This window comes from Ziziphus jujuba, chromosome 9, assembly GCF_031755915.1.
Source record: "Ziziphus jujuba cultivar Dongzao chromosome 9, ASM3175591v1".
In the NCBI taxonomy this organism is placed as follows: domain Eukaryota; kingdom Viridiplantae; phylum Streptophyta; class Magnoliopsida; order Rosales; family Rhamnaceae; genus Ziziphus; species Ziziphus jujuba.
The window spans coordinates 20,055,993-20,128,081 of record NC_083387.1 but is presented as its reverse complement, the minus strand read 5'-3'; the positions used below and the strand labels follow the sequence as shown (position 1 = coordinate 20,128,081).

General features: G+C 31.9%; 2 protein-coding genes across 7 annotated transcripts; one reads left to right on the top strand and one right to left on the bottom strand.

The window, feature by feature from the left end:
* Nucleotides 1-60,604: 60,604 nt before the first annotated feature.
* Nucleotides 60,605-64,902, top strand: LOC107427227 (protein NLP2). Its single transcript, XM_016037602.4, has 4 exons — nucleotides 60,605-61,492; nucleotides 62,501-62,548; nucleotides 62,636-63,647; nucleotides 64,025-64,902. Exons 1-4 carry the CDS (start codon nucleotides 60,605-60,607, stop codon nucleotides 64,900-64,902), a joined length of 2,826 nt encoding a protein of 941 aa, XP_015893088.3.
* On the bottom strand, nucleotides 64,784-70,533 carry LOC107427223 (pentatricopeptide repeat-containing protein At2g17140). Of its 6 annotated transcripts, none has more exons than XM_025077793.3 (4): nucleotides 67,871-70,533; nucleotides 66,836-67,050; nucleotides 66,000-66,534; nucleotides 64,784-64,923 (listed from the first exon to the last, which is right to left on the bottom strand). In XM_025077793.3, exons 1-2 carry the CDS (start codon nucleotides 70,390-70,392, stop codon nucleotides 66,939-66,941), a joined length of 2,634 nt encoding a protein of 877 aa, XP_024933561.3. In that variant the 5' UTR covers nucleotides 70,393-70,533; the 3' UTR covers nucleotides 64,784-64,923; nucleotides 66,000-66,534; nucleotides 66,836-66,938. The 6 variants fall into 6 exon arrangements, with proteins under 6 accessions (XP_024933561.3, XP_024933562.3, XP_024933564.3 ...); XM_025077794.3 differs by having other exon boundaries at nucleotides 64,785-64,923; nucleotides 66,370-66,534; XM_025077796.3 differs by having other exon boundaries at nucleotides 64,785-64,923; nucleotides 66,370-66,445.
* Between the last annotated feature and the right edge of the window lie 1,556 nt (nucleotides 70,534-72,089).

The following is a 72,089-nucleotide window of genomic DNA, read 5'->3' as shown; positions in this document are numbered from 1 at the left end:
CATGAGAGGTGGTAATCTCTTTTATTTTAAGAAAGTTTAGCTTCTAAATAGAAGAGAAAAATGTTGAAAAAAATAAGGCACTTCAGCCAAAATCTAACGAGTTTGCATAAAGGTTGCAGATCCAGCACACTATATAATGAAAGAAACAAATATGCGTGCATCAACAAAAAAAAAAAATGTAAAGAATATATGGGGGGCATGCTGATGCGGGGCAATAATTCCTAAACCACTTAAGAGGTTATTCATATTTTCCATTACATGTAAATGGTGAGAATGTCAAAATATTACGATAATTAGGAGAGTTTTTGACTTTTTGTTCTGTATAATTAGGAGACATTTGTAATATGATTTTGTTGATCTATTTGTTTCCATTTGTCTTTCAAATCTGCTGTTAATATAACAAATTAATTGGCGGTATTTCAAGGTTTTTTTTTTTTTTTTTTTTTTTACTTTCAAAAATTTCAAACATGATATGGGAATGTGAGTTTGTAGCTTTTAGCATCTTATAGCATTGAATTATATCTCAGCATCTTATAGCATTTGAATTATTTCAGCATCTTCTACATATAATGTGGGAAACTTATTAAACAAAAAATTTGATTATTGAAAACTGCCTAAGATAAAATGTGGAAGACAAAGAGGTCGTTCAGTGATAATGTACAAATAGACCAAAGAGTAACTACTACATGGTTTGAAACCAGTTAACTATTAATGTTGATTTTTTTTAATTCTTTTTCGGTAACCAACAAAATCATATTTTCGGTTTTAACAATTTCACTCCTCTCTTAAACCGACAAAATCATATTTTCAGTTTTAACAATTTCAACTATGCAAGACTACATAAAAGATTTCATGTATCATTTTCTAAATTTTCGAAAATCATCTTGAAGATTGGCCTTCGCTCAAGTTATTTCTTAACCTAAATGTAACACCCCGTCCCAAAGTACAACGGAAATTTTCCAACTTTGACCGAGGTTGACCGTTGATCGTTGACTTTGACTTTGACTGTTGACCAAGGGGTCAAAAGTTGACTTTTTGACTCGGATGGAATTCTAGGTTGACTGAGGTTCTGTTACGAAGTATACATTGGCACGAGTTCGTAGACTAGTAGCACGTTGAAAAGGGAGCTACGGTTTGAAAGTTATGAGCAAAACAAGTTGAGGTCCAAACTGTCCAAGGGTGCCAGAGTTGACTTTTTATTTATGGGGAAATGAGCTTTGACTCATAAGTGATTGTAAAGTGCTCATCGATACGAATCCGTAGACTAGCGGCACGTCCGATTTGGACATGTGGTTTGAAAGTTATGGACCTGTAGAGTTTTTCAAATACTGTATTATTTTAATATTATTTTTTTAACGTGTAACGATGTGCCACGTGTGACTTAATAATTGTGACCATGTGTCACCATGTTGAGATGCCACATGTCAATCGTGTTTAATATCATATTATTATTATTTTATGTAATAATATTATTTTTAATATTATTTAATTATATTTAATTTATGTCTTTTTATTTCTTTTTCTTTTCTTTTTTCTTTTTTCTTTTCCCCCACGTGGGAAAACACCCGAAGCCTTCCCCTTCCTCTTCTTCTTCCTCTTCTTCTTTCTTTCCTTGTTTCTTCCTTCCCACCGGCCGTCTCTTTCTCTCTCTCCCGTGTTCATCTTTCTCTGGCCACCACAAGCCACACGCGCCGGCCACCATCCAAGACCACACGCCGGCGAGCTCACCAGCCAAATTTGGCGGCTGGCCAGCCGGCGACGAGCCCAGATCGGGCCGGTGAAGTCGGCGGCGGCGAGTTTAAATTTTCCGACGATTCTGCCGTATTCCGGCCAACCCAGTCCAAATTAAACCTCCTTTCCCGCTAGTTTGGGTCTTCTGATCCCAAATATGGCCTCCAATTTCCAAAATTCGAAGCGGTTTGCGAGATACGAGGAATTGAATCTCGACCGAAGCTTTCCGGCCAAATTCCGACCACCGCCGGTTGAATTGAGCCCAATGGCGGTCGGTAATGTGATCCTCATCTCACAAGCTTTCCATAGACATATAATTTGTCAATTTTGGTTAACGTTTGTGTTAGACCCCCCCGGTACCGGGTATTATTTACCGGAATAAAATATTAATTTATTTGACTGTGTGTGAATTGTGTTCTAGGAGCACGGGTGAGTCGTGGAATTGATCCCATGGAGGATCTTAGGTTAATTGCGTGCTCATGTGGTGTTAAATTGATATCTGGAATTTATGCTCATGTGGTGGAATTTGAATATAATCGGGAAAACATATTATTTTATATATATATATTTACCCATTGATGCTAAACGGAATTTTGGGTTACTAAGAATTTTCTGATTATTAATTTATTGTGATTTAATCGTATTTATTACACATGAGCAAGTATTTTCATTAATTAATTGTGTTTGGATTTTTATATTATTTTTGGGCATAATTGGTTTAAATATTTTAAGGAAATTATTTGTTTAAATTGGTGGTTTAAATTTTATAATTATGCCCGTGGAATATTATTTGTTAAACCTCGTGTTTTGAAAAAAATTATTTGTATATCGTTATCAATGGTTTCGTACCGGGTATGTTAAAGGAAAATATGTGGGATGGTAAATTTGAAAACTGGTATATTTTCCACGGTAATTTTTGGAAAATCGGTATGGTAATAATTAAATTAATAATTATTTTAGACGCACTCATACAGTATTGGTGTTCCGGAGTATATGTGGTTAGCGCGCAAGTATTATGTCTTCTGTGAGTTGCCATTGGACCGATGGCAGGCAAGTCTTATATATTGCGCATCAGCCGCCCCCCTCCTTGGCCGGGATGACGGTTTCACCAGCGGTACTGTCGGGATGCCGAAGTGCCGTTTGTAAGTTTCTCTCTTTAACCTCCCGCCACTCGGTGCTCGGGACGCTGGGTATCGGAGGGCATCACTGGTATATGGTGTGGTGCGTCAAGTATAAATTTTCGGATAGAAATTTCAAACCCCAAAGTGTTCAAAAAATTGCTTATTATATTTTATTACATTTTAATTATATTTGGGGTATTTATTTATTGATTGTTTATTAAATTGTTTAATCCCTTGGTTTTCGGAAAATACGAATATCGGGTTTTGTGAAAATGTTTTAAAAGGGGAACATTTCCAACAGAGTGAATAGTGAGGGTTTTGAGAGAAAATATTACTTCAATTGTTTATTATTTATTATCTATCTAATTGTTGGTATTAATTAAATTCCCTTATTTGTGATATTATTAATATTAAAGGTGTTCAGTAGATAGGGTCACTCACTGAGATGATTAGCATCTCACGTTTTTAAATTCTGTTCCCCTAGGTCCAGGTTGGGAGACGTTGATTGTTCGGGGCGAGCCCAACATCTCAGTTCGTTGCCGAAAGTCCAAGAAGTATTTCTTCCCTTTTTCCTCTCTATCTTGTATTACTTCTTTATCTGTCATTATATTAATTCCATATTTATTTGTAAGATGATCTGTATACTGTATTGTACGCATTCTATTAAATACTGCATTGATTCCTTGTTGTTCATTTGGAGTGCTGTAAGTTTATGGAATCAACTTGTAGTAATGTGGGAGGAATAAGGGGATGATTATAGAAGTGTGTTTTCAGTGCAGGAAATTTTTGGTTAGTCCTACCCTTAGGGGAGGTGCTGCCAGATTTTCCGTTGGAAGGTTCGGTGGTATTTCCCTGGGATCAGGGCTTGTCTAGGGTTCCGGGGAGGAATCTTGGACGGGTCCTGACATAAAGAACACTCCCACATTTAACAATTTCAACTATGCAAGACTACATAAAAGATAGTGATAATTTGGTATCTCTCCATGATCGGATCCTTGCGATTGAATGAAAAAAATACAAAACATAAAATAACCAACATAAAACCAGAATAAAAAAAAAATAAAATTACAAAACATAAACTCACTCACTCATAGATAAGAAGAGCTGTTGGGTACAGAGAAAGGTGGCAATGGTGGTGCGAGCTGGTGGGGTTGCAAGGATGGCAATGCTGGTGCAAGCTGGTGGGTACAGAGACGGATGGCAATGGTGGTGTGATCTGGTAGGTTTGCAAGGATGGCAATGCTGGTTGCTGCTAGTGTGATTGAGAATTTGGTAAACTCTTTTTGAGCTGGTGTGAGCGGGAATATGAGCTGCTGTGAATGGGAAGGGCTCAGGGGAAATTTGGCCAAACATCCCATGTGAGAATTGCTATTGAAGCAGGGCCATTGATCCAGATGTGTAAATCCAAGGGCTCCAATTTTCATCACATGTTTGATTCGCACATAACCGATTCGGGCGTCCCTCGTGGTAGACTCTTTGTATATATATATACAAATGTATATATACATATGTTATATTATATGATATTTGTATCCACCATATTGTACGGGAGCAATGATCAGATGTGGCCCATGAAGAGCTAGCCTCGTAACTATGTTGTCTAAGAGTCTAAGGGATCGAATGACCAATATGAGCAACCACCCCCAGGCAGTATTGGTAGTACAGTGCCGACGACAGTTAGAATCATGTATCATAGCATGTTGGATGGTATCGTATGTACTCCGATAGAGTGTTCATATTTCGTAATATGTGATGAATTTTAAAATATTATTTTATCTTATGTTACCTTATTTGTTCATAATTTGATTTCTTAATATTTTCCTTATTACCTTATTGTTATTACTATTATTAACATTATTGTTAGGGAAAATTCTAGTTAGATCCCCTTAGGTTAAGGGAAAATACGAAATAAACCTTGAGGTTTGTAAAATTTCAATCGTCACCCTTATAGAATGATTCATCCGTTCAATTTTTTTCTCTTTTCTCCGTAGTATATTGGAATAATATTAATACCCTTGTTTCATTAGCTGATCTAACCGTTAGGATTTAAAAATTAATAAAATTTTAAATAATGGTTAGAGACCAGTTGAAACCAATGGCTAGTAGTTAAGGGGTTTCAATGACACCCCCTAGAAGACAAATTTTCAAAAACCATTAAATATTAGCTTCTTTATACCTCAAAAGACCTGCTCATCTTTCTTAAACATACAAAACCTGCAAAATACAGTATTAAATCCCGTAACCTAGCAACACCTGCAAAACACACTCCTCCAACCAAAACTCACAAAACCTGCACAACCCACAACAAAATCACAGACACAAAACCTGCAAAACTTCTTCGAAAATGGCATAACCTTCTCATCTATACTTCACAAAACTTGTACAATTCCAAGCCACAACAAAATCTCCACAACTCACAATAAAATCATAGAAAACAAATTAAGAAGTTGTTGATCATACATTCCATTATTGAAAATGCTAGCATAAAGTGGTAGCAGTGAAGTTAATGGAGGCATAATCAAATTTAAAAATAAAAGGTGCAATTGTGGCAAAAAAGCAGGGGTTAGAATTTCGGAATTAACCAAGAACCTATCAAAGCTTTACTTTGTTTGCTTAGAAGGGAAATGCAATTATTACTCCTTTTGATTACCAGATGAAAAGGAGTTTAACATGGTTGATGGTGCAAGTAGTAGCAGGTGAAGGCAAACAAGAAACAGTCAAGCAATTGAAAATCAAAGGCAAAATGATATTAAATCACTAACTATAAAAATCGAAAACTTAGAAGTAATGCAAGGTGGATTGAAGAATATGATGCTTATAAATATGATTTTTTTTGGCATGTCAGTTGTTATAATCACACTATGTATTGTGAGTATGAAATGAAAATAAATTAAAGTTTAAATGAAAGAACAACTTCAACACAAGTAATATGTAAAGTGTCTAAATATCCCATTAAACTCATCAGGTGCATAAACTGATTATATAGACTGATTACATTTCCATCATTCATCCTCCAAGGTGATAACTATTATATACAATTATCATTTGTACTGTGCATAAAAAATAAACAAAAATCAGCTACTTACAATGTCATATGTACAAAAAGATAGAGTATTACCCTTCATATTAAACCTAATTTGTCTAGTTGAAAACCATTGTCTAAAGGTCAATACCCCACTGCATTCAATATACAAAATATAAGAAGAAGCCTTTACTGGTTAATTGTATCCATCTGATGACAAGTCCCTACTATTCTTGCTGAGAAGAAGCCCCTCGAACATTTAAGGCTGATGTTGATGGATTGCCACTTTCACTATTCCCCTAAATATAGGAATATTTTAGTTAAAATATCAGTTAATAGTTATTATTCACTTCAATGAAATGAATAAAAAAAATTAAAAGATTAATTAAATTACTTGCAAGGTTTTTTTTGCTTTTTTGCATTTCCAACAGAGTATGATCTCTTGTTGTGGCCAATGGTTTTGCATATGCCACATTTAACGGGGAAAGATCTCTTCTGTTTTAGAGCTACCATTTGTTGGAGGCTGCACCTTTTCCCATCAACTTTTGGCTATAGTGTCTCATCCGGTGTAGGATGAATCACACCACTATAAGTTTTAAGATAAGCTGCCTTGGTCAAACTTTTGTCAACATATGTAGCAGGCTTCATCCTCATATAGTTGATAGCTGCCATGGCATGCTTACATGGTATTCTAGTCATTTTCCAAGAACCACATCCACATTAGGCTTTGTTTAAGTGTACAACAAATACCTTTGTCTCATCTAAAAGCTCATACTCATCATTGCCAGCCCAAATAATAGTTAAATGTCTTCGTGCCTTGTGATTCTTATTTATCTTAATTTGGACATTTGGTGGAAGATCTGTAGTCCATGAAAATTCCTTACTTTCTCATCTCCTGAACCTATCCATCAATTTCCTCCTCAAAAAGTTAAGCAATTGCATGATAGGTTTGCTCCTATACATATTTATTTGACTGTTAAACGATTCAATCATATTATTAGTGTAATAGTCTAGTCCACCCGCATGAGATATTGTCTGCTTTGGCACTGAAGAATCCTCTTACAACCCATCCTTCATGGGTTCAAAACGTGTCTCAAGGGAAAAGTATCCACACCCTCTTATAAGGCATGCTTCGTTCCCTTTTCCAATCGATGTGGGACCTTACAATATACCACCCTTGGGGTCCAGAGTCCTCGTTGACACACTGATCTGGGTACTGGCTCTGATACCAATTGTAACAGCTCAGTCCACCTACATGAGATATTGTCCACTTTGGCATTGAAGAATCCTCTTACAACCCAGCCCTCACGAGTTTAAAACGTATCTCAAGGGAAAGGTATCTACACCCTCTTATAAGGCATGCTTCGTTCTCCTTTCCAACCGATGTGGGACTTCACAATTAGTCACATGATCTATTTTAGCACTTTCATCAAAAGCAGGTATGCTCCAATGATAAGCATGCACTTTGATGTAAATCCACTCGAACCCACTCAACCGACAACCTGCTGGGATGCCAACGAAGATCGGGTTGATCACTAGTGCTCAAGCTAAGAAGTTTAAGGAAAATCTTGATGCCTTTATCCAGGGAGTAATTCATATTTAAAAGGGCTTGTCCATACCCGAAGATCCAAGACCTATCTTGAGCATACAAGTGAGGGAAGTTGCTATGGACCCGGATAGCGATTTTGGTGCAATTATAGAGGCCGGGAAGCATGAAATGGTTCCAATGTTTCATGGATTCAATACATACGTCTAAGAGGACATGGAATCAAGTTAAAGCAGCTTCAAAGTTGTCCAAAAAGGGGTTGTACGGACAGTTAGTAAATTTGGCCTATTTTCGCTGTATTTTGTGTTGGCTTTACTGTATTGTGTTGAGTTGGCTTTTTCTCTTTCTTCCAAGAAAGGAAAACATGTGGCACTTCATGATCAGCTTATTTGGAATCCTACAAAGCATATTGAAGCTGATTTGGAGCTCAAATTGATCAAAAAATGGTCAAAGTCAACTTAGTCAAAAAGCTAGTATATTAGTTTCCTAATTTGATTTTACTTTTTGTTTTAGGAAATTATCATTACTTTTTGGTTTTTATTTATTTATTTGCTGGACAAATAAGTTTAGGAAATTTATTATTTTATTATTTTCATTGTAAATTAATAAATTCCTAATTCAAAATAAAGAAATTAATTAATCCAAATTAGATTAGGAAAGGAGTGAGAATTTTGGCCACCATAGAAAACCACTTTGTATGGCCGGTTTTCCCTTTGTTTTTAGGTTTTATTTCATGAATTTGTAGCCTATTTAAAGCCTTATTTTTCAATAAGAATTAAGCTTGAATTTTATACAGAAAATTATTTGTGAGATTGAATTCTCTTTTTTCTTCTGAACACCTAAAATACTATTAGTGAATGAGTGTTTTAGTTTGACTTATCAATAGGCCTTCCATCACCTATTGTGGCATCTTCATTATATACCAAGGTTTCTAATCACAGGTTGGTTAGGGGTCAAGGTGACCATTAGAACTTGAACATAATTAGATTTTGGTATCAGAGCCAAATTTTGTTCAGGTTTGATCTATCTTTATTTACTTTATTTATTTTTGTTTTATTCTAAAATTTTAGCATTAGTTTAAGGTTGCGTCCATCCCCTACACATTCTGCATCTTAAAAAAAAAAAAAATCATTTCTAGTTGAATTAGGATTTTCTAGTTTTATTGTATTTTTATTTCCTAGTTTGTTGGTTGTCTTTTATCATTATTCTTATTAATTTGGTTTTTGTTGATTTTTATTTGCTGTTTTAGTCTTCAATATTTGCATTCATATATTCAAAAAAAAAAAAAATGCACTTTTGTATTTGTTGGAGGTTACGGGTTTGGTTATTATTTGGTGTTGGAAATTGAAATTCTGGTGTTGATTCTTGCTGCTGCAGTTGTTTTATAATCTGTGAGTGAAAAGAAGAAGAAGAAGAAGAAAAGCCGAATAAAACAAAAAAAATTATGGTTTGTTGGTGTTGAAATTTGTTTGCTGGAAATTATTGGAGCTGTTGAATTATTGCATAGTTATTCATTATTTGGAGTTTCTAGAGAGTTATTTTATTGCTGGATATTTGAATTTTGGATGTTTAAATTATTTGGATTAAAATTAGATAAAGGAATTGATACAAAACTTGAATTACAAGAACAACAACCAATACTATTTGTAATTTTTGTTCGATTTGATTCTTATTCGTGTTTGAAATTCTTTTTCCTAAATTTTATTCTTGAATCCTTAAACTCTTACCATCTGGTCCAGTTCTTAAAAATTACAAATTTTTCTCATTGATTTGCCTTATTTTGCCTTGAAAAGCTGAAAACTAGGATTTGTTAATTCTTTTGGTATTGCTTACTTTTTGCTACTATTTTGTCGATAAGTTTAATTAAAACATACTTGTGATCTAATTGCTATTTTGTGGGTGTTTTAATTAGAACTTTGAGATAATCATTGAATGGAAAAAGGCAAGAGTGTGTGAGCTTAAAAGAAGGTAAAAGCCGAAATTAGTGTGAAAACACGAGTGTCGAGACCTTAATCGAGTGAAACACGTGAGGGAGTGACTTTTGGTGAGAATATATTTTATTTTACATTATTTATACTAACATGGCATATTCAAGGGTGAGGAGAGGAGATCCATCTTTAAGAATTAATGAAGAAGAGTCCGTAGGATTCCATGGCGGTTCTTAAGCTTCGGGGAGTGGTGAGCAAATGGACATGAGGGCTGTCTTGAAGAAACTACAGCAGATGAATACTCAATTTGACCATTTAAATCAAAGGATGGATAGGTTAGAAACATCCTAAGGAGGGCCAAATATAAGGTTAGATGCTCATGGAGATCGAGGTCGAGGAGGCTGAGGGCGACTAAGAGAGGAATTCGGTGGAAGTAACTATAGAGATGACTTGGAGGAGGGGTTTGATGAAATTTTGAACCTCAAGAATGGCCAATCCGTGGGAGACCAGCAAGGAATGAGGATGATGATCTAAGAAATATCAAGGTAAACATTCCACCTTTCATGGGAAAAAGTGATCCGGAAGCATATTTGGAATGGGAGGAGAAAATGGAGATGATTTTTTATTGTCATAATTATTCAGAGGCCAAGAAGGTGAAGTTGGCAGCAATGGAGTTTGGTCATTATGCACTCCAATGGTGGACCAATGAGCAAAACACCCGAAGGAGAGTTGGAGATGACTTGATCACAACATGGCGACAAATGAAAGGAGCCATGAGGAAGCGATTCGTACCATCACACTATCATAGGTTGCTGCATCAAAGGCTTCAATCTTTATCTCAAGGAAATAGGTCCGTGGAGGATTATTACAAGGAGATGGAGATGCTTATGATGAGGCTAAGTATGAATGAGGATAGAGAAGCAACTATGGTAAGGTTTCTTGGTGGTTTGAATCGTGAAATATCCAATCAACTAGAATTGTAACAATATGTGGAATTGGAGGAGATGTTGCATGTGGCTATTAAATTGGAGCATCAATTCAAGAGGAAGGGTGTACGCTCACGGTTTGGAGGGGTTTCAAGCAGCGAGTGGACAAATTCAACTAGTTGGAGAAGCAATCCCATGTTTGAGCCAAGGTTAAAACCGAATCAAGGTGAAGGGAGTGCTATTTAGCCAAGTAAAGATAATTAAGCCGACTTTGTTCAAGCACACAAATCTGAAGGTAAGTTTGATCCTAAACATTCAAGGACTAGAGTTATTGTTTGCTTTAAGTGCCAAGGTCGAGGACATATTGCCAACCAATGCCAAACCAAAGAATCATGGTGTTGAAGGATAATGGTGAGTTGGAGTCCAATAGTGATGAAGCTGAAATTGAGACCGTGCATGAAGAGGAAGGAATTGAGGATGAAGTCAAAACCCTAAAGGTTTTCAATGCTGAATTGAGCTTGGTTTCTAGGAAATTGCTAGTTGCATATAAAGATAAGGATGGAAATTTAAAGAGAGAACGTCTTCCACACCTGATGTGAGATTCAATGTAAGATTTGTAGCATGATTATTGATAGTGGAAGTTGTACTAATGTAATTGGTAACATTTGTTGATAAATTAGGCTTAATGACTATTAAACATCTAGAACCATATAGATTACAATGGGTAAATGATAGTGGTGAGATGAAAGTAAATAAACAAGCCAAAGTAAAATTCAGCATTGATAAATATGTGGATGTGGTTTTGTGTGATGTTGTGCCTATGCATGGGGGACATATTTTACTTGGTAGGCCTTGGTAATTTGATAGAGATGCTATTCATTACGGTAGAGAGAATAGTATTGTTTTTAGATTTAAAGGTAAAAAGGTCAAGCTGGAGGCATTAACTCCTAAAGAGGTGTACAAAGATCAAATTCAAATACAACAAAGGAGGATGGCCGAATAACTTAAGGAAAGGACTGGTACGGCCCCCACGGCAACAACACCCATCCAAAGAGTCCAAACCATGCAAGACCAATCAGGTAAGTGTTCTAAAACTGTATATGAGTAGAAAAACCAAGAGAAGGCCAAAATTGGAGTGGAAAAAAAAGAGAAACCCAAGAGCTATAGCAAGAAACCCGTGGGTGAGGAAAAGTGTGTTGTGGCCGAGAGAGAGAGAGAAATGGAAAGAAAGGAAAGAAAGAAAGAATAAAAATATTTATTTGAGTTTTGGAGATGTAAATAAGGCTATCTTGAGTAAGAAACCATTGTTAGTCATGAATTTTAAAGATACTTATTTAAAGATGTTTTTGATGCATAGAACTTTATCTGCATTGTTAAAAGCTTTACTTAGTGGAAATTTGAAAATTTGGGAAAGATTATTTGCTAATATTAAAAAGTTTGATGAACTTGTATTTTTAGTATTTATTATGATAGTGTTTCACCCAGGAGATTGGTTTTTGTTTCAACCAAAGAAGGAGAGGATTCCCGAACAAAGAAAGTCCAAGCTTATGTTGCGAGGAGATGGATATTTTTAAGTTTTGGAAAGGATCAACGAAAACACTTGGAAGCTTGATTTACCGGGTGGGTATAGTATGAGTGCTACATTTAACGTTGCTGATTTGTCTCCTTTTTCTGCAGGTGATGACTCTAATTTGAGGGCAAATCCTTTTTAAGAGGAGGGGAATGATGCAAATCCGGCTGAACTCGCTCAACCGACAACCCACTGGGGTGCCGACTCGATACGGATGAAGACCGGGCTGATCACTAGTGCTCAAGATAAGAAGTTTAAAGACAATCTTGATACCTTTATCCAGGGAGTAATTCATATTCAAAAAGGCTTGTCCATACCCGAAGATCCAAGACCTATCTTGAGCATACAAGTGGTGGAAGCCGGTACGGACTCGAGTAGCGGTTTTGGTGCAATTATGGAGGCCGAGACGCATGAAATGGTTCCAATGTTTCATGGATTCAATAAATATGTCTAATAGGACATGGAATCAAGTCAAAGAAGCTTCAAAGTAGTCCAAAAAGGGGTTGTACGGACAGTTAGTAAATTTGGCCTGTTTTCGCTGTATTTTGTGCTAGCTTTACTGTATTGTGCTGAGTTGGCTTTTTCTCTTTCTTCCAAGCAAGGAAAATGTGTGGGACTTAATGATAAGATTATTTGGCATCCTAAAAAGCATATTAAAGCTGATTTGGAGCTCAAATTGGTCAAAGAATGGTCAAAGTCAACTTAGCCAAAAAGCTAGTATTTTAGTTTCCTAATTTGATTTTACTTTTTGTTTTAGAAAATTATCATTACTTTTTGGTTTTTATTTATTTATTTGCTGGACAAATAAGTTTAGGAAAGTTATTATTTTATTATTTTCATTGTAAATTAATTAATTCCTAATTCAAAATAAAAGAATTAATTAATCCAAATTAGATTAGGAAATGAGAGAGAATTTTAGCCACCATAGGAAACCACTTTGTATGGCCGATTTTCCCTTTGCTTTTAGGGTTTATTTCATGAATTTGTAGCCTATTTAAATGCTTATTTTTTAATAAGAATTATGCTTGAATTTTATACAGAAAATTATTTATGAGATTGAATTCTCTTTGTTCTTTTGAACACCTAAAACATCATTAGTGAATGAGTATTTTAGTTTGACTTATCAATAGGCCTTCCATCACTTATTGTGGCATCTTCATTATATACCAAGGTTTCCAATTACAGGTTGGTTAAGGATCAAGGTGACTATTAGATCTTGAACATAATTAGATCCGGGCTAATATAATACGGGTTTAGAAACAGGTCATTCTAGGTTCGTATCACACTTCCATGAGCCATTCATAAGCAACTAGACTAACATTCTTGATGCCTTCCATGTTTTGTTCAAATTCTTTGACATTTGTTGACCTTACTGTTGTGCAGAACATCTTTCTTACCTTAACTCCAGGAAATTTACCTTTAAAATTGGCAAAAATATACTTAACACAAAATCTGTATTTATCATTTGGAAAAATCTCATTCAAAGCTGTCAAAATCCCTTTTTGCCTATCAGACATAAAAGTAATTGTTCTAGTTTCATGCACCCCAATGTACTCATTTAGTAAATTCAAAAACCATCTCCAACTATCTAAGTTCTCACCCTCACAAATACATCCTGCCATAGAAAATATATTGTTGTTGGCATCCAAAGATACAGCAGTTAGCAACATACAACCAAATTGTCCTTTCAAATGGCACCCATGTAGACCAATGAATGGTCTACAACCCTTTAAGAACCCATCCTTCTATGCAGGAAAACATAAAAAGAACTTCTAGAAAGTGGGGTTCTCAAACAAATCATTCATCCTAGCCAGTATTTGAATCATTGTACCATGGTTCTTAATCCTTAAAATATTTCCATACTTATGCAGTTTTGAGTAACTCTCACCATGACTAACACCCAACCCGATCAGTGCCTTGTTTTTAACCCTATACAATATTGAATTTTTAACCTCCACTCTATATCTTGATTTGACCTTTGCAAACATCTAAGCTATATCTATGTTAGGATTGTCCTTAAACTCTTGCTTAAACTTCAAAGAAAGACACTCAGCAATCACCAATGGATTTATGGTCAATTTAGTACATGTATATTCTTCCGTATGTGTCTTAACTTGAAAACTTTGACCATCAGACATTAGGGATGCATTTATCCTCCATGGACATCCTTCTGCAGCACAATGTACAGTAACTCTATCCTTTTCATTTTTAAGTTTTATTTAACTAAATCCCTTTTCTATGGCATAATCAAACAAAACCTTTCTATACTCAATAACATTATCAAAAATCAATCCATTATACAAGTCAAGTTTTCCATTTGGTTTAGGCACGTAGACATTGCCTACCATTTGCCTGGACATTCTAAAAATTGGGTACTCTCCTTCAGAATCACTTCCAACACTCCTATCATCATCATTTGACTTATATACATCAGAATTATCATCATCTTCAAGGTTCACATTTGAATCATCGTCTACATTAGGGTCCCCATTTACAGATTCATCTTCACTCCATCCAAACTATTTTGAGGCATTAGATTCCTTAGGAATTTCCATATTACATTGAGGAGGGCTTGGAGGAGGTCTCGATTAAGTTTCAGATTAGGATTTAGAAGTGGTAACTAGCTCTGTTTGAGGATCATATTGATGTTGAGTTTCAGTTTCAGCTTGGATAGGGTTGGCAACTAGTTCTGTTTGGGGGTCAAATTGATGTTAAGTTTCAGTTTCAACTTGCGTAGAGGTGGCAACTGGTTCTGGGTCATTTTCTAGATCGTCAGATTGATGTTGAGTTTCAATTTCAACTTAAATAGGTGTGTCAGCTGGTTCTAGGTAATTTTCTGGATCATCATAAAGATCATACATGTCTAATGGTAAAAATATTACCTCCATTTTGATTCTCTCAACACCTTTTCCTTTAAACATTGCAAACAACTCCAATAAATCCACATCATTCTCTATAAACATATTATCCCCTGTAGTCCAAGATAACGTAACTTTAATAGACATCTTCTCCCCTATAATGGTTTTACAGCCATAATTTAAGAATTTAGCATCATTTAAAAGGTTAATGAGACTATACTGCTCTTCATCTATCCAGAATGGATCTTGTTCAATCCTAAACATATCTATTACAATCTCAAATAATATTTTGCTGCAAATAAGAAGAAATAAACAAATAAAAAAAAACTCAATCTCTAAAAACTATACCGTTCAAAAACAACATATCGAAGGTTTAAATACCACATATCAAGAATAGAAAGCTAACCTAAATCAACCGAAATGTACAGTAACGAAAATAACTAACCTTCTTATTCGAAAGAGCCAACTTTTTTCTCAAGTGTTTCCCTTCTTAGCTACCCAAATCTACACAAACCATAAACCCTAGACGAAATAAAGAAACAGAGTAAGAAACCCAAACAAACACACTAATCAACTACAAAAACTTAAAATAAACTTACCAATGGTGGTTTAGATTTCTTTTCCTTCCTCTTTTTAGTATGGGCTTTTAGGTTTTTAAATGTGTAGTTTAAGAATATATGGCCAGGAACGATGAGTAGAGAACAACAATGGCACCAATTTTGTGGGTAAAGAATGCACAATGTGTACAAAACAACAATGGTGCCAATTTTCTAGCTAATAACCATTGACATCTGACTACAAGTTTGACAGGACTGAGAAATGGAAAATTCTACAACATGATTTGCACACTGCCCAAGTTTTTTTCAACGTCATCTTAAGCATGAAACCCCCATTTTTAATCTAAAATTACCTTGTTACCATTCTCAATTAAATCTAATTGGGAAAACTTAATGGCAAAGGAAGTAAATGAAATTATACTAAAATCAAAGGCTATATCTGTAATTATACTAAACCTGAGGGGTTCTAAATGAAATTAACCCTTATTGTTATTAATATTGTTATTATTATTATTGTTTATTTATTTATTTATTTATTTATTATTATTATCATTATTAGCGATTATTATTATTATTATTATTATTATTAATAGTATTTCTATTATCATTGTCATCATTAATATTGTTATTATTTTATTATTGTTGTTGTGTTTGTTACTATTATTTATTATGATTATGATTATTTTTATTTTTATTATTATCTTCATTATTTATTATTATTCTTATTATTATTTTCATTATCATTATTATTGTTGTTACTATTTTTTATTAGCAATGGTATTTACTAATAAAATTATTATCAATTATTATCGTAGTTGCTATTATCAATTGTTGAGATTATTATAATTATAATTATTTATTATTGTTATTATTATTTTCATTAATATTACTTGTTATTGTTATTATTTTTATCATTTTCACTATTGTTATTTTATTGTTATTATTATCAATTATTATTATGATTATTATACGGGAAGCGTTTGGCCAAGTGTAAAAGCCTTCGGGTAAGTATGTGTAAGCCTTTGGACAAGCGTAGAAGCCTTCATACAAGTATGTAAGCCTCCGATTAAGTCTTCGGGCAAGTGTGGAAGCCTTCGGGTAAGTTGGGCTATTATCGTCATTAATATTACTAGTAAATTTGATGCTTTATTACCCTCCTTCGTGGGTGGTGTGGGCGGACATGATTAATTAAAAGTATTTTGTATTTTTGAATTATTTCTAATATACATTGATCTATATTTATATTTTGCTATCGAAATGCTGTAAATTGTGGAATTGTTTGCAGTAAGGTAGAAGTGATAAGGTGGTACCATATAGGAGTGTGTTTTTTGTGTAGATAATTTTCGAAGTATGTTCTACCTTTAGGAGAGATACTGTCGGATTTTCTATAAGACGAACCGGTAGGTTTTTACCGTTTTATTTGTTAGGACTTTTGTTGGAGTTTGCTACCTATACCCTTGGATGGCTCCGATGCTTCTCACGTTGTTACTCAACACAGAAAATACGTACTTCAATAAATCCATGACCATCCACATCTCCCATTACTACTGTCCCACAATTTTATAGGATTTCATGAATATACCAACACATAAATGTAAATAAAAAGATAATAATGATAATAATATTGACCATCTTAGGTCCATGACATACCTAGCAATAAGGGATACAGCCGTAACAATATTTGCACTAATAATAATATAATAATAACAACAGATAAAGACAACTAGATCCCAGACCTTATATCATATAACCCACATCTCAACACCTAGGAAACTTACAAATACGAGCTTATACTATTAAAAACCAATAAATTGTAAGATGCCTCTAAATAAAATAAATTACATTAACACATACGTATAGAAATAATACTTTAAATTAAAAAACTAAGTCATGGTAATAATTCCAATAACATTACCATTCCCTAGAACTAATATGAACACATACTTTCTTTATTCATATATATATATATATATACACTTATATATGAATATGTATATGGTCCTTTAAGGGACTTAAGTAACTTGTTGGTAGGCTAACACTCCTACCTAAAGGTTAGAATACTTGTTCGGAAGTTGCAATACTCTCCTGAAGGCTAAAGTATCTACCTTAAGGCTGGCTCAAATTTCTATTACTAGTGTCGTACAAACTTTCGAACTATTGTACAATGTTATACATGTATCCTTAAATCCATTAAGTCATTAATTCATACAAATATAACAATCGTGTTGTTGACAACAACAACAATAATAATTATAATTATAATTAGGTAAAGTAAAAATAAAAATGATATATACATTACATTTACCACATACTAGTAGCAGAGATACATTTGGTGTCCCTATAATATATCAATACAAGGTCCAATGACATTAGCTATCTGTAGGTATAGTACTACCAATACGATAAGAGGTGATTACCTATTATGGCCATTCATACTAAACCATTCATGGGTTAAATCAGATCGTTGTCCTGATATGGTATGATAACTTGACATATAACATATTATATATCTATATATGTATAGACATCGAAAGAACACCTGATGCACCATACAATATACTATTGCTGCCAAGTGAAGATTGAGATCCCAAATACCACTTGACAGGAGAGAAAGAAGAGCAGAACTATACATGGACCCTTTGACATCCCAATAATGCCGGTGCTAAATAACCTGCCATTCTACTACTAAAAAGGGGTGGCTATTGTTGTCATTGTACAAATACCTATCTACTCTCTCTCATCATAGCGTTTATAAGATGGCTAAATATAACCTATCACCTTGGGCTATGGGAGGTTGGCTATTGTTATTACTTCAAAATATTTGCCAACCATCACTCACCATAGCGTACAAATAACTAATATATAACCTACATGGTAAAGTCGATCGCATATATGCCGAGAAGATTGATACTATATGGTGCATTTATGGACCAACTAGTCACAAATAAACTTGCAATTACAAAAAACCTTGACATCATAATTACATTTTAAAGTCGTAAATAAATAAATAAATAGATGAATAAGTAAATAAATAATAAACAGATAAAAATAAGAAAAATAATAAGATTTAAACATAAGGAATAATCTTACAAATTCCATAAAATCAAATGTAACTCTAACCATTTGATATCACCCAAGAATTTACAACTCTACATAGATAAATAAGTAAACAAATAAATAAATAATTAAATAAACAATAACAAATAGCCTTTCAAAATCATATACACGTATTTATTTATTTATAGATACACACACATATATATATATATATATACCAGCATGAAACGTGATTTAATAATATATTCACTTTATCAAAACTAAAAATGGTAATGGTTTTTCCAACTCCAATATACTTTAGAAAACGGCATAACAGTCATATTCATATGCCTTACACATATACGTGTATACACATCTTTATAATCAAAATTTAGGCATTGATGCATTAAAAAATGAACTGTATTAATAATACCTATTTAATCTTATAACAAACCGAAATAGGTAATTTAATACTCAATTATGTCCAAATCATTTTTGGAAGAAAATGAAATCTCATAAAATGATTGTTGTTATACGTAATAATTATATTTACAAGAATACATGAAATTATTTTAATTAAACATTAGCCTCTAAACCTTTTTGAAATTTATAAAATACTCGATTATTACTAATTTGTGAAATAACATATTAAATCCAAATTTAATAATTATATATATATATATATATATATATATATATAATTTAGAAAGAAAAATATATCACTTATAGTACTTATGTTTGCTCATCCTTGCTCCATTATAGGGTCTGCCACAAGTTCAAACAAGTGCTTAACAAATACCATGAACATTATTTAGATATCAAATATGTTATCTGAAGTTATCAAAATGCATTAAATATCTTAAAATTCACTTCCACTACTTTGGCTTACTAAAGTTGGATTTCAAGAAAGTCCAACTGTACCATGATCCCAAATAGCCTATTGCCCAAATTAGGAAACTAGTTAACTAGTTTGCCAACTAAACTATCTTGATCCAATTACTAGCCAGTTTAGATTCCAAATCAACTCTAATATGATATGTAGAATGCAAAATATGATTAATATTGATTCTCATACCTTGCCCTTGATTGGAATAAGAAAAAACTAGCTTGAACAACAAGAAACTTCAATCCCAGTGCCAAAATGAGCATTTTCGGCCAATTGTGCGCAAATGGCTTATTTGATCACTCTTGTTTCTGCCTTGACATGATTCTATGACCTCTTGGTGATTACAATCTCATTCATAAGCTACAAACTCAGCTCTTACTACCCGGAACTCATAGATGTTCCAAAACAGATTGCTAATCTGAATTTTTTTATTACTAGTACTATACCAACCTTTCCACTACTTTATAATGTTACATGAATACTTTCAAATCTAGAAAGTTATCAATTCAAACAAATACTACAATCATGCAATTGATTATAATAATAATAATAATATGAAAATAGAATTAGCAAAGATAAATATATCACGTAAACTGCAAACTCGTTTGTGGAAATACATCTGATATATTATATGATATACCAATACTCGATCTCATGATATTGATCGTCTATAGGTATACTACTACTAATACGACCAAGGTGGTTGCCTATAATAGTCATCGAACTTGCCAATTTTTTATGCAGCAGAAATACGATATTAAACAATTTTTAAGCCCAACGAGGTCATTGTCCCAGTAAGATATGGTGCAGCTAACACATAACATAATATATATGTATATATATGTTGAAAGGACATCTGATGTACCATACAATATACCAGTGCTATAAAGTGATATTTGACATCCTAAACACCACTTGATAGAAAAGAGAGAATAAGAGAACCTGCATGCAATCCCTTTAGCGTTCCAAAGGTGCCGGTGCTAAATAACATGTCATTCTACGGCTAAAGAGAGGATGGCCAATATTATCACTATAAAAGTACTTACTTACCATTGTCGACTTTAGCGCCCATAGGATGACTACATATAACCTGCGCGCTAATATCGATCACATGTATACTGAGAACATCGGTACTATATGGTGTATCTACAAACTAACAAGTAACGTATAAACATATAAATACAAAAGCATCGGCTTAACATAATTACATTTTAAAACCATAAATAAATATTTTAAATAAATAATAAACAAATAAATATAAGAAAAATAATAAGATATAAACATAATAAATAATCTAACAAATTCTATAAATTAAACGTAACTTTATACATTGAAGTGCAATCCAAAAATCAATAACTAATAATAAAAAAATTTTGAAAACTCAAATATAAAATTTTAAAAAAATAGACCACGTTAAAAACACCTTAATATTAAATACTTTTGTAACTTCCAATTCATTAAAATCAACATTTAAATTAATAAATAAATAAATAAACAAATAATCTTATAAAATCATATACATTCACTTAATTATGCGCGTGCACGCACACACACACATATATGTATATGTATACATATAAATAGATATGTTTTAATAATATATTTGTTTTACCAAAACTACAATTAATGATAAACAATTTTACAATACAAACATTGCTTATAGTCAAAATTAATGCCATGAAGCCTTTAAAAAGAAACCGTATAAACTAATGTCTTTGTAATTCTACAACCAACCCAAATAAATAATTTAATATTTAATTATGCCTAAATTACTTTAGGAAGAAAACAAAAGCATCTTTCAATCCAATCTCATAAAATATTTACTATTATACATATAATCATACTTATGAGAATACATATATAAAAATATATTTACACATTCTATTAATATGAATACCAATTCCATCAATGCACTTTACTAAACCAAGAAGGAAAAACCATATCATATTAAAATGCTCCTCTGAAAAAATAAATCCCTGAAATCCATAAATTCACATCTAAGCAAATACTTGGATAAACTTAAATAGGCATAACTAATTAAACATAAACATTTAAACCTTTTGGGATTTTATAAAATACCTAATTAAGAATAATTTGCTAAACAATGCAATAAATCCAATTTAATAACAAATACATATATTTTACCCCAAAATGTAATTTAGAAAATATACTACTCACAATATTAACATTTACTCATCCTTGCTTTACTGCAGGGTTACCCACAATTTTCATCCAGGTGCCTAACCTAGTCCATGAATATTATTTAGATAACAATAATGATCTCCCAAGATATTGGAATAGCCTATGCATTCTAAAATAACTTTACTACTTTAGATTTCCAAAATTGGACTCTTGGGAAGTTCAGCTATACAGTGATCTCGAATGGTTTATTGTCCGAAATTCGGATTTTTCTTAGTTACACCCAATTTCATGAAATCAAATATTTCATTAACATCTATAAATTGATGGGAACCTAAATGCAATAAGAATTCCTAGAAAAACTCCAATACAGACCATTTATTCATTAATTACTAAAATTAACTAAAAAATACTTAAGTTTTAAATACCCAACAAAAACTGGCAAACTAGATATAAAATGAAAGCTTGTAAGACAAGGATTAAGGATACTTACCTCTAATGATCCAAACTCGCCACCGATGGCCAGAAAATGGCCTGAAAATTTTGGCCAAACTTCAAACCGTTATATGTCTCAAACAACTTAGAGTTTGGAGGAATGGAGGCTATATTTGAAATTAGGAAGTTTAAACTAAGAGGGAAAGACCAGCCTTGTGGTTAGAAACAACCAAAAATTTAGCAAACTGGACAATGTTGACTGTTGATATCCAAATAGATCCCGGTATGTCTGGCAGCCAATTAGCTACAAATTTTGTAACTGAAGTCATCTTGACATGGGCCTCCAAGGTGGCCAACTCATGTTGGCATTAGGTGGGAAGAACATGGTCAATTTTGACCAGATCCAAGAGAAAGAGAGAGAGAGAGAGAGATAGAAAAAAGAAAAGGAAAATAACATGTGGACTTATCAGATTGTGACTCTGGCACCCATTAATTGGTGACATGTGGTACTTATCAGAGATCTTTTAAAACATTCCTTTACACATTTTTGGTAAATACTATTTGGTAAGGTTAGTCTTAAAAAAATAATTACAACTTTAGAAATCCATAACACCACAACCATAGGTCTAAATTAAGCATGTCATTAGTCTTTCAACTTGTATGGAAGAGCACTATACGATAGTACAGAAGTTAAAGCATAATTTATACAAACAAGAAGTCAACATTAGCCTCCTTAATCAGTTTAGACCTCACCTTGATCTTACCATAGCTTTCTGATTTCAACTCCAATTTGGCATGATGATAGTTACGAACTTGTGATGATGCATCCTTTGCAATGATGCCCTTCTCAAAACAAAACTCTAGCAATGCCAAAAAGTCAACTTTGAGGCACACTCAGTCAACCCGATCAATTTTGGTCAACTTCAATCAAACTTGGTCAAAAATTCAAATTCGGAGCGTTTTCTTAAGTATTTTAATTAGGAAAAAAAGGGGTATTTTAAAGGTATTATAAACAAAGGTCAAGAGATCATTAGTGAGGACTTTTGAATGGCTCGGCACTGAAGGAGAGTGTGCAAGGGAACACGAAACAAATAGAAGAATAAGCCTAAATATAAAATTTGCTTATCAATCTTTATGATTTTCTAGTTTTTCTTCTTATTTCTCTATATTTAACAACATGTTTATAATTTACTTCATCAGGTTCTAAATTTCTTTTCTAGGTCTACAATGCATGTGGAGAGTGAATACTTGGATTCTTTTCTAGTTTCAATGAAATTATTGTTTATTTTATATTTATGTTGAATATTTTATTATGTTATTAATGTTTGTTATTGTTTGGCCATCAATCACATGATTTATTATTTGATTTAAGACTAGAGGTGAAAATTGAATTAGATCCTAATAAAATATCATAAAATTGTCATAAGATAGAGATATCTATGAAAATTTATGCCACAACTTATTTCTTGTGCTTAATGAGTTCTAATAAATTCATAATAACACAAAGATATATCATACTAATTTATTGTAGTTGTTAGTGCTTGAGAGAGATCAGTTACCAACTTAGTGAAATTTGTTATCAATAAAGGAACGAAACATTAGTTTATTAATCTATAAGATTCAAGAAGAATTAATCTTGGTGATTCAGAAACCTTTGAGCTTTAGATTATTCTTAAATTTTAATTTCATAGTTTGATTTGTTTTAGTTTAAGCAACTCTCATTTTAGATTATTCAAATAAAATTAGAGTTAGATTAATTTTGATAGTTAATAATCAGAATCTTCACTGTAACAATATCCTATTCGTCATTATAATTCATGCACTTGCAATTTTGAGCAACAGATTAAGGTAAGAGATGTAATTGTTGCATCACCGTTGAAAGATCCAAGAGAGGATGGAGAAAAGGAATGGGTAGTCATCAACTTGAAGGATGAACAATGCTTGCTAAACAAGAGAACTAAATTCAAAGAACAAATCAAAGCAAAGCTCAGTAACAAAGCAGATCAAAGCAGTTGTCTCTGTTTTCGACTTTGTATCTGCTTACAAGCCTGGGAAAATAAGAGAAGAAAAGAACATCTTTGACATCGTAGAAACAACATCCCCTTGCTCTACCTGTTCTAAACATGGGTTGAGAAAATTAAGAGAAAACCCACATTAGAATAGTCATATGAAGGGCAAAGAAGGCAAAACCCGATCAACCATCATGCCAGAAACCTTTCTACCAGAGCCACTGAAGGATTCTAATTAGACTAATGCTACATGGAGGAAACCATTTAGGACTCTATTTCAAAGAGAGGGACATGGGGGCCTAATGGTGGTGTTGATCATGGTATTAATTAAAAAAACGTTTGGTATTGGATTTTCTCTTGTACAGAGTTAATGATGTAGTTGTATGGATTTTTCAATTTTTTCAATTCCATTAAATGCCCTGCAAAAAAGGGCCATGTGAAACGCACATGTAAATTTTTGCTAAGTTTTTAACACCTCTGTTATAAATGATATCAAAATGAAACAAAAACAATAATCAAATGGCAATGTCGCAATTTTTGAAATTTAAATTGCAAGATGTCAAACATATTAAATATTAAATGGTAAAACGTAGTTTGCATTAGATATTATATTACAATTTGGGGGTCAAATATATTATTTAAGGTAACTATATAACTAATATAGTTAAAAATTCTAATGTCTTAAAAATGAAATTTGAAAATCTTACTAAGTTCTGCTTCTGACAGCAAGTATATATGTATAATTATTGAGCCACCCATGCATTAAACAATATAGCATTGATTGGTTGAGGACTAAACAAATCGACAACCAAAAACCACACCGTCGATAGCAAATTAACTACCATGCTGTTTTTTTTTTTTTAACTGAATAATCATCTTAAATTTTTCTGAAAACTTAAACTATATTAGAAAGTAAGTCTAACTTAAAACAGTAAATATATAATGAAGGGTAAAAGAACTAAGGGTATTTTTAGAGGGAGATGATAATTGAAGTTAATTTCTTCATTGCGATATAAAATCGATCAACGGTAAATAATATATAGCTATATATAATACGATATGTCGTTCTCTTTAATTTTGTCGACATTGTCAGACAAATACTTAAAGCACTTCTCCTTTACATGTATTTTTTTCCCCTTTTTTTTTAGTTTTTATTCTGGCTACCTCGTAACAAAAACAAAGTATTGTGATTAATTGTGAACATATGCAGAAGGCAAAAGCAATCAAAATAAGTACCTATATAACTATATATTATATCTTATAATTTAATAAAACATGTATCTTGGAAACTGTTGGGTATGTTTCATCATTTCCTTTTTTTTATTTTTTATTTTTTATTATCTAATCATGTGGTCTAGTTCATTAGCATTGGGATCGGTTTCTTTATCCTTCAGTGAAATCTCATACCAAGTTATAAATACGTCATAATGCATCTTTACTACGATATAGAACAATTGTAAGAATTTACGGATCTAAAATATACATAAAAAAGCATATATTACTAACCTCTAAATGCAGCCATTGATAAATTAAATTTTTAATCCTGCAAAATAGAAAACAATGTAATATTAGTGTCTATGGACACACTACTCTCAAACCATTTTCACACGGATCTTTGAAAACCCTAATCACAAAATACCACATGTATCTGTTTACTTACCCTAGACCTTTTATAGTTTCTGCAAGTCAGACTTACCCATTAATTTTAATGCACACAAAAATAATAATAATTTAATAATATAATAATAATAAAAATATGGGTACATCAAAATGGACTTTTAAAGAGAGTTGGTTCTCCAGTCCAATAAGCCAACTGGAGTATTACAGAGAGTGTATGACCAAGAGCCTTACTACAAAATAATAAACAAAATAGTCCCATTTATAGCATAAATAGGCACTGTAAGTGAGTAACTGATTATGCTAAGTCCATAAATATTTATTTATTTAACATTCTCCTACTTGGACTGCATAATCATTATATATATAATCCAAAACTCCTTTACTATAGAATCTCCCGAAATAAAATACCATTTCATTAAAATATATAACATGTTGATAGGGCAGAACAATAGACTAGACTAGACAGTAGAGATTCTCTCATTAAATCTCCCAAAACATGATACCATTTCAGTTGAGCACTTTGCATGCCATAAACTCACTCTAGGTAGTAGAGATTTACCTAATCTATGCAATCCCCAACATACAAAACCATTTCATCCGAGTACATTGTATATTGACAGGATACAACAATATACCCAAACAAGTTAGAAGGGACTCACCATGGCACCAGTAGATGAACATATACATACACAAAGACTAAAAATCTCATCAGACCTGTAAATATAAGGAGCAATAATATGCCTAATAAATCATCTCATAAATAAATAATGATCCACACATACATATCAATGTATCAATATACTCAAAGAAATAAATAATACTCAACATGGATATTACTGCAGAAAACATAATAAACTCCCACTGACCTGTAGCAGTCTTAACTGCCTAACAATCCTATACGGGACATGTGCTCCTCAAATATGCCTATTGGTAAAGCCTTGGTTAGTGGATTTGCCACCATGTTGTAAGTCAGCGTGTGAACAATAGTAATGAGGCCCTCTTTAACTTTTTCCTTTATCACAAAATATTTTACATCAATGTATCTCTCACCAGAAGTACCTTTTAAATTATTGGAGAAACACACTGCTGTAGTATTGTCATAAAATATCATAATAGGCCTCTCAATGGAGTCAACTACTCCCAAATCATGAATAAAATTTTGAAGCCAAACTGCATGACGAGTAGCCTCATAATACGCCATATACTCTGCCTCCATAGTTGAGGATGCTATCACTGATTGTTTGGTACTCCGCCAAGACATAGCACCTCCTGCCATGATAAATATATAAATCCAGTGGTAGATTTCTTATCATCCACATAGCCTTTATAGTCTACATCACTATAACCAACTACATCAAAAGAGTTGGTGCGTCGATATGTCAACATATGATAATATAATCTTTAGTATCCTAAAAATACCTAAAAACCTTCTTAACCACTTGGTAATGAATAGGACCATGATTGCTCATAAATCTACCAAGCACACCCAAGTAAAAACCATGTGTACAAACTTGAGCATACATCAAACTACCCTACTGAAGAATAGCGATCATTTTTCATCACCATCCTCTCTCCATCATTCTTGGAACATTGATCCTTAGAAAATCTTTTATCTTTCGTGGCGGGTACATTTCCAAGAGAACAATTATGCATATCAAATCTCTTAAGAATTCTATCAAATTAGGCTCTCTGAGACAACTTCAACACATAATTAGTCTTATCTCGAACAATCTTGATCCCCAAAACAAAAGAAGCCTCACTAAGATCTTTCATGTCAAAATGGTTGCACAATATCTGCTTTGCCTCAACCAACAGATCAGTGTCATTAGTAGCCAAAACTATGTCATCAACGTACAACACCAGAAATATAAAACTGCTCCCACTGATCTTCATATATATAAACTTATCAACAACATTCTCTTTAAAGCCACTTTTGGTGACAACCTCATCAAACTTGAGATACCATTGCCTCGAAGCTTGCTTAACATAATAAATAGACTTCTTAAGTTTACAAACCACATTACCATTCCTTGTTTTATGGATACAGGAGAGAATGTCTCTGTATAATCAATTCATTCCTTCTGGTTAAACTATTTGTCTACAAGTCTAACTTTATACCTCTCCACTTGACCATTAGAGTCTCTTTTAGTCTTAAAGACTCATTTGCACCCTATAGGCTTGTTACCCTTTGGTAACTCAACCAAATCCCAAACTCCATTTGAGCCATAGATTTCATTTCATCTTCCACTGCATCCAACCAAAAATTTGAGTGTGAATTGCTTATGGCCTCCTCACAAGTGATTGATCTAAATCATTACTTATGTCAAACTCATGCTCCTGCAAGTAAATCTCATGATCATCAGGAATAGTTGATCTCCTAATCCTTTATGACCTCCTCAAATGTACATCAGCATCTGCAATAGCTGGAACATCCTGCTCTTTAATAATAGGTTCATCCTGATCAACTATTGGTTCATCAACTACAAGATGAATAATATCTCTATCAGGAACAACAACACCGAGAATAAATACACTTTCTTCTCTAAATTAAGGCTCCCTTGGACCATTATTGCCATCAAACCCAAAATCATCTTCAAAATAAATGGCCCTGTCTGACTCCACAATTCTGGTGGTGTGTGATGGATAAAAGAATCTTGAACCCCTAGATCCAATATAATAACCAACAAAATATCCGTTGATAGGTTTAGGATCCAACTTCTTAATTTACGGATTATAAATCCTTACTTCAACTTTGCAACCCCATACTAGAAAATGATGCAAACTAGGCTTTCTTCCTGACCATAATTCAAAAGGACTCTTAGGAATTAATTTGGTTGGAACTTGATCCAAAATATAAGTTACTGTCCTTAAAGCCTCTCCCCATAAGTAATCTGGCAAATTAGAATTCGTCAACATAGATCACACCATATCCAACAAAGTACGATTTCTCCTCTCAACTATGTCATTATGCTAACTCTTGGACGTTTAAAAGTAATAACAAGGGCAACAATAAAATTAACAGAATAACTGAGACCATTATTAAATAAATCAAGTCTATATAAATTGCCACATAAAGTTCCGAAACCAACAACTTTACCATCCTTATACATTTCAACTTTGTTATTTTGATATAAAAAACTTATAACCTTAACTATCCAAAAGAGAAATAGATAATAAGTTTATTCTTATTGAAGGTACATAGGAAACTTCTTTCAATTCTAAAACATATCCAGTGGTAATCTTCAACTTGATTGTTCCCATGATATCCACCTTCATTCTTGAGCTATCTCCCATATAAATATGTTACTTAAGATTGGTTAGCACCTTTGGCTTATCATCCCTTGCAATGAATTGTTGCTCCAGTATCTAATCACCAAATATTCATAGACACATCAATAATATTGGTCTCAATCATTAAAATATTACCTTTCTTCTCTTTCTTGCCCTTTAAAATCCAATGATCTATCTTCTTATGTCCAACTTTATTGCAATAGTCACACCTTCCGTTGAAGTATTGTTTCCTTTCTCCTATGTGCTAAGTGCCATCCCTTGGCCTTTTAAGCTTCATACAAGAAAACTTCTTCCTATTAGCTTGAATCCATTCCTTTCTTTTGGGAAAACTTCTTGGACTTATCTACCTGATGTGATACCATAGCAGCGAATCTCAACCTGCTTAGCTTAACATCATCCTCCACCTTGACAAGAATAGCAATCAATTCCTCCAAGCCATAACCTTCTTTCTTAGTATTCAAACTAGACCTTATATTATCAAACTGAGATGGAAGACTCTTCATTATAGAATAGGTCAAGAACTCATCTTCAATGTCCATCCTCAGGTCCCTCAACTTATTATAATAAGAAGAAAGTAACATAATATGGATCCTTACTCCTTTAACACCATCATACTTAGTATTATTCAAAAGGCCCAAATAATGATACTTCTCATTCATATCAAACTTGATAAATTTCTTTCCTATCTCCTTAAGAAGTTTCTTTACAGTTTCCACCTTAGGAATACTAGCATATATAGCTTCATCCATGTAATTCTCCATCGTCATCATGCAGCACTTATTAGAATGCTTTCACTCCTTATAAAGTTTCCTCATTGCCGCAGTATTATAATCAATTGGTATCTCTGATGGATCTATCTCCAAAGCCAAATCCAATCTCATAAAGGTCAAATTCATAACCAGTGTCTTTTTTTTTTTTCCACTTATGATAATTTGTCCCATCTAACTTTATCATGGTAGTCATTGGTAGAGTATTCGGGGTGCTACTAACTATGAAAATAGCGAACACAATAACTTTTTAGGAAAAGCTAACACAATCCAATTCTCCAAATATAGATATGTAATTTAACTCAAGACATTTGGAATGGAATAAATAAGCAAATAAATAAACAAATAAATAGCCATATAAATAAATAAACAATGAATGAATTAAATAACAAATTTTCCCTCCTTTCTTATTTATTTATTTTATTTTTATTTTTATAAAACTGGTTGCTGACGTCAGCATATGCATGTGCTGATGTCCTCTCACCCCTAACCTCCAGATGGGTTGCTGGTCAACCCGGTTTGCTGATAAATGCATCATGCAAACCACTTCCCCAACCTGACTAGAAACTTTAAAATAGTCCACCGTTTTTTGTGAAATTGGTACCAATCTACTCCTTTCAGTGTGGGCAACATTATTAAAGGGTCAATTTGGCAAAAAAGAAGCTTAAAATAAACACCCAAACTCAAGAATTGTTTCATCCAAAACTCCGAATAAACACCTATGGAATCACAAGGAACTCTAGAAAATTTTCGGGCAAAAAAGGTCCCATTGTTCTCATCTTAATGTGGGCATCGTTTTGAACAATCAATATACCCAAAGCCAATTTGTTCAAAACGATGCCCAAAATTGTAATAAATTAAAAAAAAGAAATTTCCTAATCAAGGTTTATTTGGCCACAAGTTTCTCCAATTAATTTTTTTTTAATTAATGAAAAAGCGCAAGAAAAATCAATATCACATATTTGATTTTTGGAAACAATCACAGATTCATAAGGATGATAAAATAATAATAAAATAACATCATGTTATCAATATGCACAGATCAATGATAATGGCCAAACACAGATGAATTAGTGGCCTAATAGCAAAAATCCGATGCTCAAACATGTTTGTACAGTTTAATATAATAACATATCAATATTCACAATGGGACCACATTCAATACAACGAAAAATTACAAAGGAATTTATTATGCATATTAACTAAGCTCTGATACCAATTGTAAGAATTGACGGATCTAAAATATACATAATAAATTCCATCAGAGCATAACTAACTTTCAAACGCAGCCATTGATAAATTAAATCTTTAATCATAAAATATAGAAAACAACGTAGTAGTAGTACCTATGGATATACCACTCTCATACTGATCTCTGAAAACCCTAATCACAAAATACGATATGTATCTGTTTACTTGCCCAAGACCTTTTATAGTGCAAGTCAGACTTACGCACTAATTTTAATGCACACCAAAATAATAATAATAATATGGGTAAGTCAAAATGGGTTTTTAAAGAGAGTTGGTCCTCCAGTCCAATGAGCCAATTGGAGTATTACAGAGAGTATGTGACCAAAGGCCCTACTACAAAATAATAAACAAGTCAATCCCATTAATGACATAAATAGACCCCGTAAGTGAGTAACTGATTATGTTAAATCCATAAATATTTATTTATTTAACAACAATAACTCTAATAACTTTTGACATCTAAATTTTTTCTTCTAACTTGACCGTCAGAAGGTTTTAGACTGGTGTTACATTGGCACCCTAAGAGCCTTCTAACAACATCTTTTATTTTGTTGGTATCGTAGGTTCATCAATGATGAAAGGGGATGTACAACTTTTGATTATAAATTTTTCCATCAACAAAATCAAAGTAATGCTGACTGTATACATTAATACATGATTTCTATGATGCAGATTCATAGCTTATATTCCATTAAAAAATAAGCACGACAACTTTTTCAAAATGCCTGATCTATATTGATCAAGTAATTGAAAATTGGATGATTAAATAAAATTATATATATGGTAAAATATTTAATTAGTATTTGCTTTTCTATCACTGTGACATCACATGGTGTTTATTAATCTAATGAATCTGCTTTAAAGTTTAAACTCCTTCGAAAGAATCTTTCTCATTTCTGCATAATACAGAATTCTGGTTGTGATTTGTGAAGTTTATAGTCAGATTATTTCCATTTGCTATGTTGGGACAGAAAATAAGTTTATTGCACCCGTGATTGCAGCTATATTATTTGACTAATACCTCTCTTTCTACATCTAACAAGAATAAAGTGAAAAACATATTCCTCATCTTATAATGGAGCCCCATGTGATGAATATTTGACTAACAACTCTCAATATATAATTAATTACCATCTAATGGGAAATATGTTTTCACCCTATAAGGAAGCCATACATTTTCATGTATAACAACTACTGAGAATTGTCACTTAATTCAGTTTTAAACCATATTCCATTCCAAAGCTTGCACATTGAAGTTGTGCCCATTAGATTAGTGTTATTTAATTATATGCATATAAAGTAAAGCTTATATCAATTCAACCTGATAATTTTAAAATTAAAATTTCTTTGATATATCTTTTAAATTGCTTCAAAAATTAATATTTTAAAATTCATTAACATCCTAATATGAATTTAGTAAAAAAATTAAAACTATTTTTAAGTAAAGTGAATTTTATGTAGATCCAACAATATTCTTAAGGTATTTTTAAAATGTTGATAGTTTAGCCATATAATAGTGCCATAGACACCAAAATATTAATGACAAACATTTATCAAACAACATATGTTAATATTATTAATTGATATATTTATATAATATAAATATAGATAAATAAACTTTTAAATTAATAAATAAATAAAAAAAACCAATTAAATATCATTTGGTAAATAAATTTAAAAAATATTCTACAAAGTCTACCATTATTAAAAGCCATATAATCGACTTTATGTTACCTTTCATATATAGAAATTTTCATGTCAAGACTTTCATGATAAAAATCAATCCGATACATCCCCTATTAGTCTTTGAAATATTTGAAAAGTTGATATTTAATAAAGATGTATTTGAAGTTTACATTAGTTCATATAGGGTTTATTTTACCCTCTTAAATTTTTAATACATTCCCAGAATCATATATATCTAAATCTTAGCTTTTGAAATAATTCAAATTTTTTATTAGTATAATCTTAACAAGAGAGTGAATATTATGTACGAAGGATCATCCCAATGGAAAACCCCTAGGATTTTCTTTATCAGCCTTTAGATTGCATTAAAAGTAGAAATTTAAAAATATATTTGAGTCAGCATATATCTATAAGGGTTCATTTCATGTGCCTAGAGTTATATTATTTTACTTAACTCATATAAACTCTAATATATATCTTTGAATCTCAACTATTAAAACAATCAAATGGATATATAATAATAAAGGCTATAATAGAGGGAGAAATTACTTGGGAATTCTCAAACAAAAATATTAGAATTCGCCTGATTACATTAATAGGTAGCAAAAGGTGCTTATTGTATTGTTTGGACCATAGTTTAATATGGATTTTTTTATTAATTTTATATTTGATTATCCAAATATTATTTTAAGTATTGGTAAAATATGGTCAAATATTGGAGAAGAATGGATTGTCCCACATGGATTAGAAGTGAAAGGCTTTGAATAGTCATAAGTATAAATAGGATTTGTTAAAGAAATGAAAAGTAAAAATCCCACACCGGAAATACAATAGGTATATTGAGAAGCTCCTTACCTATATATTGAAACTCTATTTGCTCATTGAAAGACACACATTTCTCTACATACAACTACAAAATTTTAGACTATTTAGTTTATACTTACTAGAATCTACTTTCGTTAGTTTATTGTTCTTAGTTGTTTTTAGTTGAAATTTTATTTTTAAAGTCCTTTAATTATTAAGGTAATTGTTGAACCTTGTGATTATTATGTTCTCCAATAATTAATAAAATTGCATAAATAGTTTGATTCAATTGGCCATGTCATAGTGCATTTTTTTTTTCTTTAAACTGTTATTATGTTCTTCAATAATCAATGCAATTGCAAGAGTAGTTTGATTCAATTGGCCATGCCATTGAGCCCATGCCATTGTGCATATTTTCTTTCTTTAAACTATTGCAAGTTTGAAATGGTACACCTTGGCGCACATTTTTTTTTCTTTTAATAGACAACAGATTGTTAGATATTTTTCCAATATACATTTTTTTTCTTTGAACAGACAATGGATTATTGGATATTTTTCCAATATATTTGTAATTAGATGAATTTAACAAAAAATTTTCTTGAAATTTTCAAATAATAGAAAATTATCTTATAGAATGTGTGGAGTATTTCATCATTCTCTAAATATTTTGACAAAAATGGAAGGTAAACTAAACTTTCTAAAACAATTAAGATTCTGTAATCCAGTCTATTTGGATTATCTAAATCTAAATAGATTGACTATTCTAATTAAAATACTTTGAATCCTTAAATAATATTTTTAATCTTTTAATTGCTGTTGAAACTCTAATTATTAGTCTATATGAAGGCATAAAATCATCAAGTAAACAATAATTTTTTTATGCTTTTCGCTTAAAGTTCAAAGTTCTTATTTTGACTTGAGAGAGTCGAAGAAAGTTTTGGCCATCACCAAACTGGTGCTCTCAAAGGCCTTCTAATGATTTAGATGCTCCCAAAGGCCTTCTAATGATTGTCTTTTTATTTTTATTTTTTATTTTTATTTTTTTTATTTTTTTTCACTTTGCATGCATCATATGTTAATCGATGATGAGACAGATGCACAACTATAATTGCTGATATTTGCATCAACAGTTTAGCACGTCAAATAGGGGAAAATTCAAATGCTCCTGAGTCTCTATTATTGGTGCACCTAACTTCATTGTTAGAAACCACCCAGTTATAAAAAAATTTGCTTGATCCGTATGAAACACCCAAATCGATCATGAATAGCTAAGAATTTATTTTACACTTACTCATCTCACTTATGAAATATGGTTGTATTACTCACGCATGTGCCTCAATTAAATAATATATATTATATTATACATGAACATACATATGTGGGCATCGAAAATTGCATGAAGACATATATCATGTGAAACAACTTTCTCAGCCTTTGTTTTATATATTAAAATTATTATGGAAAGATGCAAATTTCACTCATAATTGGCTTCCAGATTCTAACTTTACATATCAGTGCCCGACTCATGTTGTAGTAGTTTTTTTATGGAAAACTCAGATGTGGGTATTTCAAATGATGAAAGAACATTATTCTCATGTGATAATAGTTTTGTTTTTTTTTTTTTAATATATATGGAAAACTCTCGTGACATGTGTTCATTCATGTATATATATATATATATGTGTGTGTATATATATGAAAAAAAAAAGGCTAAGTTTTATTTCCATTCCATATATTCCCCCCCCCCCCCACCAAAAAAAAAAAATTGCTTTGTGAATTTCAGTGGTCAAGCTCTTCTTAAAAGTCAACCTATGGTTGTTCTCTCCCAATCTCTAATAATCACCTGGTCAAAATATGTTTATATATATATATAGTTTCTTTCTGGTAGTGTTTGGCTTTTTATCTTATTATCCATATAGGCCTTGTGGTAATTAAATCAATTTGTAGGATCAAAGCTTCAGTTGTTTTCTTGGTGGATAATTAGATGGCTGTAATCACAATTGCTATAGATTGAAGTTCTTATTCCTTTCAAGCCCTCCCTCATATTTAATAATCCAAGATAGCTAACTATTTTTTTTCTTTATGTTTTTCCATCATGTTTCAGACTACATGGACATAGGTTGGAACCGACTTCACCATTTAAAGACGAAAATTGCACCCAACCAGCTAATGGGAAACTCAGATATCATCACTATTCTTTCCATTACTCTCATACTTGCTTCTTTCCTAGTGGCGTCCGGATTTAACTAGTGGAAAGCAAATAGGCAATGCATCTTCGAAAGATAAGAAATGTTGTAAATATATTACGAAAAATATATATGAGAATATATATGTATATACATGTGGATATAAAATATGTAAATAAAATTTTTACAATTAATCAAAAATAAATTAAAGAAAATTGAACCTGTATGTTCTTATATTCGATCTGCTCGTTGAAAACTAGTCCAAGGCCTATGTGGTACCACAGTATCGTTAAGACTATTCTCGTCCCACTGGTGCAGGCATTTTCCGACGGTCATCTCCCAGGATATAACGGATTCTCGAAGATTTTGGACGCAGTACCACCAAAGCTTTCCCTTCGAACTTTCGATGCACCTTTGCTTTACCACACTACTGAAACAAAAAATGTAGGAAATACTATTTTCTCTCTATTTTTCCAAAAACTCACATGAGGGAGAAGAAAAAATCATCAATTTTTTTCCAAAATCCTTTATTTCCTTCTATTTCCCTTTTCTTCTTCCAAAACCCAAAAATGGACAAACAAATCAATTGCAATAAAGGCCGATTAAATCCCACAATGTCAAAGCATTCAAAATTCAAAAATGTTTAAAACGTTATAATCCCCCATATGAATGATTTGACTACTTGAACTATGAAAGACTTAGGTGGTAAAGCTCTGCGGTTGGAACCTGCATAGGATAGGTAGATGTTACTCTTTGAGCTTTCCCTTATAAGACTATATCTTCTTTACTAACTAATGGTAGATTTGATATCTTTGAACCATTTCATCATTTAAGAAAATGACAACATAGTTCACATAGATTCCTTCCTAGTACACTTCAATTCTCATCGTTGTGTTCATTTTGGCCTTGAAAACCTGCATGGTTCTGTAAGAGTTTCTAAAGAATTGCACCCTTAACAATTCTCTTTTGAAGCTGCCACTCTTCTCTCTCACATAAGTGATTCCTATTGCCAATGTAATCAGCATAACTATGCATAGATTACCACACACACATTTATAGGAACCATTAAAAGCACATTTTATGCTTAATATCTTTCTATCATTGTTTCATCATAAGAATGGGTAAAGGATTAATCCCCACATTGATCCATACCAGTCTTTACAATTACGTTGTCCCATTGAACCTAGATCTTAGGATCTCAAGTAAACTAGATTGGATTTCCATCGTATCGACTTTACTCACGAGCTTTAATCCCATTCTCCTCAATGATTTATCAACTGATTCTCTATTTAACCCTTTGGTTAGCGGATCCGCTACGTTATCTTTTGACTTTACATAGTCTATCGAGATAACTGCAGTTGAGATTAATTATCTAATGGAATTATGTCTGCGCTGAATATGTCTAGACTTTCCATTATACATAACACTTTGTGCTTTACCAATCACAGATTGACTATCACAATGTATACTTATTTCTGGCACATGTTTAGGCCACCTTGGAATGTCCTCTAAAAATTGGCATAGCCATTATGCCTCTTCACCATATTTATCTAATGCGATGAACTCATATTCCATCATGGATCGAGCTGTTATTGTTTGTTTTAAGGACTTCCACGTTACAGTTGCACCTGCTAATATAAACATATAGTCACTAGTAGATTTTGAATCCTTGATATCTGATATCTAGTTAGCATCACTATATCCTTGTAATAGAACTTGATATCTTGTATAATGCAGTCCGTATTCACGAGTATATCGTAAGTATCTTAACAATTCACTGCCACATGTCATTGTTGCTGATGTGGCATCGCCACATGTCACTATAACACCTGCTATGTGGTAGCCCATGCTAACATGTCCTCCACGGCTGACATGGTTTGGCCATGTGTCATCCATGGTTGATGTGGCATCTACCACGTGTCCTTCCCGACTGACGTGGCAGAAGATGTGTCTACTGACGTCACATAGGGTTGTCCACATGGTTGAAGACGTGACACCTAATTTGATCAACATGTTTAGTGACACATAGCCTCCGTCACAGGCCGACATGTGTCACACTCCTATGCACAACACATGGCATAAAGGCTGGTCGACACATGGCATCGCGACTATGCAACACGTGGTATTGCCATTGTGTGCCATGTGTCATCACCTCATCTTGTCATGTAGCACTCTTTCATTGCGACATGTGGCGAGCCCATATCAAATGGTTCTTGGGCTGAAATGTAACATGTTCTAACCACAGGTTGCGCTTTGGAACTGGATCAGGTCTATGAGAATTTAAAATTTAGGCCCATCAACCCTAAAACCTACCCATACCCATTTATCCAACCCGTCTTCAACTTTCAACCGGGTTGATTTTGACCCGTTTTACTGGTAAATGGGTCATCCGACCTGGTTTGAATTTTTCATCAGTTTTTACGATTCTAGCTACCAAAAAAATACCAAAAATTCACCAAAAAGTTTAAATATTTATGAGCAATTCAATTTTGGGAAAAAGTTTGATACAAAAAAGTAAATATATATGCCCAAAATTTCTAAATCCCACGGGAAATAAAAATATATATATATATTTTTCTTATTTGTTAAAACCTTTCAAATCTAGTACAAAATGTAGATTTATAACCATATAGAAAATATTAAACATGGGAACAAAAACCATTGAAACAAATATTAAAACATAAAAACCCATCCACATACTTATACACGGGTTTGAAGCCAAAAATAAATCTACATATATATATATATATATATTATTATTTTTTTCTTTTTCCATCAACACATACACAAATCAAATAACATTCTAACATCCACATATAATTACATATATTAATCGGGCATAGTCTTAAGATTGTTGTAAATATATTATGAAAAATATATATGAGAATATATATGTATATACATGTGGATATAAAATATGTAAATAAAATATTTACAATTAATCAAAAATAAATTAAAGAAAATTAAACCTGTATGTTTTTAGATTTGATCTGCTTGTTGAAAATTAGTCTGATGCCTTTGTGGTACCACAATATCCTTAAGACTATTCTCGTCCCACTAGTGCAGGCATTTTTCAATGGTCGTCTCCTAGGATACAACGAATTCTCGAAGCTTTCGGACGCAGCACCACCGAAGCTTTCCCTTTGAACTTTTGGTGCACCGTTGCTTTACCACACTATTGGACAAAAAATGTAGGAAATACTATTTTCTCTCTATTTTTCTTGAAACTCACATGAGGGAGAAGAAAAAATGGTCAAAAATTTTCCAAAATCCTTTATTTCCTTTTATTTCCCTTTTCTTCTTCCAAAACCTAAAAACAGATGAACAAATCAATTGCAATAAAGGCCCATTAAAGCCCAAAATGTCAAAGCATTCAAAATTCAAAAACTTTTAAAACGTTACCAGAAATTATATGTATATGGAGGTCATGGACCCATGCGTACAAGGAAGAGAACATCAGCTGTCCTACTCCACACTCAATTATACAAAAAGCTAAATGCTTTCTTTTATATAGAAGTATATAAATTATATTTTCAATTAACATTCCTAATTGATATCTAAATTATGCATGCATATATACAAGCACTTAGCATGCTTTATGTGTATGTTTATTCTGGCTCATAGTAAAGAATAAAGAATAGAAATTCAAAGGTAGGTCTTGCCCAATTGATGCCTATTAACCTGTATAAGATCCACTATTTCTCAAGAAAAAAAGAAGTCTTTCACAGTGATTATATTGCTTCATCAATGGAAAAGTGGAACCGCATTAAAGGCAAAATACTTCTGGTCAATTTTATGTCAAGGAAGCACATGAATATTCTCTACAATCATAAATACTTCATCCATCTGAGTAAAAACTAAGAAAATTCTTAATTTGTATTGATATTATTATTTGAAACTAAGAAAATTCTTAATTTGTATTGATATTATTATTTGATGTTTATGTGGAAAAAGTTATTCTACTCTTTAATCTATTAGTTGCTTGGATTGTTGTTTTTAATTGGACATATTTTCAATATGAGTTTCTTAATATATATATATATATGTATGTATATTTATACGGACTAATGTTAAAGCTATAAGGACTCATATTACGACTTCTCGACTAGTGGAACAAATAAATGGTGAAAGAATTTTAAGATGAAGCTGAGGAAATTAAAAAAGGGAGATTGCAGCTATCCAACTACCTTAATATTGTCGACTTATGGCATAATATTTTAAATATTGAGGTTAAGACCAGATAGTTTCAGGTGGATGATCTTGTTTTCAAGGAAACCAACACCGAACTAACCCTTTCTAATTGCAAGGACCTATCTTTCCCACTTCTTTAAATGTAGAAGTATAAATTAGGTGTTAGTTTCATTAGTCCTTTGTGTCATTTGCATTTTGTGTGTGTGAGAAATTAATCCTCAAGTAATTTGTTATGTGTTTGCTGTAGCTATAGGTTGTGGAAGCTGAGACAAAGTATTGAAGCTTCAGTTTGAAGAGCCAGAACATTGCCGTTTTGCATCTGATATCATTATAATGAACCTAATTGAAGTGGTGTCATTTAGCAAAGTTAGTTTATCAAAAAGGGCTTTGTTGCATTTAAAGAAAATGATGAGTTTTAAAGGAAGGAGGACTACACCAGATTGACTAGGAATGGTCTTCTTCAAGCTTATAAAAAACACAACAGCATGTTTTCTTCTTTGTAGTTATAGAGAGAGAAATTCCAAAGTTCTTCATATGGGTTTTTTTAGACCTTGTATTTCTATGTGAAAGATAGAGGTTTCTTTGTGAAACACATAAGTGAGGGTGTAATCAGGACTTTGGGATTGGTTGTGGGTTTCTTGTGTAAGACCACCATTGTTAGTCTATTTTGAGCTTGTAAACACATATTTTCTTATAGTGCAGAAGCTTCACACCAGAGCATGAGGACGTAGGTTAATTTCAACCAAACCTCGATAAATTTTTTGTGTTGTTTTTAGTTTTAGATCCTTGGATTTTGTTCTTAGAATACATCACAGTAGTATTAGAGCTTGTGTGCTTATTCTTGGAGGCTTATTCTTTGAGTCTTAATTATCTAAGCTTCTATAATTGGGTTCTTGGAATTGTCAACAATGTCTACGAAACCTGAAGTAGAGGTTTTCAATGGAAAGGGTGATTTCTTGCTTTGGTGCAAGAAGATGAAAGGCATGCTGGTTCAATTGAAAGGTACGAAGGCCATTGATAACTCCTTTACTACTGATGATCTAGACAATAAATGTAACAATCCAGTCCATCCGCATGAGATATTGTCCGTTTTGAACCCAGCCCGCACTATTTTAAAAAGCCTCTCTATGGTTAGGAGTCCCACTCCTTCATCTACCAATCCCATTGGCCTGGGCCTCTCAGGCCCAATTGAGATATTATCCACTTTGAAAGCTAAGTGGTGACCCCAAACCTTCCCCTCATGGTTTTCAAGGCCTCTGAAGGGAAAGGTATCTACACCCTTTTATAAAGCATGCTTCGTTCTCTTTTCCAACTAATGTGGGATCTCACAATCCACCCCCTTGGGTCCCAGCATCCTTGCTGGCACACCAATCCAGGTCTGGCTTTAATACCATCTGTAACAGCCCAGACCACTTATATGAGATCTTATATTTTTTGGACCTAGGGAATCATCTTACAACCCAGTCCTTAAGGTTTTAAAAGGCCTCTCAATAGTTAGGGGTCCCACCCCTTCATCTGCCAGTCCCATTGGTCCGGGCCTCCTAGGTCCAACCGAGATATTGTCCGCTTTGGAAGCTGGGTGGTAAGCCCAATCCTACCCCTTACGGTTTTACGTTCCTTGTCAGGAAGGCCTCTCTGGGCTCCTTTGGGGAAGGTCTCTCACGAGTTAAGGGTCCTACCCCTTCATCTGCTAGTCCCACTGGCCTGGATAACTAGCTCTGATACCAACTGTAACAGTCCAGTCCACTCGCATGAGATATTGTCCGCTTTGGGCCCAGCCCGCATGGTTTTAAAAGGTCTCTTTGTGGTTAGGGGTCCCACCCTTTCATCTGTCGGTCTCATTGGCCTGAGTTTCTTAGGACCAACTAAGATATTGACCATTTTGGAAGCTAGGTGGTGAGCCCAAATCTTTCTCTTATGGTTTTCAAGGCCTATCAAGGGAAAGGTATCCACATCCTCTTATAAGGCATGCTTCATTCTCCTTTCTAATCGATGTGGAATCTCACAATAAACGTACAGAGATTGATGGAATTACAATGAGTACCATTATTCTACATCTTTTAGACAACATATTGAGGAAGGTTGATGAAGTTAAGACCACCACCGAGATGTGGGCTAAATTGGAGCAATTATATTTGGTAAGATCTCTTCCAAATCATATTCTTTTGCTTGAACAATTTTTTGGTTTTAAGATGGATGTCTATACGGATTTAGATGCTAGTTTGGACACCTTTAATAAGTTGATTCTTAATCTTGCCAATTGTAAAGTTGTTTTTAATGATGAATATAATGTTGTTATTCTATTAAATTCATTGCCTGAGACTTACAAAGAAGTTAAAAATGCCATTAAGTATGGTAGAGATTCTTTGTCATTAGATGTAGTTGTGAGTGCTTTCAAATCTAAGGACTTGGAATTAAAACCCAAGTCTAAAGGGGAAGGACTTGGTATGAAAGGTAGGAGTACTAGAGAAACTTTAAAGTCTAAATCTAGAATTAGAGGCAACAAGTGTTTTTACTGTAAGAAAAAAGGAAATTTTATTAAGTACTACTTCAAGAAAAAGAGAGATGAAAAATCAAAGAACTAGGAAAGTGGAGATTTGGCTATAGCCTCAACAGATTCAAACCCTGCAGAGGTGTTAGTTGTAACATCTAACAAAAATAACTCTGAGTGGGTTCTAGATTTAGAGTGTTCTTTTCATATGTGCCCAAAATTAGAGTATTTTCAGTCCTCTACTGAATATGATGGTGGTTATCTCTTGTTGGGTAATAATGTGTCATGCCAAGTGTTAGGAATAGGCAATATTCAATTACAAATGTTTGATGGAATCGAGAAGACTTTATCTTCTGTTAGACATGTGCTTGATTTGAAATGAAATTTGATATCGCTTAGTATGCTTGATGAATCTGGTTACTCTTGTAAGACTGAAAATGGCAATGAAAGGTATTAAGAAAAATAGCTTGTATGTTTTATGTGGTAAAGCTATTTTAAATTCTAGCAATGCAACTGTAGCAACATCAATTTATAAACTGATCTATGGCATAAGAGATTAGGCCATATTAGTGAGAAAGGTTTGTATTATTTGAACAAAATGAATGTTCTTGGCAAGGACATGGTCTGCAAGCTTGATTTTTGTGATTATGTTCTTCGAAAATAACATAAGTTGAGTTTTAACTTGAGTACAAGTAAAACAAAATCTATGTTAGATTATGTGCATGCTAAGTTATAGGGCCCTGCCAAAGTGCAAACACAAAGTGGAAATAAATATTTTCTATCTATAATTGATGATTACTCTAGAAAAGTTTGGATTTATTTGTTAAAGTTAAAGGAAGAGGTTTTTACAAAGTTTAAAGAGTGGAAATTGCTAGTAGAAAACCAAACCAGTAAGCTTGTTAAGGCTTTGAGAACTGATAATGGTTTGGAATTTTGCAACAAAGAATTTGATGATTTCTATAAAAATCATAGCATTTTGAGGCATAGGACTGTAAAGCACACACCACAACAAAATGGTGTAGCTAAAAGAATGAATAGGACACTAGTTAACAAAGTTAGATGCATGTTAATGTCTTCCGGTTTGCCTAAAATATTTTAGAGTGAAGCTATTATGACAACTATGCATTAAGTGAATTTATCACTCTCCACTGCACTTGATTTTAAAACACTAGAACAGGTTTGGACATGCAAAAAACCAGATTATTTGAATATGAGAATTTTTGGGTGTGCTTCCTATGCTCATGAATCTGAGGGAAAGTTAGAACCCAGGAGCATTAAATGTGTTTTGTAGGCTACCCACAAGGTATCAAGGGGTATAGGGTGATGAGTTAGAGAAAAATAAGGATTTAAAGTGATTATTAGTAGGGATGTGATATTTGATGAAAATAGCATGCCTTGCAAAGATACTAACCATGCAGGTGTTGAAGCCAATAAACAATTAGAGACAAAGCAGCTTGATTTATTTTTTGAGGTAGAGACTCAAGGAGCTGTTAAATGAGATGATGACTCTCAAATGGAGACTATTATTGAACCTGAAGAACCTGTTATTTTTAAACAATAAGCATCTGAACAATATAATGAAGACTCAGATAAAGAATAACTTGTCCAACCCTCACAAAGATCAAATCAAAGGAGATCTACTTTACCAAACTATTTGCTTACTCGAGATAGAGCAAAGAGACAAATCAAGCCTATTAGGAGATATGGCTATGCAAATTACTTAGCTTATGCCCTTGTAACGCTTCAAGAGTTGACAGATAATGAGCCCAAGACTTATGCTAAAACTTGGATTTTGGTTCCATCCTCGTCAAATCAGCGAGTTTTGGATTGTAAATGGATTTTCAAGGTTAAAAAGGGTTTAACTAGTTCTGAACCAATGAAATTCAAGGCAAGACTTGTGGCTAAGGGGTTCACACAAATCGAAGGAATTGATTACAATGAGATTTTCTTACCTGTAGTTAAGTACATAACAATCAGAACTATGTTAGCTTTAGTGACACAATTTGATTGGGAACTTGAGCAACTTGATGTAAAAACTACATTTTTTCATGGAGAGTTAGAAGAAACTATATATATGAGACAGCCGGAGGGTTTTGAAGTCAAGAAGAAGGGTGGAGAGTTTGTGTGTCTATTGAAGAAGTCATTGTATGGGCTTAAATAGTCACCGAGACAATGATATAAAAGATTTGACTCTTTTGTGGTGAAAATAAGCTTCACAAGAAGATAAAGCAGTATATCTATTGCTTTATATGGATGATATGTTGGTTACAGGTCCTAAGATTGAGATCATGCAATCAGTAAATGAGCTACTCAAGTTTGAAATTGATATGAAGGAACTTGGTCCAGCTAAGAAGATTTTGGAAATCTCAATTCTAAGGAATAGAAAGAAGTCAGAAATGAAGCTGCTATAGTCATCATACATGCAGAAGATTATCTCAAAATTTTCAATGGAAAATGCTAAAATGGCAATTGCGCCACTTGGAGGACATTTTAAGCTGTCTATTGATCAATGTCCAACCACAGATCAAGAAAGAGAAGATATGTTAAGGATTCCATATTCTAATGCTTTTGGTTTTGTAATGTACCTCATGATATGCACTAGACCAGATTTGGCATTTGCAATTAGTGTATTGAGAAGGTATATGGCCAATCCATGAATAGGTCATTAGGAAGCAATGAAGTGGTTGTTGAGATATCTTAAGCAAATAGCAAATGAAGGACTAATTTTTAAAGTAAATCAAGAGGAAGTTGTGTTAAATGGTTACCTAGATTTGGACTATGCAGGAGATAGAGACAAGAGGAGGTCTATTTCTTCATATGTTTTTACTTTATATGGGAATTGTGTGAGCTGGAAATGACAACTACAACCTATAGTAGCTTTCTCAACAACTGAGGCAGAATATATAGCTGCAACAAAGGCAGCTAAAGAAGCAACATGGCTTAAAGGTCTACTAATGGAGCTAAAGGTACTGAATCAAGATGTGGTGTTGTTTTAGGATAGCCAAAGTGCAATACATTTGTGCAAAAATCCTGTTTTTCATGAGAAGTCTAAACATATCCAAGTAAAATATCATTTTATTCGGGATATGGTTTCACAGCAAGTGTTTAAGCTAGAGAAAATTCCAACTGAGTTCAACCCATCTAATATGGGAACAAATGTCTTGCCAGTGAGCAAGCTTAATGCTTGTAAAAGCTTGTTCAGGATTGGGGTAGGCTAGTCTTGAAAAGAGATGAAATTGTTGGGAAGGTATATGAGCTTTTGCACATTGAGTGTTTGAGGATTAGGTGTAGATATGTGAGAAATTAATCCTCAAATAATCTGTTGTGTTTGCTATAGCTACAGGTCGTGGAAGATGAGACAGAGTATTGAAGCTTCAGTTTGAAGAGCCAGAACATTGCCGTTTTGCATCTGATATTATTTTAATGAACCTGGTTGAAGTGGTGTCGTTTAGCAAAGTTAGTTTATCAAAAAATGCTTTGTTGCATTTAAAGAAAACGGTGTGTTTTGAAGGAAGGAGGACTACACCAGATTGACTGGGAATGGTTTTCTTAAAGCTTATAAAAAACAAAACAGCTGGTTTTTTTCTATGTAGTTGTAGAGAGAGAAAGTTCTAGATCAACTTTAGAGAGAGAATTTCCAAAGTTCTTCATATGGGTTTTTCTAGACCTTGTATTTCTATGTGAAAGAGAGAGATTTCTTTGTGAAACACATAAGTGAGGGTGTAATCAGGACTTTGGGATTGGTTTTAGGTTTCTTATGTGAGACCATCATTGTTAGTATGTTTTGAGCTTGTAAACACATATTTTCTTATAGTGCAGAAGCTTCACATTGGAGCACAAGGACGTAGGTCAATTTCGACTGAACCTCGATAAATGTTCTTTGTTGTTTTTAGTTTTAGATTCTTGGATTTTGTTCTTAGAATACATAACAGTGTGTGCATACCAGATTTTAAGCCTTCGTGCAAAAACAACTTGCTACATCCTATCTATTCCAGCTTGGTTTATGATAACTACAAGTTTTTGTAGTATGGAAAATTGACAAGTCGGTCTATGACTGGAATAGCTACAAGCCAATCTAGAACTACAAGCTAAGTGGTTTTGTTAATTTTTTCCAGCTACAGAGAATGTCAAACTAGACTCGAACTAGTGAGAATGAAGAATAATTCGTAGTTTTATGGGATTCATCTATGACTAATCAGTTGAATGACTGTATTAAGCTTTCATCGAAACAAGTAAGTGGTGGATAAGAAGAGAACAACCAGCCAGTTTAAGACTGGAGCTCTACTTAGAAATTTTACTAAGGATATCTCTTAAATTGAATATGACTACCTATCATAGAAATTATGTCTCCTGGATCTATTATAACTGTGAATCATAATGAATAATCTCTCAAATTGAAGACGACTCTAGTTATTATCGGTCCAAAACTCAAACAAATCAAAGCAATTCTTAATTCAGAAGTTAACACTCATTACTCAGCTGAGTGAATTCTTACTTAAAAGAGTGAGGAGCTAACTGTGGAAAATAATTTATCATAATTAAAATTTGAAACCAAAATAAAAGATAATCTAAATTGCCTAAAATTATTAGGATTTTATGATCCAATTTATTTTGATAGTTTAAATCTAAATAGATATGGGATCTTAATTAGTATATTTTCTATTCCTAAATAATATATTTATTTATTAATTTTTCTGAAACCATAACTATGAGTCTATATGAAGGCATAAAATCATCAAGGTACACTCTTCCAATTCATTACCTTTGCTTGGACTCCAAGGAAAGCTAATCAGCTAGCTCAAACAGCAGCACGATGGGGCCTTTCTAACGTTAACCTTAATTTTGTTATTCCTTTATTATGATCCAAAGCTTTTGTAGACTCTTGGAGGCAGGATTGTGGCTTCCTTACCACAAACTGACCTCTCGGCAGACTCTTTTCTATGATTGCCATTTCTTTTGGTTAATATAGCCCCTCCTTCTATCCAAAAAAAAAAAAAAAAATCATCAAGGTACACAATAATTAATATGTCTACAATCTATGCTTTTCACTCAAAGTCTGATGTTCCCACTCCAAATTGAGCATCGGAGGATAGTTCACGGGCACCACACTAGCATCCCCACGAACCTTCAAATGGCTTATATTTTTTACTTTGTAGGTATCACTTATTAGTCGATGATGGAGGAAGATGCGCAACTATTACATCATTATAGAATATTCTTCAAGTTCAGAAGTCCACAAAACAAGTGTTTTTAGCTTAAGAAACAGCTTGCATGTTAAACAAGAACATTATTTTTGATGCTAGATTATTAAAACCACAAATTGTTTAAGTTGTGAATGTCCACCCTCATAATTATTATGGGGCTGGTTTTATATAGAGGAATATTTTACAAATATATCTTGTTTATTGAATTATTAGATTTAATGATGTATAAATCATCGGAAAAATTACCATAACTTTCCAATATTTATATACTTTTGTATGTATTCAATAATAGACCGTGAAAATTTTATTAAAAGATATTTCTCAAATATTTTGGTAAAAAATATTTCTCAAATATTTTGGTACAATAAGCATTTTTACATGTATAATATAAAATAAGCTTTCTTACCTCTTCTCAAATAATTGAATCAGTCATCCTTTCCGGGTCTAAGAATGAAAATTGCCCATATCTACCACTTTTTTAAAATGCTTAACTTTATGGCTCCACTATTAAATGGGGGTCCATGAATCCCAATTCTCTAATCTGAATTTTTATCTTTATTTTGCTATCTAAAAGTAACTTTAATTAAGACTTCCTGGATATTATGATTCAATAAATAACTAAAAGTCTCATCAAAATCATCATTGAATCCATAAAGGTAATTTCCTTCATTACAAATTATTATTTATTAAATCCAAAACGTGGTAAACTGCCGTACACGTGAGCTTTGCACTTAAAGCAATTTTTTCTTAAGACCCTCCAGCCCCAGATGATTTTGTGGCCCCACTAGACATTATTATTATTAATTTGGAAGCAAAATATAAATGAAAACGAGCCTATGAGGGAACAAAGCAACCCAATTTAACTGGACATGATTCCACTTTTGCTGCTTTCCAACCCAATCAAATGCTCTTTTTTCTGAAGGCTTGATTAGATTCCACTTTGAATATACTTCAAAAAGCTTAAGTTTCCTCAAAATTTTCTTTAGGTTTCCAATTACTCCCCAACTTGGGTCACCAGGTTTTCTTTCCATCGTACTGCTTCTTAATTAAGTACAATGCTTTAATTAGCTTTTAGGATTGTCAAGTTAATGGAAATAACATTAAAAACTTGCCCACTGTATTTTCAAAATTGAACATATATATATATATATATATATGGATTCCAATCTGTTGTCCTTTTTCCTATCACCATTCATATTCAACTATAATGCCATCCCATTTAAAAAAGAATGTAAATTAAAGAGGGAAAAAACATAAAAATAAGTACATAAAGAACAACGAAAAAAATCTTATAAAAAATGAGCCAAAAAATTTCCATCCTATATGGATTATCATCGGAAATGACGAGTCAAATATTACGTAATAAGATAAAGAACGAATGATTATTCTTTTGATACATTCATGTTTATCGTCAATTGATTGATTATACCACCTTTCTTATACAAAACCATATAATGTTGTAAATCCATTGGTTCCACTTTAATGCAGTTTGCTTGGGATATATATATATATATATATATATATATCTGAAAACATTGATCTAGCTTTGGCTTCTCACATTAATTATGTTTATAGCTAGCTAGCTCAGCAAATCATATATAGTTTCTTTTAATTTACAAAAAATTTTATATACAGTAAGCTAGCTAAATGATCATCCCCTTTTATTTAGATTATTTCTAGTTGGAGAATATTTAATTAGCCATTGATTTTATACATAATGTCATGCACATACCATGAAATCCTTCCTTTCACCAACTCAATAATTTTTTGAATAATATATCCTATGGAAACTTTTAGTAGAAGATAGTATATACCATTTGGAGGATATTGTTTATATTGATAATTTGGGTTTTTCTTTTTTCCTCTGAATTCACAAGCATAGCTTGCCATGGTAGATTCAAGTCAAAATTAAAAGTCTTTTTTTTTTTTTTTTTGTGTGTCTGAATCTGACCTTTTAGCTAATTTATATTTTTTTGCCTCAAAATTCAATATTCAACACCTGTGCCTGATCGTAACCACCCCACCATGTAATCTGTGTTTGAAATTAAGCAAGGTTTTCTTTTTCATTAGTGATGGGTATTGATTAATTAATATTTTCATTCTCTTTCTATAACCACTCATATAGTTTTAAAAATGTAAGACTCCTTTTTCAGCTTATTAATTATATATTTAAGTATACGTATGCTGTAACGCCATTTCATTGTGACATCCACCAAGTGTCCTCATATCAATTTCTTAGTTTTGATGAAGTAATCAAGTTAGTTAGTGCTCAGAAAATAGATATATATAGCTCTATTCTATAGAAAAGAGAAAAAGAAAGATAAAATATTATTTTATATAAATAACTAAGAAAGTGAAAAAAAAAATTAAAAAAACATCAAGTTGATCAAAAGCTTCTCTCCCTTTCTTCCACCTTGCCTGTTATGCTCCCCTAAGATGCAAGTAAACAGCAATCCTTCCTGATCCTAGGTGCCTTAAAATCAATCAAATCCCCCAATAAATCTGTGTACTTCTATACATATATATATATATATGGTCAAATTCAAATATAATTTAATGTGATTATTAACTTAAGATCTTTATTTTTCAGTTCTTAAATCATATCAAAATTGAGATTTAAAATTATACTTATTAATCATTAGGTTCCAATAGAGTTCTCTTTCCTAAATAAGGTTTTAATATGCCACAAAACCCATATTTGATTACTTTTGAATTTTAAATCTTAGACTTTAATGTGATATATAATAGTCATTAACGATGGACTTTTGTTTAATTAAACAAGGTGGATCTAAATATATATAAGGTTAAGCTTACATCACGATAACTTAATATTTTTAATATTAAATATTCTTTTATTTGCCCTTAAATTGTATTAACATATTAGAATACTATTTAAAAAAAGTGAACCATATAGGATCCAATGATTAATAAATGTAATTTTAAACTTAAACTCTTACTACTATATAAGATCTAAAAGAGGAAAACCCCATGTTAATTTTCAGATTAAAAGCATCATTTATAATTGTCAGTGGACCATGTTATCATAATATGTCATCATAATATTCTTTCAAATTCCCTCCAAAATTATTATAAAAAATCATAAGTTATTGAAAATTATGGCCTATCAAAATCAATGTTTAAAATATATGATAGTTTCTCGATATTGTACAAAAATTGTAGATTATATTTTTTAACCTGGCAAATTTTATTATTGAGAATAACTATTTTACAAATGTGGATAAATAGATGAAATGTATACATGTGAAATAATAATGTTTGTTTGAGAAATAAAAAAAATTTCCTGACAATTCACAATTTTTTTTTTTTTTTTTTGATGAAGTTAGAAGAGGTAGTGGCTAAAGGGAATCACTAAGTCGAGAAGTTGCATTAAGTCCATTTATCGGTGAACAATATTACACACATGCAACACAAGATAAAAATCATGACAGTAAAGATGCAGGTCAAGGATTCCGTACTATTGGAAAAGACTATATACGTAAAGAGAAATTTATAATGGAGATGTCACAATAACAACAAAAGATTCGATTTCTATGAATTTTGGATCTATGAGAGTTGAAAGTCATTTTCATAACCATAATTTAATGGATATTTATGAAATGTCATCAAGTAGCAACTCATGGATACCATCTCAAACTTAACCATTAGAAAGTAGTAGTTATGCATACAGTCAACCAATAATATAAGATCCATATACTTGGCATATTAATAATTGTATGCAAAATTATCAGGGAGATACATCTTTTCATAACTACTTCTCACATTTCACATCTTAAAATCAAAATGAGGAAGAAACCTATAATTTTCAGCCACCCAGAACTTCTATGTGGTATTAAGATGACATTTATGAACTACAATGTAATTGTAATAATTATTTTATATATTTTAGTTAATAAATAATTTTATCATATATGTATTTTTTGACGTATTTTTATTAATAATAATTCATCTATGATTATTAATGTTTATTATAATCAATTCATTAAAAAGAATATAACATCCATTCAATATTTTAGCAAGTTTTATAATCAATTTAATAATTGATAGATTAAATAAACTAATTCTAAAGTTTCAATAAAAATTTCAATTTTTTAAAATAAATTTCTATCATTTTTTATAATATTTTATTGATATTCGATATTTTTCGATATTTCTATGAAAATTTTCATATTTTAAATTATCGATATTTCCATTGATATTGATTTTTTGAACCTTGATTAAAATAATGTAAAATTCAACTCTCCTTCTCTTTATTATTTATAGCCATATCAAAAATATTAAAATGTATAATTAGGACATAAAATTCAATCAATACTAATAGAATAGCTATTTAAGAGCATGAAATTTTTTACCTTTAATTGTTTGTATCCAAAAATATTAAAATGTATAATTAGGACATAAATATAATATTATATTTGTAAAATAATAAGTGTATTTCCATGTAGAACATATTTTAAATATTTTTATATATACAAATGTGATTAGATGGAAAATAATAAATTTATCTCATTATTTGGACCAAAAAAAATTACATAAATAATATAATTTTATTTCATTAGTGGAAAACATTTGAGATATATTTTTCAAAATATAATTGTTAAACATGGCAAAGTAGGATTTATATTGAAAATAATTTTTTTGATTTTACTTTATTTGAGATATCTTTTTATTGCTTTTATCTTAAAATATATATTTTTATTGTTATAATATTATATATTATTTTTTATTAAAGAAACCTTAATTTAATTAGGATAAAAATATTAAAGTGTATAATTAAAACAAAAATATAATGTTATATTTGTAGAATAATAAATTAAAGTGTATCTCTATATATAATTTATTTTAAATATTTTTACACATACAATGTAATTATATAAAAAATAATAAAGACATCTCCTTATTTGAACACAAAAAAATTACATAAATAATAAAATTTTATTTTATTAGTGAAAAAATTTGAGAATTTATATTTGAAACAATTTTTTTGATTTTATTTTATTTACCAAATAAATAAAATACATTTTGATTTTCATTGATACAGAAAAATTAATTACTTGTCAGGAATAAAAACAAGATAATTAGAATAAAAAATATTAAAAAAATATTTATAATCTATATATTAATATTTTTATTGATTTGCTATATTTATTTTATTGTAAAATAAAAATATCTTATATATGGTAATTAATAATTATATTCTATATACTAATACATATACATATATATGGATATATAATAAATGGAATTTCAATATTAATTTAATCTTCTTAAAATATATATAACCATAAATAAATTATCTTATAAGGTAAAACAAATGTTCATTGGGCAAATAATAATAATAATAATAAATATAATTATATTAAATTTAAGTATTTAATATACGAAAATTAATTATTGTCATAAATCAAAAAATACATTTGAAACTAAATTTGAACTCCATCGATGGAAAAAATTAGATGGGTAAACACTTTTAAATTTAAATTCCATAATTGAATAGTATTATATATAGAGGTCAAACATTTCATTCTTAACAAATTTTTACAATATAAATTAAAAAAAAAATTAAGATCCAAATATATTTAGTAACAATAAAAGTTTTTAAATATAGCCAAATAGGTTGATTTTATTAATCATATCAACACTAACAAAACGCAATAGATGTTCTTGAAACGTTCCAAGTTTTAATGATGAATCATAAATTTATAGTATTGAAATGGTTTCAATGAATAGTTAATTTTTTTCTTAAATTTTTGTTACATATTATTATTATTATTATTATTATTATTATTATTATTATTATTATTATTATTATTTGTTTTGGTATATTTAATTTTTATTTATTTTTAATTTGTTGTTTTAGAATATTTAAAATTATGCTTTTATAACAAATAATAGATACAATATAATTAAAAGTTTTATATGTAAACATGCATATAATATATAATAATATCAAAGCGTAAATATTATTATTTACAATATTATATATATATATATATTATCTAAATTATATATAAAAATAAAATAGTAAAAAAAATTTCTATATATCATTATTAGATTTAAACATAATTAATTATTATAAATTATTTTAAAAATATCTATTATGATTATACATAGATGCAAGGAGATCGATGCTGGAATATATATACAAAGCTACCGCCTCCCTATAAGCAAATATCAAAAACTTATCACAAACTTTGGCTCTTTGGAGAAAATTTTTCTCTTCGAGCTTGAATCCACATGGGATGGCTCGTACGTCTCATAGTCTACCAAGTTGTCTCCCATAAAATTAGAATAAAAACTTCTTTGACTCAATTTTAATCTTTGTTAGAGTTTTGAACAAGTTAAAGATTTCTCCACATTGCAAATATAAAATTTGACTCGTCATGATGTTTAGCTTAAAGTACTAATTGCTTTTAAAACTTCTGTTATCTGCTGCTCTACTATATACAACAGCTTTAATTTAAATTATAATGAAAGACATTATAACATAATAAAGTATTATTAATCAACGTATATATAATAAAAATTTAAATAATAATTCTTCCAAAACTTAACTTGATGATATGTATGCAGGCTCGGTTATCTTTTAAACTCATTTTGCATCTTTATATATGCATTTTTTTTCTTTTATAGAAGTTGTCAAGTTTTGAGTGCAAGATCTTCATAACCTTTTTACTCTGATTTGCTGTTCCTAAAAAGGTCGAGTTAATAAAAAATGAATCATTATACATATATATATATATATATATATATATTTTAAAACGAGATTATTTATTCACAAAATAAAAGTGACAACTTTTCATATATATATATATATATATATATGTGAATAATTTCATGAGCAACTTTATAACTAAATCAATTAGAACATGGAATGAACTTAATTAAGATTATAATTCTTTAAATGTGCAATGCAAGCTTTGTTGACACTTGACAAGGAAAAGAAGTTCAACAATATAAAGTATTCAAACCATTTTAGTTATTGGATCCAACTAAAAACTAACAAAGTTTTGGTACGCCAACTGCCTGCTACATTTCTAAACCACTACAATTTACAAGTATTTAAAATAGATACGAAAATCAAAGATCTATTAAATCTTTAATTCATTTATTTATTTTCTGTTTCATATAAAATACTCATATGTATAGACTAGTATCCCAATTAAGGTCATTGGCAGCACTGCCTTGAGCCTTAAACTTTGCAAAGTCTTTCCATTTTGATATAAATATATATATATATATATACGTGCATAATTATATTCTTATCAGAATATCCTTCAATAAAATGAAGATTCATATCAGGCAAGATATTTCCTAATGCTAATATTTATATTTTATAAAATCAAAATATCAGCATAAAAATTTTCATATATACATTGGTATACATTAAATTAATTTACTAATTCAAAGATCAATGAAATTCATTGTATGATCATCTTTAAAGATGGAAAGTGACAAGGGGTATCCTTTGATGGGCCAAGTATTATAGGAAATTCTGTCTAAATCAATATGGCCGGCCAAAATTTAAAAACCATTATTCAATTTTGATTATTTATTATTATTCAGAGGGGAGATGTCTCTATAGAGGAAGTAAATTTTATTTCTGTTTGCAAAGGCATTAAAGTAATGAATAGCACTTTTCATATTTGTATATATATATATAAATATAAAATAAGCATCCGAACCTCAAAAATGGATCTCTTAACTCTTTATTATTATTATTATTATTTTCGTGGAAGAATGGAAGAATTATCATTAAAAGGAAGAATTAGAGGATGCACAGCAATGACAGCATCTAAGAAATCATGAATCTCTTAAATCAGTACTGGAGAATCTTCCACTAATAATGTCAATTTACTGACCGGTGCAATATAGCATGTACAGAATTTACAACTCAACCTATGAACATTTCCTATATAGTTTCTCTATTTACTACTTTTCTTCCATTTTTTTTTTAATCTTTTTTAAATAAAAATCTCCAAGCTGAATCAAGATTATGAAACAAGCACTTAATTATGGGCGATAGTATTAAGTAATAGCATTGGTAAAGTAATAAATTAATTATGTTACTAACTTTATGTGTTATATGATGTTTATGAATAATCATATAAGAGGTGCCGTGTAGGTAAGATCTAAGTTTTTAATAAAATTGTCCAGGGAAAACAATAAAGAAAAAAAAAATAAAAATTCTTTAAAAATATATATATTGATAAACAAATTATTAGAATATCAAACCCCACCAGCATAGGGTTCCCACTTGTCAAATGGAAGCAAATTAATTCGTTGCATCTGACTAGATATACAACGTCATAGAGGAGAAATTATTGGTTTAAAATATATAAACACGTAAGACAATCGCAAATTAAGCATTGAAGACGATTAGAAAATTCTTGATTTAATATATGTCTATTCGAATAACGATTCGCCGCGTTTACCTTATCAAATTAATTTTAAAACATGCAATTCTAACAAGTCTAATCATCATTAGCATATGGTTTTAGGTTTAGGGGTTGTAGTTAACATTATATTCATTTTCATTGACGTGTCAATATAAGTAATTTATTTGACTAATCAGAGTTGATTTTAATAAATATCACTTGCAAGCCGCATAAACTTGACTGTGTGTATTAGACGAATGAAAATCAAAGATCGTGGCACATCATAATCTTGGTTTAATAATTGATACGGAACAATTTTTTTTTTTTTTTCATTTTCTAACTATATTTATTTACATTTTGCTTTTTAACGTCTATAGAGCAACTTCGTAATTGGTTAACAGCTTGCTCATTCATATAAAGCAATAATTGATTCACTATGTATTTTTTTTTTAATGAACTTTAAAATGTTAATTTTGTTTGGAAAATTACTTAATTTGTGCTCTATGACTTGTTTATAAAGCGATTTAGATTCGGATTTTTCATCACGTAACTATGTGAGTTAAATTGATCCATGCCTAACTCATGATCAAATTCTGATATAAATTTTTCGAGGCAAAGCAAAAAAGTTATTGATACTATTTTCATTCAATGATTTGATTAAAAAAAAAAAATTATAATCATGCTATCTCACATGATATACATATTTATATACATAAAAGTTATAGATAAAAAGAATAAAAATCTATGTTGTTTAGCTAATTAATTAGGCAACTTATATAATACTGCTACAATTAATGAACATTCGGATCAATTCAGGCACCTTTAGCGGTTAAAAAAGGTAAATATACAGAGACTTGCTTTCTAAGTCAATTGTGAAGCAAATAAATTGTGGTCAAATTAGCTGCAGGCTTGCTAATAATAAATTAATACTGGTGATAGACGCGGCAACCCGAGCAGAATAAGGACTATTACATTACCCAAAAAAAGACACTATTATGGCCCTAAAGAATATTGTGTGTGTGTGTGTGTAATTATTATATAAAGAAATTTTAGAAAATGAAAATGACCCTTTGAAGATTACTTTACTACCACAAAAAAGAAAGAGACCCCTTCAAAGTTAAGATTTCATTGTGAAGCTGTGATTTGAAGGGCTCAAGATTAGAGAGTTCAAGGTCAAGATCCAATGTATAAAATCATAGATTTATGATAATTTTTATATATATAAAACATATATATGTACATATAATTATATATATATATATGAGAGAGAGAGAGAGAGAGAGAGAGAGAGAGAGAGAGAGAGAGAGAGAGAGAGAGAGAGAGAGAGATAGAGAGCGAGAGAGAGAGAGAGAGAGGGTGCTTAATTGGTACTCTAATAACTTTTATACTTGAGTCGTAAGTTGATTTATGATAAATTTTATAATATAAGTTGTATTATACTTGATTCGTAAGTTGATGTATGATAAATTTTATATAAGTTGTATTATACTTGATTCGTCAGTTGATGTATGATAAATTTTATATAAGTTGTTGCAATTGTTATAAAAATGTTAGAAAATTTGCTAGTCAATTTCCACATATGATAGGTACTTATAACAGCAAATACTTGTTCTCTATTCGTCAAACTGAGGGCCTTTGCATTATTTAGTAGAACTTGCTTAGAAACAGCAATTCTTGATAGACATAGAAATGAGAGATGGCATTAAATTAATTAAACAAAAATTAATAAATATTATTCGTGGAATCTTGAGGATTTTTAACTGTAATTAATATGTTGGTGAGGATTTTATAAAATTTCACCTACGAAATTCATGTTGCAAATTAAAAATAATAATAATAATGATGCGAAATAAGTCAATGTATGTTAATTGGATTATTTTGTTTAATTTATTTCAGATACTTAATTTATTTTATTTTATTTTATTTTTTTGTCACTATAACAATATTTAATTTAAAAGAGAGATAGATGATGAATGTCGTTTTATAATCTATGTAAGTGCAAATAACATACCAATCAAATCCATCTCATTTGATATTATTTATAGACAAGTTAAATGAAATATTTAACAAAAACTCTGGGACAGAAACCAAAAATATTGTCACCAAATGAGCACCTTACAAATTCATTTTAGGTATTGAATATTAATGGATTTTTTCTCTAGATAATTAAGAGGCTAGCTATATCAAAAATGAAGAAGACATCCTTGCTATGTTGGTAACCTATAATAAAACCATCTCTCAAAATTGATCCCCCAAGAATTTGTTAAAAACTTTAAAAAAAAAATTTAAAAAAAAGAAGCATATAATACTCATACGGAAAATTACAATCCATTTATGAACTCAATGGATGTTTATTGCAACAAACTTTGCTTTTATTATAGCAATCAAAATCGATGCTGTCATGGTCATGATGTAGTGAAAAATGGATGTTATATGATCAATGAACATCACGTAAGAGGTTATATTAATATGTATAGAATAATCATTTATATAAAGTTTTTAAAATATAATTATAAAAAACTATTTATTAATTCATTATCAGTTAACAAAGTAGTTTCTGTTTGTCAAATACGTGATGCGGCGAACACAGTGTAGAACCAATGAATGTACGTATGCTGGTGCAGTATTGGTTGTAGCAAAGTTGGAAAATAATAAATTTATCAGCTATACCAATTAAACATACCAATAAAATTAAATATAAAAAAAAAAAATAGAGAAATATTAATGAAATTAAAACAGTGAGAAAAATATACATAAGGATATATAATACATAATTAGATAATATAAACATATATTATGTTCTCTCTGTATTTACTACTATTTCATTTGTCTAATCTTAATTTTAATTGATAAATATTTACAAAAGTAATAAAATAAAACTAATCCTTTAGATATCTCAAATATGAAGCAACATTCCATTCACCTTTTGTAAATAAAATAATAATAATAAAAAAAGCCTCAAAGCTTAGCAAAATGGCGAAGTACAACCTATAACAGAGCATCAGTATCCCAAATCTGCTTTCATATTTCATTCACCACCTATAGATATTTAAAAAAAAAAAAAAAGAATAAAAAAACCCAAAAGCTTAAGAAAATGAAGAAGTAAATGGGAGAGCCACACTTAGGTTTCTTCATGGGAGTCTTATGCATGTGAAATCTGGCTTGTATGTTTACTATTATTTCCGACGGCTACTATTGGAGATACTTGTGAAATTGCACATATGAAATTACTACAAAGGAGAATAGAGCCTTAGAGAGAAAAAAATATATATATCTATATATATATTGCTTTTTCAAAAAAATTAAAATGGTGAGTTGGATAGTTTTAAATCACGAGGTAAATAGACAAACAGATATTAAATAATTTAACATGTGGTTATAAATTAATAAAAATGGCATAATCTGATGGCATGCAAGATTTTCTCGTTTGTCACCTGGGGTTGTACAGAAACTATTTCTTTTTAAACAATGTAGGATCATCCTACTTCTTACATGTGGCAATCAGGCAGCTTCTAGTCTCTCTCATTTTTTTTTTTTTTAATCACTCTCTCTCTCTCTCTCTCTCTCTCTCTCTCACACACACACACACACAACTCTCTCCCAAGAGTAAAACAAAGGAGCAGATGTAAAAACTCCTACAAAACAACATCCCAAGCCCTTGCTTTTATCGCTTAACACACACCACACCCCCCCTAATTCTATATTCTCTCTGCCTCTTTCTTGCTTTTCCTTTATGTTTTTATTTTTTTATTTTTAAAATAAAAGTCAAATACTATATATGATCATAAGCACACGGCTTGAGTTGAGCAGAAATACTTCAGGTTTTCCGCATTTGCACATTCAAGTACAGTTGACTATTATTACAATTACATAATATACAGCTTCATATGACAGATTTATAATTGCTATATTAATTCCTCCTTTTTTTTTTTTTTGTGGGGTCCGATTCTTTCAAAAATATATTAGATTCTTTTCCTTAAAAACAAATAAAAATTAAATTAAAAAAAGTTCTGCTTTTTTTATAGGTATTGTTTTTGGGTTGTTAAATAAGAGATTCTCCACGCGTCTGGTTTGAGAGGGATTAAGAGAGACCAAATTAAGAACACTAAAAGGCTTTAACCGAGGCAGTTTGAATCTAAGATTAAACTTCCTTTGAGCGTTTGTTTGTCCAAAAAGGAAAAAAAAAAAAAAAGAAAAAAAGAAAAAGAAAAAAAAGACTTTTACTACTAAGATTTATGATCTGTCCTTGGAGGGAAGCAATTTCCTTTGTAGAAGCCAAACACAAACTCCTCTTTAAAACTTTGAAAAACTTTTTCTCTTGTTGAACTTGCTACTTTTCTGAACCAGAGATATCATTCAGAGATCTTGAAGCATATATAGTAAATATTCAACAAACTCACATATATTTTACTATAGAGTGAGTAATAATCTATCTATCTTTTTTTTCTTTTTTTTTTTCTCTTAGTTCTATTCATTTCTTCTTCCTTTTTTTTTTCTTTTTTTTTTTTTTTTTTTTTAATGATTGCTATCAGTTCCATGCATGTCTGGGTTAAGGTTAGTCTGTAGAATTTCGATCAACTACTGGAATTTTTAAATGGGGGTTTTGTTTCTTTCTTTTTTACGATTCAATTTTTATTGGGTTTTGGATTCTTGAGATTCTTTTCTTGTTAACATTGGTTCATATGATCATATAATTCCGTTCGAACTGATCTAGAATATTCTAGGATATTCTAGAACCAAACATTTTAAATCCATTTCAACACAAAACTCTGTAGAGGGGTGTTTTCTCACTGCAGTACTTCATGAAAGAAGAAAACAATTTAATTTTTTTCACTATTTTCTAAATTTTTAGTTTACTTTCTTCTGCATATAATAACTTGCGGATGTTTATCACGCTCTATCAGGTTCTCTAGCAAAAAGGGGAAAAAAAAAAAAAAAATTCTTAGACCAGAAATGAGTATGGAATATTACGGTGCTATGCTTCCCAATTCCACGTACGGAAACTTTCCAAATACTACTTCTACTACCACTACAAACGCCGAAGAAGATTTCATGGATGAATTACTATTTGAAGGATGCTGGTTAGAAAGCTCATCAGGCTTCAACTTTATGCAACCTTTTTCTTCCAATCCTCATCCTCTCGTGGTAGATCCTTGGCATTACTTGCCGTCTTTCGAGTCCAATTCCGCACTTTCAAACATGAACCCACATCACCAAATCTACCAGCAAGATCACACTGCAGATCAAGGAAGCCTAACAGAGAACCACCATGAAAACTACAACTGCTTTGTAATTGAAAGCAGCAGCAATAGCCGTAGTAGTGGAAATGGTAATGGTGGTCATATAGGAGGGAGCAGATTGTGGATTGGACCCAGGGCTTATCCTAATCCTTCTTCTTCAGTCAAAGAGAGACTAATGCTGGCTATTGGACACTTGAAAGAATGTACCAAGCATAGGGATGTACTTATCCAGATTTGGGTTCCAGTTAGAAAAGGTGGGAAACAAATGCTTACTACTTATGATCACCCTTATTATCTTAACACAAACTGCAAAAGTTTGGCAAATTATCAGCTCTTGACTGAGGAGGATTCGACTGAGTCTGTCAGGTCGCCCCACCGGACATTCCTCGGGAAGTTGCCGGAGTGGAAGCTGGACGTTCGTTTCTTCCAGAGCTACGAGTATCCGAGGGTTAATTATGGACAGCAGCATGATGCTAGAGGTTCTTTGGCTGTTCCAATTTTTGAACGTGGAAGTGGGACTTGTTTGGGTGTTATTGAGTTTGTTATGACTACTCAAATGGTCAATTATCGTCCAGAAGAATATGTCTGCCAAGCTCTTGAGGTTTTCTTCTTTTCTGCTTTTCTTTTATCCTCTATTTTTTTTTTTTTCCTCTAGTTTTTCGGAAAATTTCCGACATGAAGTTGTAAACAATATGATTATAGTGAAGAAGCATAAAGAGTTTAATTAGAACGTTTTTTCGTGGCGAAATATTGAAGGAATTTTAACAAACGCAAAACAAAATATATAGAGTTAGATTGTCGAACCAAGATATCCACAATGAAATCCACAATCTTTATTTGTTTTTAGGATAATACTAGTGTCTAAAAGATACACAGTTTACAAAACTATTTATTAAATGTGCATATATCATTATTATTTAATTAATTTATATTTAATTACATTTATTCCTTTAAAAGTTTATTTATCTACATATAGATTATATTAATATATTAACCAATCAAATAATCACATATATACATTTAATAAATAATTTATAGACTAAACGGTATACATATACATATACATATATATATATGTAGTGTTACCCATGTTTTTGATAGTACAAGCCCTTCTCAGGCTATTTTCAGATTGCTTTTTATAAGCACTTGTTATATGTTACAAAATTGACTACTCAAGCTGAAAACTTGCTTGCATATATATATATATATATATATATATATATATATATTCTTGTTTATGTCATGCTGGAGATCCAAATCTTCAGCTTTCTTTAGAAAGATTTACTTCCCTTGCTCAGATTTTGCCAAATTAATATACCAGTTTTCAACTACTCAGAAACATTCTTAATACATCTATATGCATTAATCATTATGATTATAGCTACATCTTTAAATAAATTGCGGATCTTCCTGTTCATGTACTTTTCCATCATAGACAAACTGACTTCTTCATTCCTTATCTCCTTAGTACCAATAGAGATTTCAAATCTTCGTCTTCTGAACTGCAAAAACCATTGAAAAGCTCCAGCTGTGACGTTTGTTCAATTAACGTGGATCTATCAATTATGTGTTCTGTCCTCCTCTCACGTTCCGGTATATCCATTTGCAGGCTGTTGATCTTAGGAGTTCTCAAAACTTCATCCCTCCAAACATAGAGGTATGAAGATTCTACCAGTTGCACTCAGTAGAATTCGACTATCTCTACAAATACAAAATCTATAACTGTGCTTCCATTTTTTAATAGGCTTGTGATGAGTTGTACCAAGCTGCTCTGAGTGAGATTGTGGAGGTTCTGACATCGGTCTGCAAGACTAATAGGTTGCCATTAGCCCTAACTTGGGCACCATGCGTCCAACAAGGTAAAGGAGGTTGCAGGCACTCTGATGTGAACTATGCTCGTTGTGTTTCAACAGTAGACTCTGCTTGCTTGGTGATTGATCTAGAGATCTTGGGATTCCATGAGGCCTGCTCTAAGCATCACCTGTTTCGAGGCCAAGGAATAGTCGGCACAGCCTTCTCAACAAGTAAAACATGCTTTGCAACTGATATTACAGCCTTCAGCAAGACAGAATACCCTCTTTCTCACTATGCTAGGATGTTCGGGATGCATGCTGCTGTGGCAATTCCCCTTCGAACTGTCTATACCGGATCATCTGATTTTGTCTTGGAGTTTTTCTTACCTCAGGATTGCCATGATCCGGAAGAACAAAAACAGATGCTGAATTCATTGCCCATCGTTATACGACAGGCCTGTAGGAGTTTGTATGTTGTTGACGATAAGGAACCTGAAGAAGTGATGCAGCCAATTAGGGAAACAATTGTTCTTTCAGACTTGAGACTTGGCAAAGAGGAGAGTCAGAATCTGGGACCTCCTTCTGAAGAAACATCTGAAAAAGAGTCTTCTTGGATTGCACATATGGAGGCTCAACAGCAGGGTAGATGTCTCTCTGTCTTGCTGGATTATCAGATGGAAGAACCCAAAGAAGAGCTCAAAGGGACAACCCACTGGGATAGCAATCAAGGAGGTTTACCAAATGGACAAGTGTTTACAGACTTTCGGCAACTTAAACAAAGTTCCGGACACAAAGTTTCTGTTGAAGGTGGTGGAAATTCTTACTCTTTCGGTGGCCATTGCTCTTCAGGTGGCAGGAAAGCAGGTCGGAGAAGGCATACCAAGACAGAGAAGGCAATCAGCTTGCAAGTTCTTCAGCAATACTTTGCAGGGAGCCTGAAAGATGCCGCTAAGAGTATTGGTGGTAAGAAATTATCCACTACAATTAGTAATAGTATATTAATAAAGTCAATGGTACTCAACCTGAAAACAGAATACTTGCTAATCTTATAGTTGGTCTTGAAAACTTCCTTGTTGCTATACCAGTATCATCATAAAGACTTCTACTAAACTTCTATATTGTTCACAGAACTCAAAATAAGTGAATTTCAAGTGTCCTGCTATGATATGTTACCGTCCCCATATATGCATAGTTTTTTGCTAATTCTTGTACCATCTATACTGTTATGGGAATTACTCCCATCTATCAAACTGACAGCCTCCATTACATCTACTTTAGATGTAGGCTACAGTTTTAATCAGTTGACATACAGTTTCTCAACAAGTTTGTTTCGACCGCAGTATGCCCCACCACTCTGAAAAGGATATGCAGACAGCACGGGATTACCAGATGGCCTTCTCGAAAGATAAAGAAGGTAGGACAATCTCTAAGGAAGCTCCAGCTCGTGATCGACTCTGTCCCAGGTGCTGAGGGTGCCATTCAAATTGGATCCTTCTATTCAACCTTCCAAGAATTGAGCTTCCCTAAGTTTCAGGAGAGTGACTCCTTCACATCAATGAAATCAAGCAACCAATCCAAGCAGTTAAACTCTCAATCTGAGAGTGGGTTATTCAGTCAGGGAGGGACAACGAAGTCTCCTTCAGCCTTGTGCAGTCAAACTTCTGGTCTGAGTGTCTGTGCTGCTGAAGCAAAACAGCATATCACCAATATTAACGGCATTAGTTGTACAGATGCTTTAATGGCAAAAGACCCTGTTGGGATGCTTAAGAGAGATTGCAGCGATGGAAAATTACTTGCCTGCAACCTAGAGGAAACAAAGATTCTGCCAAGATCTCAAAGCTATAAAGCATTAAGTAAAACTCAAACTCTTGAGTCCCTACATCCCATGCTAGGAAGTAGTGGATGGAATTTCTGTGATGGGGGTGCTTTAAGAGTTAAAGCATATTTCGGGGATGAAAAAATCCGATTTACCCTGCAATCCAATCATTCTTTCGGAGATTTGCAACTGGAGCTTGCAAGGCGTTTCAATTTACATGACATCAGTACAATTGATATCAAATATTTAGATGATGATCATGAGTGGGTGCTTTTGACATGCAATGCAGACCTTGAGGAGTGTATGGAGATATATAAATCATCTCAAAGCCACACACTTCAACTTTCTCTTCAACGAGCTCCATTTCCAAATCAAGGGAGTTCATTTGGTAGCAGCAGCTGATCCTAATACCATGTCCAGTTTCTGCATAAACATATTGTTGAAAGACAAAGAGTATGTCAGTTTATGTCAGTTACCTGGATGAAAAGTTTAGGCAGCTATTATCAAGTAGAGGAGATGATGTTGATAGTTATGAATATTAGAAATCTGTTCGCTTTTGTTGGTACAAAATCCATTACATCTTAATTTGTAGATCGATGAGTACTGTGGATGGAAGAAAAGAATTACCATAATATTAGGACTGCATTTCATATACACCAGTCTTATATGCTACACCTGTTTTGTACGAACAATTCATTTGATGTCGTTCAGCATGGAATTTTTACGTTGTATTCACAGCTTAACACACTGCAAAGGCTACTCAAATTGTACAAAAATGAACTTCTATATATGCCGTGATACAATTTTGTAATCATATAACGAACCTTATTTTGTATACTATGCATGTATAGACTAATTCTACTATATTATATTACAGGAAAATTTAGAATGACATGGTGCATAAAACGTTAAACACAGTGGCCATTATACATGTTAGTTTTTATTGTTTCTTCAGTTTATGAATATTCTAAAGTTATTATTAATAGGTGACTTATATAGCAAAGACAGAAACTTGCTATTTTGTACAGAAAATTTAAAATTTTCAATTATACATGGTAGTCAAGATTTTAACTTTTCATGTTCTCACTTTCAATTTGTGCATTTTTAGTATAAAATTCCATATTGCCCACCTAAAAGCTACAGTTAGCTAGCACTACGGAGAAATGCTCTAAGCTGTTTGTTTTAACCAGTACGAAGAGATTAATCGGAGGTCAAATCAGCCAACCATCTGGTGTCTAATTGATCCATGTACCTAACTATTTAAATAGATATATATTAATGAAGACTTGAAAAAGAAACATTTTATGCTTGTAAAATATCTTAAATGTGGATATCGTTTATATTTAAAACATTTTATTGATGTCATCAAGAAAAAGAGTTGCGGACAAAAGATATTATCATTTAACATATTCAATGATAAGGCTATCAAACGCTAAATCTATTGTGATATGACACAGAAAGAAAGGAAATATTTCACTAACAAAAATTTGCAAGCATACCAATAGATGAATTGTACATATTCGCACATCTTGATGTAGCAGAACTGAATCAACTATATTTCTACAAGGACATGGTCATTCTCTTCCTATATTCTTGTGTCATAGGTTCCATAATACATTGACTACACTCCGAATCCAATTCAGAATCAGTACTACTGTACAGTAATGTAGAAGAAAAATGATGCAACATTTTCCATCACTGCAGCCATACAAGGAGTGGGAATTTTACCCAAAGAGAATTGAAAAACCCCACTAAGCATATCAATAACATAACGCCAAACGAATGATTTGCTTGCTGTCAAACTCTGAACAGTGTCTTTAAATTGAAAACTTTAACAACTGCAACCAAGGAAAAGAAGGAATTTATCACCTATCCTTATGCACATAGTACCGTGACTAACAACCACACCCATTGCCACAGTTGGCTAGAATTACTTCAGAAGCCCCTGATGCATAGGCAAATTTAGTATTATGATGAAAAGTGCCCATTCAATCGGTCAATCCTTTCTTTATCTTCGTAAGGATGTTTCACATACTGTATAACATGCAACACAAATCAACAATTTTGCATGTATAATGAGCAAGCAAAACAGATAGCATATAAGGCTGGTAAATCCAGGTCTGCAGAACTGATTACTGGGCTCTCAATCTAATTCCATGCTGCCTCAAAATTAAATGAATTGACATTTTTCTTTTCTTTTTTCCAGAAACAAAATATATATATATATATATATATGTGTGTGTGTGTGTGTGTGTATATATACAAAAAACAAAAACAAAAAACAAAAACAAAGCAAAACAAATCAATAAATAATAAATAAGCACAATAGCCACACCTGAAGTAACAATTGACTGTCTTTAGATTCATATTATCGCTGTCTTGACACTTGGCTATCCGTCCAAGCCAGTCCAAGATGTTAAAAGATCTAAGATATCCTTTCAGTAATCAATAATTTCAACATTTTGCATCTGGAAATGCGATATGTTTTTAAGACCCCAGCCTTTCTCTACACGTTTAAGAGTTTTTAATGCAGTTCCACTGCCATCATCTCTGTCAGAAAAAAAAAAGGGGGAAAATAAATTGTGTGAGAAAGGTCATAAAGTACAAATCTGTAAAAAGAAAAGAAAGAAAAATGTTAAAATGGTTAGTTAGCTGATCTGATTGTGGAACATTCTGTACCTAGTTTTACATAGTCAGAATGTTTGAGATGTCAATAAATAATACAAACATATTATTGAACCTTTTAATTTAGATAGTAAAGGAACTCGTTGCATAAAATCACTTGTCAATGTAATAGACGAAAACAAATCAAATAACAAACCAAAATGCATTCATTAAAACACAAATTTGATATTTGCAAATTTTATGAATGTTAAGGCGGCACCATTGCAAAAAGTTAAGCTATTATGTGCAGGCCAAACGGTTAACACAGGACACAGTTTGGCCCTTACATGTGTAGAACAAGCAATTAACAGAATTGTGGGATAGTAGGATCTGAACAAAAGACCTTAAACATAACTTGGCTATAATACCATGTTAAGGTGCTATTTTTCCCAAAAGCTTTTAACAATGAACTTGAGAGAAAATAAACTAATATATGATAAACCGCAAGCATCAGTATCATTTTAATGTTTGCAAAACAGAGATGAAAATCGAATGACCATAGAACCAAATGGCAAATACAATTCCCAACGAATGCTAGCTACATAAACCATATGAGTTCCTATTCTCTTTGCAAACATTACCGTTATCCACTATGATATTATAGGATAAGTGAATAAAAGGCAATCACAAAGATCAAAAAGGCATAAACAGAAAGGATAAAAATATAATTGTTTAAAAACTAACGAAAGTAACTTATTGGTCATACCTGTGCAATAAGGTCCACCAATCAGTTCCACTACTCTTGCTTTGATTTCCTCGAGTTGTCTCTTTCATACTTCGGTAAACCTTATTTTTCACCCTAGCTTCAGAGGCCATTTCCATCATTCTTTGCGCAAGTTGATCAGCTTCATGCTTGTTTCCTTTCATACCCAAACCATCAATCAATGGCATTAATGATGCAGGATCAAAATCATATCCTTTATTGATCAAGTTATATATAATTCTTCTAGCATCCTCTAACTTTTCATCTCTGCAAAGTTTGTGAATGAGATCTTTATAAAGAAAATTTCCCACATAAAAATGTCTGTCTAATGCAGCTTCAAAAAGCTCTTTAGCTTTTGAGACTTCCTCACCAGCAAGTAACTCATTGAACATTAAACTATATAAGGCTTCTTTGTGACCGCATATACTTAAAGCAATATCAAATAACTGCTGCACATCTCCAAATTTACATTCCTTGCAGAATGCTTTAATTAATATTCTGAAGGAAACAACATTAGGAGATATACCCTTTTGCAACATTTCATCTAAAAGGGAAGTGGCATCTTTGGTTCTCCCTCCTTCACAGAGACAGCTTATCACATTATTATAAGTGCAAACATCAGGAGCAGGTCCTCTTTCTCTCATCTCATCCATCAGGCCATATATTTCAAATACTTGATTTTTACTTCCTAAGCCAAGGATCAGTGAATTATAAGTTTGTAGGGTCTTGTTGCAACCTTTCTTTTCCATATCCTTCAGCACCCGAAATGCAGATGATATCTTTCCTTGTTTGCAGAAACTATGTATAAAAACATCATATATCACTGAATCAGGTTGCAAGTTTTTCCCCATCATCTCCAAGAACTTCTTTTTGGCTTCATCTAGCCTCCTATTCATGCATAACCCTCTAATTATGGTTGAATACGTAATTAAATCAGGTCTGCAGCTTTTTCCATTATTACTGTCATCAACCAGACCAATAAAAGAGTTCCCAAGATTACCAAGAGCAGCACTTCCATGAGTCCACATCCCACTAACAATTTCGATTGCTTTGTCCAACTTTCCATTCTTACATAGACCATCAATAACAATATTGCAGGTGATAGTGTCTAAACAATAACCTCTCTCGTTCATCTTTTGCAGTAATTCCTCTGCTTCTGATGTTCTCCCCTCGTTCCACAGACTGTGCAGTAAAATGTTGCAAGTACGAGTATTTGGAAGACAATTATTCATCATCATCTCATGCAGAATGCTGTTGGCTTCAAATACCTTCCCTTTTCGGCAGTACCCACAGAGCAAGGTAGTATAAGTTACTGTATCAGGAGGAATTCCACTGCTTATCATCAAATTCATTACCACTCTCGCATCTGATAGCATCCCGTTCTTGCATAACCCATCCACAACAATATTATATGAGTAGACACTGGGTTCTATTCCTTTATCTATCATCTCTTTAAGAATCAATCGTGCCTCTAAGAGTTTCTGGTTCCTCACTAAACCCCGCAACCATATATTATAACTCTCCAATTTCACAAAATCAGGATCTTTTTTCATAGATTCAAACAGTGTTTTTGCTTCTTCTAACATTCCTTCTTTGCAAAATCCCTCTAACATCAAATTATATGTTACCAAATTAGGCCTTGGGAGCCCTAATTCTTCATCAATATGCATATCCCTAAAAATTCTAGAAGCTTCAAGAACTTTCCCTGAGCTACAGAGTGCTGATATCCTAGAATTGAAAGTAACAACATCTGGAAGTATATTATCATCTCTCATTCTCTCTACCAATTTCTCAGCTGCTTCAGTCCTACCTTCCTTACAAAAACTAGAAATCAAAGTATTATAAACAACCCTATTTGGAGAAATAACATTTCTCACGGCATCCAAAAGCTCCAATCCTTGATTAGCAAGTCCAGCTCTACAATAACCACGTACCAAAATCCCAAGACTAAACTCATTCGGCTCACAACCCTTCTCGCGCATTTTATCGAACATCTCACGGGCATCATCTACACGACCCGAATCACACAGCTCACAAATCAAAAGGTTGAAAGTATAAGTTTCTGGATTAACCCCAGAAAGTATCATGTCCTTATACAACCAAGACACAGAATCTACGTTTTTCTCCTTAAGAGAGGACTCAAGGAGTAGATTATACACGTAAACTGAAGTAGGCTTATCGGGAAAACGGGCTCGAAGGGATTTGAAATGGGAAACAGCTTTATCAGAGAGACCCGATTTGGCCAAGATTCGGACCAGGGAGAGAAGACGAGAGTGTGCCGCTTCAATGGGGTCGGAGGAGAGAAGAAGGTGGTGGAGGGTATCGATTTCGGAGTGCATTTTGGCGTCGATGAGGATGCGAGCTACGACGGATAGGGAGCGAAGATGGAGATGGGAGGAAGAAGAAGAAGAAGAAGAAGAGGAAGACGTGGGAGAGGAGAGAATGCGCTTGAAGATTTGCCATGCGAGTTTTGGATTGTTGGAGTTGTTCAACAGAGCTTTGGCAAGTCTGGTTGTCTGATCCATCGCCTATGCATCTGGAAAACGCAATTTTTGATTTTTTTTGTTTTCGCGGCAGATAAACGAAACGACGTTTTTTTCGTTGGAAATAACATCATTTTTCAAATAACAGCCTTTCTTTTTAAATAACATTCTCTCTCTTCTTCTTCTTCCTTTTTTTTTTTTTTTTTTTTTTTTTCCTTATCTTTTGCTTTGCCAAGTTGGAAGCAGACATTTGCCTTTTTAAAAAAATTATTTAAATATTAGTAATATTTATTTTTCAAGGTAAAATTTTTAATTAATTCTTTTAACATTATAGAACTTTAGATTATGTAATTATTATCATTCATAATAATCAAAATTCAACTTGATATATTATAAATCCCATAAATTGTTTATAAAAAGTACATGACTAAAATAAAAAATCAATTTAATATATTTTGAATAGTGTAAATTTTTTATAATTAAAAAAAAGTTCTCTGAAATAATAAAAAAAAATCCTATACTTTGAATAATGTAATTGTTCAAGAAAATTAAGTGACTCATAATATGAATGATTTTTTTTTTTTTTTTGCTTAATAATAATAATGACAATAATTAAGATTATTAATTCCATGTTAAATAGTTTAGAACTTCCATACAGTTTGTAAAGTGAAGCTTTATTTATTGCAAATTTTATATTCATCAAATTCCTTTTAAAAATTCTAATTAATCTCCATAAGAATTACGTAAAGGAAGAATTCATCTTATAAAATATTATAAGTGGAGGGTTACCTAACAAAAATTCTTGTTCCTTTGCCCAAAACTATGACATTAATAAATTATTTACTTGAGAAAATTGTTAGTGTTTGAGATACGGAGACTAGTGATAGAATCACATTTTAGCTTTTAAAACTACTATTTCATATCACTTAGTCTAATTTATTCTTTGTTATATTTTTAAACGAGTTGGCATCACATGCATCATGGGTAGATTTGGAAAAGGGGAAAGAATATGAATCTCCTATATATATATATATTTTTATTTTTAGTTTTATGCATTATATGGATTTATATATTAAAAAATTATTGCATTTACACTGTAACAAAATGGATTATGAGAGAGAAAAATAGTTAATTCAAAAGATGATTAATTCCAAGTTGAATTGTCAGGACTTCCACAGTTTATAGATGAAGCTTTACATACTGCAAATTTTATACATATCATTCACCTTTTTGGGATTTAGTTTAAATATCATTTTATTCTGCATGTTTTAAAATATCATCAATCTTCTTTTGAATTTCAAAAGTTTTATTGACACTTCTTGGGTTAATATCGTCCACATCTTTTACAGATGAAAAACATTTGTATCATAGGTAATGTAGTGCAAGAAATCACTCATCATCAATCACATTATTGTCATGTAAAGTTGCACATGATTACAAGTTATTAAGTTTATGGTTAATTAGACTTTAGTGACCTGTAGATTGCATATTGTGCTTTCAAATTTAAGATATTCCACATCAAACCCTCAATTTACAATTTGTTGAAAGATTTGACAACAAAAAGCTTAAAATTTGAGGAAATTGACTACGTTTTTCAATTTATAAAAAAAATGAGAATAAAAAAATGATTAGTTGATTAGTGAGAAAACTAGCTAGGCGATTTTATCAATTGGTAAACTTGCAATTAGTTAATTTAGAACAAATTTGAGAATTTGTGTGAACAAACCATTGATAAACTA

Excerpts from the sequence above, each read along its gene's own strand:
- LOC107427223 (XM_025077793.3), bottom strand. The coding sequence starts at position 70,392 with ATGGATCAGACAACCAGACTTGCCAAAGCTCTGTTGAACAACTCCAAC. Across the intron at positions 67,051-67,870 it reads TGGTGGACCTTATTGCACAG|AGATGATGGCAGTGGAACTG; the intron begins GTATGACCAATA and ends TTTTTCTGACAG.
- LOC107427227 (XM_016037602.4), top strand. The coding sequence starts at position 60,605 with ATGAGTATGGAATATTACGGTGCTATGCTTCCCAATTCCACGTACGGA. Across the intron at positions 61,493-62,500 it reads ATGTCTGCCAAGCTCTTGAG|GCTGTTGATCTTAGGAGTTC; the intron begins GTTTTCTTCTTT and ends ATCCATTTGCAG. Across the intron at positions 63,648-64,024 it reads TGCCGCTAAGAGTATTGGTG|TATGCCCCACCACTCTGAAA; the intron begins GTAAGAAATTAT and ends TTTCGACCGCAG.